Source organism: Coenobita brevimanus, chromosome 33 (assembly GCF_032717465.1).
Source record: "Coenobita brevimanus isolate Jiangsu-jjx chromosome 33, ASM3271746v2, whole genome shotgun sequence".
Classification (NCBI taxonomy): domain Eukaryota; kingdom Metazoa; phylum Arthropoda; class Malacostraca; order Decapoda; family Coenobitidae; genus Coenobita; species Coenobita brevimanus.
The window spans coordinates 11,862,915-11,935,003 of NC_136986.1; positions in this window are offsets into that span (position 1 = coordinate 11,862,915).

A 72,089-nucleotide genomic window follows, 5' to 3' on the forward strand; every position below is an offset into this window, starting at 1 on the left:
CACCATCCTCCAACCCAACTTCCTCACACAGCCCCATCACACTCCTCTGTACCCCTTCAAAGTCACTGAACGACTGGTATTACAACTAGTTATACCTCACACACCCCTAGCCCCATCACAACTTGGTTTTAGGACACTACACTCCACAAAGACTCTCCTTACAGACCTTACAGACCTTACATAGAGAGTTTTTGATGGTATGAATTCAGCTAGGCCACCACACAGAACACTTCAAGTCACACTAGACATTAGCAAACCATTTGATACCATCCCCCGCCACAACCTTACGGACAAAATCTTCAACGGAAACATGCACAATAACACAAAAAGATGGCTGGCAAACTATTTAGCAGGCCGATGTGCGCACATTACATTTGCCGGTCAATCTTCAAACATCAGAAACTTCAAAAATCTCGTCCCCCAAGGATCTGTTTTGTCACATACTCTCTTTAACCTATGCATGCATGACATACCCACTCCCTACACACCACAAATGCACATAGTTTCCTATGCGGATGACATAACACTTACATGTACACACCAAAACGCAAACACAGCTGCACACATCCTTCAACCTTACCTCAACACTCTGGTTCACCACAAACATGCTCAAAATAGCCCAAGTCAAATCTACAGTGACCCTTCTCCCAAACTGGGCAGCTACTTCAATGGTCATTGCTCCTCTGAACTGTCTGCATGCATTCCTCCACCTCTACGAGGGGCGTGTACCTGCTTCAGCACTCCATCAGTTTCTGATGCTTTCCCCATTTTGACTTTCTTCATTGCTCCCACAACTTCCATCCTACTGATTTCTTCCTCTCCTCTCACATCACTCCGTCTTCCAGCCATTCCCCAACCGCTTATACTCGCATATATATATATATATATATATATATATATATATATATATATATATATATATATATATATATATATATATATATATATATATATAATCTCATCTCATCTCATCAGCCGTTTGAGTGTCCACTGCAGGACCGGCCTAACCCAACCTAAACAGGGACACTACAGCGAATGTATCTCTACCAAGTGGTTTAGGCTGTCTGGTAGAGATTGCATGTAGGGTGAGAAGTGCTTGTAAGTGTATTGTAGTGTTGGAGTGGCTTTGGATGTGTGTGTAGTCTGTGAACAAAGTGTAATCGGCCCACGCAAGCCAACTGGGTGCAAGCATACTTTATAGTATGCGACACTGGTTCAACCACAACACCCCTGATGTCTGCCAATGCAGTACGTGGCCAGAGGAACGCTCCCAAAGTTTATTACCCTGGCGGGGCATGAACCCTTGTTCTTCAGTGTACGAAAATGCACACTTTACCACTGTACCACAGAGGCTCCATATATATATATAGATAGATAGATAGATAGATAGATAGATAGATATAGATATAGATAGATAGATAGATAGATAGATAGATCTATTTGTGGCTGCTGGCAGCAGATTTTCATGAATTCATGATGAGTTAAAGATGACAACATTTTTGCAGTTGTTAAGCTTCTAATATTTTCATTTCGACACTAATAATCTTCTTTCGTGGGAGTGAGTTAAAACTAACTCTCCAAAGTTGTTCATTTTTATTCGACGTTTCGCCTACTCAGAGACATCACCAGGAATGGAAAGAGCACAACCACATCTGGGAGTGTAATATGTTTACATAGATACTTGTGGAGTAAATGTATCCATAATTTAATGGTACTGCACATCAAAAATGATTTAAATATAACTAACAGTTTTCCACATTCCTCATACAAGGCAGTGTGCATAAGGAAAAGCACATGCTATATATACGACATACTGAAGTGGCTAGAATACTGAATTATTTTTTCCCTTCAAGACACTTATGAAAACCTCTCAAATATACTTTTTACCTACATTACAGGAAATTATATGTATAGAAGGAATAATATAAAATATACATACCAGTCAGACTGGGATGTTGTCTAAAACCAAAATAATGTATGAATATCAATGTACTAGTGAGGACTGCGCATCTTGTAATAATACCAACATTGGTCACATGGCTTGCTCCTGAGGTCTTCGGGTATCTCTATATGTACAGGATGGAGCCATCAAACAACATCACCTAGGACATCACGGAACTGATGTTGACAGAGACAGTACAGCCCAGAACACCAAAATTGTTGCACATTGCAATGACCGGAGAAAAATGAAAATGTTGGAAGCAATTTATATAACAGAAAGAGCACTGACGATTAATATACAAACTAACATGACTACGAATATATCCTTGTTTGATGCAAGATCTAAAGAATAGCTTGGTGGTGCTACACGCAGCCGTACATGGAACAATGACACTTTCACCTCAGATCAGCTAATCCGCCCAACCCTTCCCCTGTCCCACTCCCCATCTACCCCCTTCCTCACATGCTTGAGAAGATCAGCCTGCATTCGGTCTAGCAGCGCCCAAGGTCAGATAATCTGCCCAACACTTCCCCGTCTACCCCACCCACCACATACTTGAGAAGATCAGCCCGCATCCAGTCTAGCTGCGCCCATGACCTCCAACCTGTGCGTCGGGTGTTAAGACAGATGTAGGAACAACACATGTTTAGTTTTAGCTCTACAATATCAGTATCTAGTACACAAGGTGTCATCGGTACATTCTTGATGTATCTTTCCTGTACAAGGTACTTAAATGCATGGTATTATAGTATTTATAAGTACTTTATTAGCTTGAAATATCTAATAGTTATACTGCAGAGATTAGTGTACGTATCATCATCATTATCATCATCAGGACCTCCTTTCCCACCCTAGGGCAGGGTGAGAAGTAGCAATGTCCAGGCAGCCTAAATCTGTCCAGTCCAATGGGCCACGCTTCCATTCACTCATCATCCAAGCCCCCGGATTCCTGGCTCTATCGGATATGCCAAAAACATTCAAAACGTTCTGTAGCTTCACATAAATGTATCTGACTGAGTCACTCCAGATGCTGCCAAGTTAAAAAGGGGTGCCAAATCTTTGATCATGCACTTCTCTTCACAACATTCATCCAGCCAGCTTGATCTCTTGTCCATTTCCTAGCCTCACCGACTTCCAAACCTCTCTTCCACGCACACTCATCCACCATATCTCTCCACTTTCTCTTTGGCCTACATCGCCTCCCCCCTCCTTCAAATTCGCCCAGATATACCCTTTTCACTACTCTATTGTTATCCATTCTCTTCACATGACCATACAATCTCAGTACACTCTCTTCGATTCTGGTGTCCACCAACTTCCTCATGGCACATCTTTCACGAATCACATTATTTCGTATCCTATTCACCCTCTGTACTCCACATACATTCCGCAGCAGTCCCATCTCCATTGCTCTTATTCTTGACTTTTCATTTTCATGCCACACCATAGTCTCACATCCATATGTTAAAGTTGGTACAAACACTCCTTCATGTAGGCCAAGCCTCGTGCAGCTACAACATTCAAGCCTCTGTTTCTTGTCAAGGCCTTCATTGCACCAGGAACTTTTCTTCCTTGTGTCACTCTACTTTCAACTTCTTTTGCACATTTTCCTCTCTTTTCTATCACTGTACCCAGGTATTTGAACTCTCTCACCAATTCCAGTCTCTCTCCATTCACTGTAACATCACACAGGGAGTCACCTTCTCTCTCAGTAACCATCAGTTTACTCTTCTCTACGTTTACTCTCAAGACACGACGCTCACAGACATAAGCAAAACTGTGCACTAGCCTACCAAGTTCTTGTCTGGAACTTGCAAGCAGTACTGCAAAATCAGCATACAAGAAATTTGAGATATTCCATCCTTCACCATTCATTACCAACGCCATTCCGGTCTCCATTACTCGTGTTTTTACTTCTCTCATCACCCCATCCATATATACAGTATACTGAATAACCATGAGGGCATCAAACAACCTTGTTTACGCCCACACCGATCGTAAACCATTCACTTAGATGACCATTAGCCCTTATACATGCTTCACTACCATCATCAAAACTCGACGGAACGTAGAAACTAACCATTTACACCGTACATGAGCAAAACTTTCCACAGTCCTTCTCTGTCCACTTTGTCGTATGCATTTTCCAGATTCATGAATGCCATAAACACCTTATGGTCCTTCTCACAAGCCTTCTCTGTTATCTGTCTCACTGCAGCTATTTGATCCACACATACTCTGCCACCCCTAAAGCTACCCTGTTCATCACTCACAAGGACTTCTGATGTCACTCTTACTTTATAATAATTCATCCATATACCTTCCCTACCACACTCAATATACTGTCACGGGGTTTTTAAAGAGTAGGCAATATTAAAGGATAATTTTCAATAATACTGAGAGCAGGACAATGAACTGTCTTGTGAAAATCAAGCAATGATTACTCTATTCTAGCTTGCTTCGCCGATTCTCTAAGGACGAGAATTTATAAACTTTCTCAACAGTACACAGCAGAGACTAATTCCTCACAATTGCTGTTTGTTAGTACTGTTAGCCTCTGGAGAAAGTGACTTCACCCCTGACAATCAATAACTGATGTTATTAATGATAACAGATTCTTGCTGTTGCATTAACTCCTAGATGGCACAACGGATTTTAAGCTTAATATGGAAAATAAAACACGAGTTTACATTACATTAAGCTCGAGAAAAAGAACTGTTAAATATATTGATTATAATAAAGTAAATTAAAGTTACATTTCAAAATGAATTCAAATTAAGGAGATCACAGTCACTCACTCACTCAAAAGCTAAACTCTTAAACCTAGGAAAAAACGAAAAGAAATACTGGTCAAAGAGTAGACTAAGCAGATGACTGGGCATCGTTACTGGAAAGACACTGCACTCGCTAAGTCTCTCGCCAATCACACTAGGTGGAATTTCAGGAACTGGACAACGGCGGCACTGCTACGCACTGGGCCCAACCTGCTTTCACGGTGTACAAACCTTGACTGACTTCAAATCGTGGGAAAGAGGCAAGTGTTGTGGCCGCATTGCTAACGGCTAGAATGAGCGAAACACACCCATAATAAATCGCTCAGCGGAAGTGCTAATGTCTCGCACAAAGACGATCATTTATGACACAGTGAAAAACTGCTCTGAAAACACTCCCGACTGGGTGAATACATAGCGGTTAAACTGAACAATAAGCACTGGGATCCCACTAGAGTTCGAGGTTTCCCACCAAATGATGTCACGAGCCGACTCGTGACATTTCACCCCGTGAGAATTAAAAAAAAATTTTCTTCAGAAGTTTTTTTTTTTAATATACATACATATAAATCCTTACTCAGTCACACAAGATTCACCCTGTGGTGTGTGTGTGCTATCCTGCTACAGAAGAAAGTCACAGTCGCCAGTGAGCGAAAAAAAACAAAAAAAAAAACTCATATTTACGTTAATAGAAGCAAGCTTGAGGGAAAAACTCCGTGACGACAGTGAAAAATCCTGTACTCAGGTCAAACTGAGCAAAAAATTCGCTATATTTACATTAACAACTAACTGATATGTAGCGTGATGTATGTAATACATGGTGTAGGTGTGACAGTTGTGGTGTAACTCTGCCTACGTGTAAAATCATGTAATACAAATTTATAGTAAATAATGACGATGAGGCAGAAAAGAAGGGGCAGCAGCATGCGACAGGGATGACCAGCTGATCTGCACGGCAATGCTGCACCCATCAGCTGCACCTGTGAAAGGAATCGAGGTGGAGCATCAAAAGTGTCATTTCTCTCTCTCTGCCTAGTAATCAGTACTTATGTCATTATTAACCAGGAAACGTAATTCTTAAATTCACAAATTTCTTAGAACCCTTATAGTTTACTGGTTAACGCTTAATAACTAGGAAACGTGCCAGTTCTTGAACTGCTCAAATCTCTTAGAACGGGCAGTTTACTGGTTAACCTAACTCTACATTTACGACTAATAACAGGAAGCTGAGAATCGCTACGCAAACTCGGGCAGGTCATGTTTTAACACCCACCGTGGGTGTGAACACTCGTGTGGATATTGTGCATTCTCCGGGAATCCTCAGAGAGGCCCACAGCTCGAGACGTTCCACAAGGTAATTCATACACAGCCTCGGACTGTCTCTGCAGGGTTCTCAAACTTCCCCCTTAACTAATGGTATACACGTATATACAAGTCCTGGACGTAACGTGTCCTGTGGGAACAACGGGCAAGTCGTCAGCAATTACTGGTACACTTTTAACTGGGAACCAGGCTGGTCCTTGGATTACTCAAATCTCTGAGGCCGCCTATCTTACTGAACCCTGCATACAACAGTTGCCCTGTTAGTCAGCAGTTAGCAGGCGAGACATCAGGTCTGCACCTACGTTATCTCTTCCCTTGATGTATCTCACAACATTGTTAAACTGCTCTAAATACAGTGTCCAGCGAATCAGTCTTGCATTAGCCGTCTTGGTCGTGCTGAGACTAGTGAGTGGCATATGATCAGTTTCCAGAGTGAATGGTGTCCCATATAATCAATAATAGTATTTCTTAACACCATCAACCACAGCCAAGAGTTCCTTCTCAACAGTACTGTAATTCCTCTCGGCGGGTTTTAGCTCACGGCTGTGGTATGCCACTGGGAAGATTCCACCTTCCGATTCCTGCATCAATACGGTACCTACTCCATCTTGTGAAGCATCAGTGCGCAGTATGAAAGGTTTGTTGGAATCAGGCAACTGCAAGATAGGCTCCTTGCACAACATGTTCTTAAGGGCGGCAAAAGATCTCTCTTGCACTTCTCCCCATTCAATGGTATTTGGAGCATATTTCCGTAGCACCTCGTACAACGGTTGGGCAATGAGAGCAAAGTTGGGGATAAAACTCCTATAATACCCCACTAGGCCAAGGAATGCCCTAACCTGTTTCTTAATCATGGGTCTCGGGACTTCTCTAACCTTCCTGATCTTGTCACCCTGACACCTGCAGTGATTGTTGCCAACAATATGTCCGAGGAACTCCACCTCACTCTGAGCAATCTTACATTTGCTAGGCTTCACAGTCATGTTGAAACTCTGGAGTCTACTGAAGACAATTTCCAAGAGTCTGAGGTGCTCCTCCAACGTGGCAGAATGAACGAGGACATCATCAACGAACATCTCTACTTCTACAATACCATGGAGCACTTGTCTCATGGCACAATTGAATACTGCTGGGGAATTGGTAAGTCCAAATGGGAGGACTTTATACTGGTACAACCCCCTAGGAGTGGCAAAGGCAGTGAACTGATGGCTCTCGGGGTGAAGGGGAATCTGGAAGAATCCCTTCGCCAAATCGAGCTTTGTGAAATATCGTGACCCTGCCAGCTTGGAGAAGATGGCAATGTGGTCACCCATCGGCTTAGCATCCACTTTGGTGAATGCATTGAGCCTCCTATAGTTGCCACAAATCCTGACTCCACCATCTTTCTTGCGAACTACTACCATTGGACTACAGTAAGGACATGAGTACTTTTCAATAATACCTGCAATCTCCATGTCAGCAATTTCGCTGTCTACTGCGCCCAGTAGTCACATGGGAATCGGGTATGGCTTAACCTTTACGGGAGTATCGCTGGTCAACTCAGCCTTGTGACAATCAACCTTTGCAAGTCTAGGTTGGTCAGAGAAGACATCAGAATACTGACAGAGCAGTGACCTTATGGCATTCTGATCACCTAATGCTAAGTCAGCGTTAAGTAAAACATGTCCAACAGTCTCTTCCTGAAGGGACTGAGCAGTTAAGGGCTTGTCATCATGGTCATCAGCTGGGATCACCGCGGCCGCCCTGGTTTCTTCCAGTGGCTGGTCACTATCATCAGCTACTCGTAGGCCAGTCTCCTCGGGGTCTGACTCATGATAAGCCTTCAACATGTTAATGTGGAACCTTTTGTGAAGATTCCCTATTTGAATTATGTAGCTGAGGTCTGAAATGCGCTCTACTACATCAAATGGACCCTTCCACTATGCCAACAACTTGTTCTGGGCAGTGGGGAGTAACACCAAGCACTTATCACCTGGACTAAACTTCCGAAATTTTGCCTTCTTATCATAATAGGCTTTCTGAACTTCGCATGCCTTGATCAATTCTTCCTTAGCTAACTCGCACGTCGACTGGAGGCGGTCAGCTAGATCAAGGACGTATGTGTAGGTGATCTTGACTTCAGGGTCGGATTCTTCATCGTCCCATAACTCGCAAAGGACTTGAAGTGGTCCACGGACTGACCTTCCATACACCAGTTCAAAGGGTGAGAACTTCAAGGAGTGCTGTGGGGCTTCTCGATAAGCAAACAGAAGAGGAGCAATGAACCGCGGCCATTCCTTTGGCTGTTCGGCGGCCATGCACTTTAACATCTTCTTGAGAGTCCCATTGAACCTCTCACATAGCCCGTTACACATGGGATGATAAGGCGTAGTTCGCAGGCCTCAGATGGACAACAACCTGAATGCTTCGTTCATCATTGCCGAGGTGAACTGCGAACCCCGGTCGCCTAAGGCCTCTTTGGGGATACCTGAGTGACAGAACACTTCGATCAATGCCTGAGCAACAGTGAATGCCTCTATATTCTTAAGGGTCACGGCTTCAGGCCACCGTGTGCTGAAATCAACAATAGTGAGGATATACTTTGATCCATCACTTGCGCTAGGAAAAATTGCCCCAACAATATTAACTGCTACTCTCTCGAACGGTTCAAAGAGTACAGGCATTGGTTTCAGTGGCGCAGGAAAGACACGTCCCCGATCAGTGGTATGCTGACACACGTCGCAGGAACGCACAAGCCTTTTTATTTCCTGTCCCATTCCTGGCCAGAAAAAGTCAGCATGGATGTGGTCAAAGGTTTTCTTTTGGCCCATGTGACCTCCCATGACTGAACAATGACCCAGTTCAAACACTGCCCGGCAATACTTTGCGAGAATGATGAACTGCAGTCGAACCTCGCCCTGGGGTGTTTGTGACTCACGGTATACCCGTCCTCGCTTGCAAAGGAACCTGGCTTGACCTCCCCGTGAATACTTAATCGCTTTACCCTCCAGCTTCTTACACACTGAGGCAAATGTCAGGTCAGACTGTTGTTCTTGGACAACGTCTTGACTACAAATCAAATCTTGCAGCGTTGCGACGGTCAACGGGGTGACACGATTCGGAGCCTTGGCCATGGCTCGTGTTACTGCAACAGCCGAAGTCTGAGTAGCAACATCTATGGCGCAACTTTTTTTGACGCCCAGTATGTTGCCGATAATGAGGTCAAACAACGGTTCTGGCATGACAACAGCAGCTGTCAAGCCATTGTAGAAAGGAGATGCCACCTGGATACGTGCCTCGGAACAATCACACTAATCCATCAGTAACTCTAACTTGGATCTGCTTACCTGTGTACTCGTCGGGCCGAATTAAACTTTGCTTGACAGAGCAACGTGAGGAACCATTATCTTTCAGGACATTTACAGAGACACCTCCCACAAACCCTGGCTGAACAAGAAAGGCAGTGTTACTGGTGGAAGGGTCTGAGCAAGTAGCAGCCAGTCATTGGTGAGACTGAGGAACAAACAATGCAGCAAATGTGGCGCCCTGAGAACTTGATACCTGAGGGGTCGTGCTCACCATCTGAGGAGCTGGAGCATTGACCACTTGTGGAGGAGGGTTCACTGTCGCTGGGGAATTAGTGAACTGTGAAGTACCCATACTGTTGGGGTTGGCACCACTGTACGCTTGTTGTGGCATAAGGGCAGCATTTGCATCCTGCCTCCGATACACTAAAATCGATTGTCCTGACAGGGTTACGTGGTTTGTCCTTGCCCTGCTGCTACGTGAAATACAGGTACTGCTGCTGGTTAGGGTTCTGCTTATCGTACCGCTTCCACTCAGGTTTCTGAGTGTTTTGCCCCTGGTCCTTCTTCTGCGGTTTTGGACCTTGGCCATTATTCTGAGAACGGCCTTGTTGCTGGGGTTCAGTCTGAGACGTTTTCCCAGATTTATCAGGTTTCCTGTTCCAGGTATGCTGCTTGCGAGTTTAATACCCACATGCAGTAAAGAATGCGTCAGCCTTCTTCACCATTGGGCTGGCATCTCTTACCTGGCAGATCTTAAGTTGAGCCATAAGTTCAGTAGGCCACGATTTTTCTAGCTGCGTGTGCAGCATAAGGTCAATTATCCCCTCACGCGTGGAAGGAGTTTCATCTTTCTCCATCCACTCATCTAAGTAAGCAGTAAGCTGGTCAAGAAACTGAACGGCAGTCACTTTATCTTGTAAACGCGCCCTCATGAACTGACCCTTGGCGTCGTCAACTGTGAGACCGTACTCTTTGACGAGTGCGGCCTTCATATTCTCATACGTGAGATTGTCTCCACGAATTCTGCGGAGAATACCGAGGGCAGGGCCCTCAAACAGGCTAAGAAACTGAAGCTGCTTAGCTGCATCATCCAGCTGGTAAAGTTGAGCCATGTCTTCAAACAAGCTATGTATGGCTCGATTCGCTCGCCTCACTTGTATGGGGGAAGCTTGATGTGTGGGGTCCCCAGAACATGTGCAGGGAGAACGCTCATGGAGCTTGGGCCAGCTGCACCAAATGTGTCTGAAGCCAAGGAATCTCACTTGAGCTTCAACATTTCAAATTCATGTTTTTCGCGTGCTTCTCGCTCGGCACGTTCGTGTTCTCATTCTCTCTCTCGTTCCTCACTCTGTTCTCGCTCATGTTCTAACTCGAGTTCACACTGTTTCTGCTCGTGTTCTAACTCGAGCTCGCATTGTTTCCGCTTGTGTTCACGCTGTTCTCGGTCGTATTCGCGCTCCTTTTCACATTCCTCATGCTGAATACGACGCTCTTCACAAGCATCATTCTTGCGTTGCTGTTCGTAATTAAACCGAGAGAGGACAAAGTCCTTAATTTCAGTTGGGTCTGTAAGACCCATATCTTTGGCTTCCTGTACATAGACACTGGTGGACATGATGCTAACTCAATCTAAGTAAACTAGCGACTCAGTACTGACTGCAGTTTTTCCAGAGAAAGATGTCAATAGTTGAGAATAAAGAATATAGGCGCAGGTTAGTTGTGACCAGTTTTATCCAATTAAACTGGTAAAGAAAGAAAATTAAACAAACAACTGACAGTGAAAACTATTATGTAAATTAATAAAAATTAATCAATAATCACCAGTAAGGTAGTGCCTATAGACTTTAATGATAAATACCTAAGTATGAACGAGTGAGTATTATCTTGTGAATAGCTTTAGAGCTAGGAGTTAACATCCTGGCGAGGTCACCAATTGTCACGGGGTTTTTAAAGAGTAGGCAATATTAAAGGATAATTTTCAGTAATACTGAGAGCAGGACAATGAATTGCCTTGTGAAAATCAAACAATGATTACTTTATTTTGGCTTGCTTCGCCGATTCTCTAAGGACGAGAATTTATAAACTTTCTCAACAGTACACTGCAGAGACTAATTCCTCACAATCTCACAATTGCTGTTTGTTAGTACTGTTAGCCTCTGGAGAAAGTGACTTCACTCCTGACAGTCAATAACTGATGCTATTAATGATAACAGATTTTTGCTGTTGCATTATCTCCTAGATGGCACAACGGATTTTAAGCTTAATACGAAAGGACTGGCCTAAATACCAGTTATGAATAGCAAAGTCTTTATGCAAGGTAGGAGGTGCAACTAGAATAAGCTTAATATGGAAAATAAAACACGAGTTTACATTACATTAAGCTCGAGAAAAAGAACTGTTAAATTTATTGATTACAATAAAATAAATTAACGTTACATTTCAAAATGAATTCAAACTAAGGAGCTCGCACTCACTCACTCACTCAAAAGATAAACTCTTAAACCTAGGAAAAAATGAAAAGAAATACTGGTCAAAGAGTGGACTAAGCGAATGACTGGGCATCGTTACTGGAAGGACACTGCACTCGCTAAGTCTCTCGTCAATCACACTAGGTGGAATTTCAGGTACTGGACAACGGCGGCACTGCTACACACTGGGCCCAACCTGCTTTCACGGTGTACAAACCTTGACTGACTTCAAATCGTGGGAAAGAGGCAGGTGTTGTGGCCACATTGCTAACGGCTAGAATAAGCGAAACACGCCCATAATAAATCGCTCAGCGGAAGTGCTAATGTCTCGCACAAAGACGATCATTTATGACACAGTGAAAAATTGCTCTGAAAACACTCCCGACCGGGTGAATACATAGCAGTTAAACAGAACGATAAACACTGGGATCCCACTAGAGTTTGCGGTTTCCCACCAAATGATGTCACGAGCCAACTCGTGACAATACTTTTGCAAAAGTAATATTTGCACTCACTTCGCTCACATTTATTTTTGTACAGGGGTACAGTCACAGCCTTTTTCCACTCTACAGGCACAGTTTCACTCATCCATACCTTTTTTATATATCTCCAACAAGCATTCATTCCACTCTTCCCACTACACTTAAGCATCTCTGCATACACCTCATCAAAGCAAGCTGCTTTCCCATTTTTCAGCCGATTTACAGCATTGTTCACCTGTGCAAGTGTCAGGTCATCTGGCATTGCATTCCTTTTCTGCACACCCCGAAAACCAGTCATATTTACAGTCTTTCTGATCTCTCTATTCCCATTTAGTAGGCTTTCAAAATATTCTTTCCATCTGGTCCTTACTTCATACCCATGGGTTAATAATCTGCCACATACATCCTTCACACCATCACTTCAATTTCCGCTTTCTTTTCTACATTTCCACGCCTCTCTCCAGAATAACTTCCTATTTTCAGAGAAGTTTGCATTCATTGTTCTTCCTAGATCATCATTTATGTCCTACTTTTTCCTCTTCACTAATCTCTTTACGTGCTTCATGCTGTCAGTATATTCAGTTATTATTTCAATTGAACCCCTGTCCTGTAACTACTTAGCCACTTCTTCCTCTTTTCCTCCACAACTCTCTCAACCTCCTCATCCCATCATGCCATACCTTTCTTTTTTGTTGTTAGTCTTGCCACGCCACACACCACTTTAGCATTCCCAACTAAGCAATGACTATATGCATTCCACAAGCTGTCCAGATCCATTTCATTCCAATTCACTGATTCTAACTCCTCCTCTACTTTGGGCCTGTAATCATCTGCCATTTCTTCGATCCTCAGTTTCTCAACTTTCAGTCTTTCTCCCTGACTGCTCCTCTCTCTCCTGATCCATCTCACTCCTCTCAACTTGATCTTGCATTCCACAATCATATGATATGACAGACCTCCACATCATCATCTCACGGCCTTCGTATCAGCAACCATTCCCATCAATAACCTCTCTACGAACACGTAATCAATCAGGCTTCTTTCAATACGATCCCCATTCCCTCTATACCATGTACATTTATGAGCATCTTTGTGTTTGAAATGTGAGTTGCAAATGAGCAACCTCCTCTCCTGGCACATATCCTTTAGTCACTTCACATTATCATTTTCTCCTGGTACTCCATAACAATCTATTATGTCATCCTCAGGACAAGTGCCGACGCTTCCATTCATATCCCCCATTACGATCACTTTACAGCTCCTGGGCATTTTCCCCACTACTTCATCCAGCTCATCCCAAAACCTGTTTTTCTCTTTTTCACTCCTGTCCTCACACAGTGCATATGCTACAGTCTCTGCCATTTTCACCTTCTCAAACTTGAACCTGACATACGGACACCTAGAGGTGACAGATTTGTAGTCTCTCATTCCACTCTGCCACACCTCATTCATAAACAAAGCAACTTCTTCCTTGCATCTTCCTCGCCCATTCATTCCTGATCTTACAGATTTCACACCCTCCCATTCCTCCACTTCACACTCTTTCATCTTCGTTTCACACAATGCCATTACAGCATATCTCACACTCTTGAACACATTCACCACTTCCACCCTCTTGCTCTCCTCATTCACACCTCTCACATTCCAATGACCACGTGAATCTGCCCAACTGGTTGGGGCCCTGGGCAGGTATTGGGCCCTCCGAGGCTCTATGAAACGACTGCCATGATTAATTGATGGAGTGTGTGGTGAAATGCTGAAGCATGGGGGAGAGATAGTGGTAGAATGGATGTGGAAGATGTGCAGATTGGCTTGGGAGGAAGGTAGAGTCCCGGATGATTAGAAGTCAGGTATAATTATTCCCTTGTACGAAGGAAAAGGAGAAAAAGAAATGTGTGGTAATCATAGAGGCATTTGTCTTCTTAGTATAATAGGAAAAGTGTATCGTAGGATACTTATTGACAGAGTTAGAGAAAGAACAGAGAAATTAATTGGAGAAGAACAGGGAGGCTTTCGGAAGGGAGGAGGTTGTGTAGATCAAATATTCAGTCTTAGATCTTTAGTGGAAAAGTTTCTAGAGAAGGGAAAGAAGTTGTATGCAGCTTTCATGGATTTGGAGAAAGCATATGATAGAGTGGATAGACAAGGATTGTGGAAAGTATTAAGAATATATGGAGTAGCTGGGAAGTTGTTGAATGCTGTGAAGAGTATGTATGACGGAACTAAGGCTGCAGTGCGTGTGGATGGTGAACTGAGTGAATTTTTCTCTTTGAAGGTTGGGTTGAAACAGGGATGTGTCGTATTTCCATGGTTGTTCAATCTTTACATGGATGGGGTATTAAAAGAGGTACAAGGTAGGGTAGTGGATGTTGGAGTGGCCCTGGTGAGAGAGGATAGTGTTTGGAAACTCCCTGTTCTGTTGTTTGCAGATGATACTGTGTTGTTGAGTGAAGACGAAGAGGAGCTGCAAGGCTTGGTGGATGAGTTTGGGAGAGTGTGTAAGAAACGGAATCTAAAGGTGAATCTAGGGAAGAGTAAAGTGATGGTCTTTGAGAGAGGTGAAATCAGTGAATGTACAGCGAGGTTGGGTGGTGAGGAATCGGAAAATGTGAGTACGTTTAACCCGCGGCGTCCCGTCGACGTACTTCCACGTCCTCACGTTATGTCACAGCTAATCCCGTCGACGTACTTCATCGTCCTGCAGTTGCAAGGTTCATAATTTCCACAATTTTCAAAATTCGCGCGAGATTTTCGATTCGCCCACGTACCCAAGCCTCCCCTACCTGCCGCCTGGCGGGCAGCGTCCTAGACCCCGCGTGACCCGCGCTCGCCCTTGTCTCGGTCACTCACCTGCTAGCAGTGACCCACGTCAGACATGGCGCGGAAAGGTCTCTCAGACGAGGAAATTGCATCCACCATGGAAGCCTTCACTGGAGATAGAGATTCTCCACTCGACGATGATGTGGTAGATCGCAATTACGTCAAGCCAGAGGAAGAAATAAGTAGCAGTGATGAGGAGGTCCCTTCACCCCGAAAAATGCGGTATGTGACATACCATAAGGCAAGGGAAGGCCAGCCTGCTCCCCAACCACGTGCACTACTATCTCTCTATCCCGAATCTGATGAGGACGAGGATGAGGACGATGAGGATGATGGCGGCTTAGGACGTGATATCGCCGCGTGGTTGGGAAAAGAAAAAAATATCACCACGAGGATCAGAAGGTGGGGCGAGAAGACATATAAGGTATGGTGAAAGTCTTTTGTCTGGGGAAGTGGAAAGTGGTGTGGTGGGATTGCTGGGTGAAAGGAAAAGTGTTGTGGCGGCAGCGCGGGGTGAAAGTGAGAGTGGTGTGGGGGTAGTGCGGGGTGAAGGGGCAAGTGGTGTGAGGGAGGCAGCACGAGCACGTGGTGCACGTAGGCCTAGAGGAGAGGAGGTGGAGCCACTCCCCAGCACTTCTTTCGCCCCAGAATATTCCCAAACTTCCTCCCCACAGCCCCAGGATGTGGGGAAAGGAAAGAAAGGGAAGGGAAAGGGTAAAGGAAAAGGGAGAGGGAAGAGAAGTGCGAGTGATAAGAGGCGCCGCTCTCCACCTCCCCAACCTCCCCCACCACCCTCACCTCCCCACCCTGACGAAGGGGACGATGGGGACGTGGCTGGAGACGGTGGTGTCACGTGGAACTGGGAAGATGGGAGTAATTTTACTCCCATCATTCACCCTTTCACTGAGGAGTGGCGGTCAGGTTGCACGGCTCCAGGTGTGAATGAAGGTTCGTCTAGGGTGGATTTTTTGCACTTGTTCTTTGGTGAGGCGTTTGTGGGGCGCATAGTTGAACAGACTAATATCTTTTCACAATCACAGCGCCGTGAAAGTGAACGTTTGGGAACAACGAGCAGGCATTCCCAACAGTATGACTATCCCGTTACAATTTCAGAGATGTTCCTATTTTTGGCCCTGGTTCTCTTGATGGGTGTGGTAAGGAAAAACCAAATTCCTGCCTACTGGACAACTGACCCAATCATCTTCACACCTTTCTTTGGAAAGGTGATGAGTCGTAACCGATTTCAGTATATTCTCGGCCGCCTCCACTTTTTTGATGCAGAAGATCCAGCCAATGCAAATAACACAGATAAAATGAGGAGAATTAGGCTGGTATTTGATCATTTACGGGAAATGTTCCGCTCCTCATTTTATCCCTACAGAGACCTCGTCATAGACGAGAGTCTTGTGTTGTGGAGAGGCAATATTTCCTTTGGGCAGTACATACCCAGCAAGAGACACCGTTTCGGGTTCAAGATCTTTGTTATGTGTGACTGTAAGACTGGTTATGTGCAAGACATACTGTAGTCTTGTACATGGGCGCACAGACAGATATAACAAAAGATCGGAGTATAGGACTCTCTGGGGCCGTGGTGAAGACAATGATAGAAGAGTACCTTCATCGTGGTCATGTGTTGTACCTGGACAACTGGTACACTAGCCCTCTTCTCGCTAGGTTCCTCCACCAACACGACACCGGAGTCTGTGGTACAGTCAAGAGAAACCGTCGCCATATGGTCAAGATAGGGAGGAAACTTGACAAGAACGAGGTGGTTTTCTTCCAGGCCAATAACATCCTTGCCACCCTGTGGAACCACAACAGGGAAGTTTGCCTCCTATCAACTGTTCACAGCCCCCTGATGCACCGCACAGACTCCGTGGATCACCGTAGCGAGAGGAGGCGCAACGTATGGAAACCCGAGTCTGTACTGGAGTATAATCTGAACATGAGGCAAGTTGATCAGTCAGACTCGATGATTTCAAGTGTTGACTGTGCCAGGACCGAGATGAAGTGGTACAAGAAACTCTTTTTCCACTTGCTCGACATCACGGTCCTGAACGCCCACTACCTGCACGCAATGACCACCGGAGTATCCGAGACCTTTGAGGGGTTTGTGAGGGAGCTGGCACGTGAAATAATCGTCAAGCATGCCCAGGACAGACCCACACACCGCCCCCGCACCCCCATGGCTGCTCAGACTCCCCTACGTCTTGCAGGATGCCACTATCCCAGCGCAATCCCTTCCGACCCAAACCGTCGTAAACCCCAGCTTCGCTGCCATGTATGTAAGCACTCGACAGTCAGACCATCCACTCAGAGAAAAGACACAAGGTACGAGTGTGTCGAGTGCAATGTTGCGTTGTGCCTTCAGCCTTGTTTCAAGGAGTATCATAATTTCCTACACTACTGAAACTGTGTGGGAAGGCAAAATGACGCTCATTATAATGGTACGGCCAGTCAGTAGGTGCTAAGTCAAATATAAAGTTGAAACGGGTGTTATTTTTTCAGAAAAGTAATGTATAAGTTGAGAATTAGTGTAAGTTGAAAGAAATGATATCAAAACTACACCCACTGTGTAAATCTGCGAAAATATGACGCTCAGTATAAAACTCTGGTCAGTAAATATGTGATAGCAAGGAAATAAAGTGGAAACAGGTGTAATGTTAGCATGAATCAAACGTATAAGTTGAACAATAGTGTAAGTTGTAATAATTGATGTCACGAGTACACCCACATTCTGGTCAGTAAGTATGTGATAGGAATTATATAAAGTGAAATTTGTTGTAATGTTAGTAGTAAGGTATTTTATAAGTTGAATACTAGTGTAAGATGAAACAAATGATATCGCGATAACACTCCCTGTGTAAGTACGCGCTAATATGGCGCTCAGTTCCATCGTAAGTTCTGAAATTATGTGATATCAATTATATCAAGTGTAAACATGTGCAATGTTAGTGGAGAATTATTATATAAGTACAAAAATAGGTTGTGCGACTTATCGTGTATGTTATTATGCGCTATTATTACGCTATATATTTACATAAGGCCTGAAATAATCTCAAAACAGTTCTATAAAGTTGAAAAGTGTATAATAATATTAGAAAAGTATTATGTAAGTATAAAAAACACAATACGAGTTGAAACAACAGTCACAGCGAGTTCACTCACTACGTAAATAAGCACTAACATTACGCTAAATGTTATCAAAAGGCCTGTGAATATGTAAAAACAGTTCAATAAAATGTAAAATGGTATAATGTTATTGTAGAAGTATTATGTAAGTAAAAAAAATATGTATCATGATTTTAGAATGTTAGCGATTCATCGTGACCAAGTTGCCCGATTTTGCTCGTTTCGCATGATGGTACAATGCTTATTTCTGGTCTATTTTTGTATAAAATCCAATATACTCTTTTATCACATGTTTTTATGTTTGTAATAAATACATATCTACTTACATTCATTGGTTTCCCAGACTTATAATACCATAGAAAACGTTAGAGGCTCAGACCGCCTATGGAGAACAATGGGCCAGGTGGGACCAAGGCATACCTGGTTAGGGTAATTATGGACCCCGGGGAACAATTTCTTTGCCACTGATCATTGTTTCTGACCAAAAGCGAAAGTTTTAGCAAAAAAAAAAAAAAGGGGTCGAAAAATGGTCGGGATTGGAGGGTTCCAGTGGTCAAAAAGTGGTCGGGATGGGGCGGGTTAAGTACTTGGGTAGTGTGATGAGTAAGGATGGAGGTTTGGAGGGTGAAGTGCTTCAAAGGGTACAGCAGGGAAGAAAGGTTGCTGGTTCTTTGAAAGCAGTGATAAGAAACAGGCAAGTGAGCATGGAAGTGAAAAAGTTATTACATGACAGTATTGTGATACCAACTCTAACGTATGGAAGTGAAGTTTGGACGTTGTTGGAAGGACACAAGTCAAGAGTGAGAGCAGTGGAAATGAGTTATTTAAGAGGAGCCTGTGGAGTCACATGGAGAGACAGGCTGACGAATGAGGATATAAAGGAGAGTTGTGGTGTGGATGTGGATGTGATAGGAAGCGTTATGAGGAACACACTGAGGTGGTTTGGCCATTTGGAGAGGATGGAGGGTGAGAGACTGACGAAGAGAGTGTATGTGAGTGAGGTGGAGGAGGGAAGAGGGAAGGGGAGGCCGAGGATGAGATGTAGGGATGGTGTGGAGAGGTATATGAGAGAGGGGTGTGTGAGTTGGGAGCAGGGCAGTGAAATGTCAGGGGACAGGGCGACGTAGAGGCGATTTGTTTGTGGCCACCCCATACGGGATTGAGGCATCTGGCAATAGATAGATAGATAGGATATGGGAAATCTGGGGGACGTGTAACCCTGCCAGAAACCCTGGTTATATGATTACCACCCAACGTAGTAAATGGTTTCCTCGGTACCGGAATCCATTTGGCTTGTACCTCAATGTAGAGACCATATGGCATCTCGTCACTGAGTGAGTGGATGATAGGCGCCCCCATCCACCACAATTAGTGTATGTATAATTCATATTATTCCTTCTGTATATATATATATATATATATATATATATATATATATATATATACCTTCCTGTAATTTAGGTATATAAGGTATATTCAAAAAGTGTTTGTACGTGTTTTTTTAAGAAATAAATCATTCAACATTCTAGCTACTACCTCCTAGGGGTAGGGAGTTTTTCATGAATACTCCCCTAGTATCCCTGCTTGTCGCATGAGGTGACTAAAAAGGTTGGCAGAGGGTTAGTGCCCCTCCCTGGAAAACAGCTTACTAAAAGACGAACAAGAAGACTCGGACAAGGACTGACCAAAAGATGACGACCAAGGACCAAAGGATATGGTTCAGATCGCGACATGGAATGTTAGGGGTGCGAATGATGAGGTGAAAGAGAGAGAGATTGCCTAGGTGCTTGAGGGTGCAAAAGTGGATGTATGTGGAGTAACTGAAAATAAATGGAGATGAGAGAGTGTGAGAGAATGGGAGTATGGATGGGGTATATATGCAGGAGTAGGTGAGAATCAGAGGGCAGAAGAAGGAGTGTGTATTGCTGTGGGTAAAAGATGGAAGAAGAACATAAGAGAGTATGGATCAGTTGGCTCAAGGATTGTGTGGGTAAGATTGAAAATTGGAATACAAATGTGGGCGATTGTGTGCGTGTATGCGCCAATGCAAGATTATGCGAGTAGAGTGAGAGAAGTGTTCTGGACAAATGAGGAAGTGTGTATGGAAAAGTTTGGAAGGAATGAGATAGTGTTTTTGACTGGTGATATGAATGGTAAGGTAGGGAATGTGAAGGTGGATGGAAGAGTTGGTGAGTAGGGTGTGCCTGCTGAGACATATGAGAATGGTAGTGTGTTTGTGGACATTTGTGCTGGGAGGGGGTTGGTAATAGCCAATACCCTCTTCAGGCAGAAAATGATCCACAGGTATACATGGCGAGTGATGAGAAGGGTGGGTGGTGAACTGAATGAAAGGAAGGCAATGATTGATTATATGTGTCTGGATGAAAGGATGCGAAGATGTGTAATGGATGCAAGAGCTCATCGAGGTTGGGGGAGTGGACTTTCTGACCACTACTTGGTGGTGGCCAGAATCAAGATCCAAGTAAGATGGTTAGAAGAAGGGAAGGATAGGAGGAAGAAGTAGTTGCAAGAAGAGTGGAAAGGTTACAAGAGGATGAGAAAAAGGCAGAATGTAAGATAGAAGTGGAGGAACGATTGGGTAAATATGAATTAGAGCAGATGGGGGATGTGGAAGGTGTGTGCAAGATATTCACAGAAGAAATATGTGCAGAATGTGATGTGGTGTGTGGGGTGAAGAGAAGACGGAAGGGGGTGCACGGAACAGCATGGTGGAATGAAGAGGTGAGACAGGCTGTGGCACAAAAGAAGAAGGGATACAATGAGTGGATGAGAAATAGGGACATGTAGGAAGTTGAGAGGTGGAAGAGAGAGTTATATGTAGAAAGGAAGAGAGAGGTGAAAAGATTAGTAAGAGAGAGTAAGAGGAGATTGCATGAGGAATTTGGAAGGAATTTGAGTGTAAAGTGGAGGAACTGTAAGAAAATGTTCTGGAAAGAGGTGAAGAGAGTAAGACAGTGTGGCAGTGAAGTTAGTAGGGGAGTTAAAGATGAAAATGGTAGATTACTAGTGGAAAAGGGAGAAAAAGTGAGCAGATGGAGAGAACATTTTAATGAATTGTTGAACATAGAGAATGGAAGTAATGCGAGTATAATTGGCTGGGAAATGGCTGGGACTAAGAGGGATGTGAGAAGAGGGGAAGAAATAAGTAGGACAGAAGTTGTGGAAGCAATGAAGAAAGTCGAATTGGGGAAAGCCGCAGGAATTTATGGAGGGTGTGTGAAATGCTGAAGCATGGGGGAGAGATAGTAGTAGAATGGATGTGGAAGATGTGTAGACTGGTCTGGGAGGAAGGTACTGCAGAGTCCCGAAGGATTGGAGGTCAGGTATAATTATTCCCTTGTACAAAGGAAAAAGGGATAAAGAAGTGTGTGGTAATCATAGGGTCATTTGTCTTCTTAGTTTAATAGGAAACATGTATGGTAGGATACTTATTGGCAGAGTTATGGAAATAACAAAGGAATTAGTTGGAGAAGAACAGGGAGGCTTTAGGAAGGGAAGAGATTGTGTAGATCAGATATTCATTATTAGATATTCAGTGGAAAAGTTTGTAGAGAAGGGAAAGAAGTTGTATGCGGCCTTCATGAATTTGGAGAAAGCATATGACAGGGTGGATAGACAAGGATTGTGGAAAGTGTTAAGAATATATGGAGTACATGGGAAGTTGTTTAATGCTGTGAAGAATATGTATGCCGGAACTAAGGCTGCAGTGTGTGGGGATGGTGAACTGAGTGAATTTTTCTCTTTGAAGGTTGGGTTGAAACAGGGATGTCATGTCTCCATAGTTGTTCAATCTGTACATGGATGGGGTAATAAAAGAGATACAAGGTAGGGCAGTGGATGCTGGAGTGGCCCCAGTGAGAGAGGGTAGTGTTTGGAAACTCCCTGTACTTTTTTTTGCAGATGATACTGTGTTTTTAGTGAAGACGAAGGGGAGCTGCAAGGCTTGGTGGATGAGTCTGGGAGAGTGTGTAAGAAACGGAATCTAAAGGTGAATGTAGGGAAGTGTAAAGTGATGGTCTTTGAGAGAGGTGAAGTCAGTGAATGTACAGTGAGATTGGATTGGGAGGAAATGGAAAATGTGAGTACGTTTAAGTACTTGGGGAGTGTGATGAGTAAGAATGGAAGTTTGGGGGGTGAAGCGCATGAAAGAGTACAACAAGGAAGAAAGGTTGCTGGTTCCTTGAAAGCAGTGATAAGAAACAGGGAAGTGAGCATGGAAGTGAAAAAGTTACTACATGACAGTATTGTGTTACCAACTCTAACGTATGGAAGTGAAGCTTGGACGTTGTTGGAAGGACACAAGTCAAGAGTGAGAGCAGTGAAAATGAGCTATTTAAGAGGAGCCTGTGGAGTCACATGGAGACAGGCTTACAAATGAGGATATAAAGGAGCGTTGTGGTGTGGATGTGGATCTGATAGGAAGCATTAGAGGAGGAACACACTGAGGTGGTTTGGCCATGTGGAGAGGATGGAAGGTGAGAGACTGACGAGGAGAGTGTATGTGTGAGGTGGAGGGGGGAGAGGGATGGGGACGCCGAGGATGAGATGGAGGTATGGAGTGGAAAGGTTTATGGGAGAGGGGCGTGTGAGTTTGGAGCAGGGCAGTGAAATGGCGGGGGTCTGGGCGACGTGGGGGCGATTTGTTTGTGGCCATCCCGTACGGGATGAACCCCTAAACCGCGGGGTTGTTTTGGTGCTCCTTGCATATCCCACGAGGATATTTGTGCTCCAACAGACTTCGTAAAAATATATGCCAAAAATCAGTTATTAGTCCTAGAATATTATAACTAAACATACATATGGCACATACCTTCAGCTTTCTCCTGGGATGTTTGTTGAGCCTTCTTCTAGTACCGTAGGACTTGTGGAGACTTCTGAAGTTGGGTAACGAAGTCTCCACTTTACACTTCCCAACACCCCGTAATATGATTAGCACAGCCTGATATTATCACTAGAAACACTATTCTATGATTTTCAAATAGTTTGGAATCCATACTAAAAAAAAAACACTGTGAAAGCAATGAAAATTACAAGCGTGTACGAGCTTTTCACTTGCGCTCATTCCCCGCTGGTATTCTGTCATTTATTATTCATAAAAACACCCACAGTTTATATTCCTATTACTATATAACATATATATCTGCAGTCTTTATCCATAAGTTTCCTTCAGTAATAGAAGTTTTTTGTCACTGTAGGCATTCAATTTCTCTTTCAGTAATATAAATAGGAGCCAAGGATTCACTTTCACTGTCATAACTTCAAGTATTGTACTCATATTCTTATATTACTAATTATTTACATTTATATTTACATTTTCTATTGTATTTTCAATATTTACACTTCTATTTTACTTACACTATATTATGCACTGTCACTTGCAGTAACTTATAAAACTATATTACACTGTTCCATCATATTTACATCCGTTGCTTTCACTTGCTTTTTACACATTATTTACATTTTCCACTTGCACTTTTAGAACTGCTTCAGGCTGTGGTAATAAAAAAAGCAGGTAATGCAGAGGGGAACCTGGCACTCAGCACACTGCCGAGAGGTGCGTTTGTGCTCAGGTGTGCGTCGGGTGGTATGTGCAGACACCTGGCACCTGCGGATTGCAGTCTTCCTCTTGGTTGTGGCGGGCATTTGCACCAGTCTGTGCCGATCCATGTATGCCCTCTGCTCAAGTCCATTGGGAAGTCTTACAGCATGGTGCCTTGGAGCTGCTGCTGTCACCCTACCATATCTCTCAAGCAGCTGCTGAACACAAGTCCTGGCGAACAACCCCAGGGAGAAGGACTTGGGTGGCTTGATCTTCATCTTGTACAGGATGAAGGCGTTCAGCATCGTCATGTCAATGAGATGCAGAAAATCTTTCAAATACCACCTATTATTCATCCTGAGGCAGTCGATCTCTCCATTCATCATGTCGGACTTGTCCACCAGCTGCTTGTTGATATTATAGTCTAAGACAGCATCAGGTTTCCTCACAGGTTTGCCCGTCCTACGGTCGACCTTCCCACTGTCTTTCAGTTCCCCCTTGTGTATGGTGGTGAGCATGTGCACGACCCTCTTGTCATGCCACCATATTGCCAGCATCTTCTCAGACTTGCGTAGGTGCACGTCTCCTCACTGCGAGTTTCCTGCCTCTGGGAATTTGGGGAAGTTGGCACGATTGCTCTTCACAGTGCTGCAGGAGCCGATGCCGTGCTCTGAAGGGTATTTAGCAAGTTTTCGTGCTGTATAATAGTTGTCAGTATACAGAACATGATTCCCACGAAAATACCTTTCAAGGAGCACTTTCACTACACAGCCTGAGAAGCCAAGGGGGTGTATTTTGTCCAGATCGACAGTGCTGGCTGAATAGATGACGAAGTCAAGGATGTACCCCATTTTACAGTCGCACAGTACAAAGAACTTGATTCCAAAGCGATGGCGTTTGCTTGGAATGTACTGTACAAACCTGAGACGTCCTCTGAACAAAACCAAGGATTCGTCTATGACAACCTTCTGAAAGGGGTGGAAGAATGACATAAACTTATCCTTCATTCTGCTCAGGATCTCCCGGATCTTCCAGAGTGGGTCGTTCTGGGAAGGTACATCCTTGTTGGCGAAGTGCAGGTTTCCCATGATGTTCCAGAAGCGATCTCTGGCCTTGTACTTATTGAAGGTGGGTGAGGGTAGTAAGGAGTCCATGGACCAGTATTCTTCCAACTCATGCTTCTTTGAATGTGGCATGAGAAGGATACAAATACTCACACTGGCAGACGAAAAAAGATGTATTCCAAACAGTTTCGGCAACAACTGTTGCCCTCTTCAGTGGATCTACAAACCAAGAGTGGTACATACAAATGCTGAGAAGCTGCTTATATGCAGGGTGAGGACACGTTTTCCCAACCACATCTGATGTGAACTCACCAGACTCTCCCTCTACTCTGTCCACGACCTGAGTGAGTGATTACAAGGGGCAGCAAGGACCTTGCCACTAATCCTCTCATCACTGGATCTAATTTATACATTCCTTCACTATGATAAAAATTATTATATCTCTCTATACATACAGCTTCCACAATCCTATGTTTCTTATAGTTACTACATTTGTACAATATTTGGCTAGAATTCCAGTCGATTCTATGGTCATTTTCCGAAAAGTGAACGTACACTGCGTTATTTATGTTGCCTATCTTACAAGCATATTTGTGTTCCTTAATGAGAGTGTCCAAATCCCTTTCAGTTTCACCAATATAAACCAAATCACAGTCTCTACATGGAATTTTGTATACCCCTGCAGTTTCGTTACTAATGGATTTATTCTTTACCAGCATTGATCTTAAGGTGGAAGTATATCTAAATACAATGTTTACATCCAAATCATGACTCACAGACTTCACCAAGCTAAGATTTGACACATACGGAACCGTGATATATGGCTTACTTTGCTGACTCTGTGATGTTGGTCTAGGTACAAAAAAGGCTTTTCTGGCTTTAAAATACGCTTGCCTTATAAACCAACTGGGTCTGTAGATCCACTGAAGAGGGCAACAGTTGTCACCGAAACTGTTTGGAATACATCTTTTTTCGTCTGTCAGTGTGGGTTTTTGTATCCTATTTCATGGTCACGATAGTGTGACTTTTCAGCCATGGCATGAGAAGCATAAGGGCAAAGATCACATACAGCTCCTGCACTCCCTGCACTGTCCACTGTTGCATCTTTGCTGCACCTGCACCACTTGCAGCACATTGTGATTCGTACCTGTTTGTCTCATCACATTTGTGCTGCATGACTTCGTCATTGAGGAAGGCCAAAAGGAAGTCCACATATACAGCATCCTCGTCAAGGTGAAGGCAGGCTGTATCCCTTAGGAACTCTCATCGAAATGAAGATGTTCAGGGACGAAATCGGAACCTTCCGTCCACATAAAGGCGTCCAGGATTCCCTGTCGTGGTGGTGTAGGGTGGGTGAGGGTGGAGGGTGGCTGTGAGGCAGACTGGGCTGTTTCAAGGTCACTCTCACTGACCCTAGGTTGCCATGTAACACTAGCAGCCCTTACTCTACTTGCTACTGTACTTTTACGTTTCAGGGATTTACCTCTTCCCCTACGGCCTACCTTCGCTGAAGATGAGGAAGAAATTAGTGAAGTGGGGCTGGGGGAGCGGGGAGGTGATTCACCTCAGGACTCATGGCAGGCTGGGTCATTCGGGGCCATTGTTCTGGGGCTAACCCGCCACCTTTTCACTCCCTTCCCAAATTCCTTCCCTTGCTGCACTAAGGGCTCCTTTCCCTTGGAGCTAGGGATAACGTGGGACACTGAAGCACTCATACTAGGAGTTTCTGTCACGATTTCCTCCCCAGGCTTATCACACGATTCACCCGAAGGATCAGTCACTATCCATCGTTATCATTGATAATTCTGCCAGTTCACGTTCCACTGCTGAGTCAGTCCTTTACTGCTTCCCACACAAGTTTTTCTAGGGGTAGAGGTCACAGGGCCCTTTGCAATGGGCACAGAAGCGGCGGAAATGGCGGGGCACAAGGGCGACATGGTGTCACCTCAGAGGACGACAAGGAACTGAATGACGCGGCGTATATGGGCAAGCAAGGGTTGACAATGTCAATAGGGTGACAGCTCCTAATTTACATGGTGTGAAATGATTGGTAGGAAATCTCGACAATACATAAATAAATAGGTAGTTCCAGGTGAATGTAAATATCACTTAGGCTTCTCCCTTCCTTTCTCATATATGTTTTTATTACGAGAATAGATTATATGGCATATTTCAAGGGGAAATTACCAGGGGAAATAAGCGAACGAGTGCACGTGAGGTGTTGTCAGGTGATAATTAGCCAATTCCAGGTGTATGGCACTATCATTTACCTTATTTCTTTCTTGTATATATTATTTTGTATAAGAATAAGGCATAAGGCTTATTTCAATAGATGAAATCAGTGGAAAATTTGCTTAGTGCAGCACTGCCAGGCAGGCAAGAGGAGAGGGTAATGGAGGGGAGGTAGGGAAGGGTCAAGAACTGGGAAAATGGCTAAATTGTCAACAATGGATGGGAGTACCGATGAGATTAGGAGTGCTGACTATTGTTGGACATTGGCAGTACTGATAGATGATACAAGCCACCACTTGTAAGCCCGGGAGAATTCAAAATAACACAGAATCACAAAAGTGACACCCTGCGGTATGATCCATTGCACCTGAGCGTCACAAAAGTGATGCCCCCTGGTTAAGGGGTTAAGGCATCAGGCAATAGATATAGATAGATTCTAGCTACTTAAGCAGGTTATATACATAGCATGCACCTTTCCTTTTGTGTACTCCATTGTATAAATCCATCCACCCATCATCCAGTCCTATGTTGACCCATGATGAGCGTAGGAGTACGGGGCTAGACAAGTTGATCCTGACATTTAAGATGAGAGTGACCAGCCTCACTTATCCCTAAGTGGCATTACGTGACCAATAAAACACAACCATTCCTTGGATATAAACCTTAACCGGCTCAATCCGATTGGGTTGCAATTACCCACTAAACCACCAGGTCCATAATTTGGTTATATGGTTACCAGCCACCATAGTAAATGGTTTCCTAGTGTACAGGAAACCATTCGGCTTGCCACTCAGTGTAGAGTCACCCATAAGCAGAAGGAACAGGAAAGAATGAAGGAAAGAAAAACAAAAGAGGGAGTGTAAGGTCACCCATAGGCAGAAGGAAGAGGAAAGAATGAAGTAAAGAAAGACAGAAGAGAAAGGAAGGAAAGGAGGGAGGAGAGGAAAGGGCAGACACCCGAGAGGAGCTTTACGTCAATTGAGTGGATGGTGAGCGCAATATAAAAAACAGTTATTCAGTTATTTTTTTTATGTGCAGTACCTTCAAGTATTCATTCGCATCAAATGTACCTTTCTAAACATATATCAGATGTGGTTGTGGTCTTTCTGTTCCTGATGATGTTTTTCTGTAGATGAAACGTCGAATAAAAGTGAAAAACATTGGAGAGTTAGTTCTCACGCACTCCCGCGAAGGCAGATCTATTGGTGACGAAAACTGAATATAATAGAAAAAAGATTAACAACTACAAGAATGTTGTCATCTTTAACTTAGCACACACACACACACACACACACACACACATATATATATATATATGGTCCAGTCGGGAAGAGGATCACGGATAAAATTAATGATCCGTCACTGGAATCCGTCCGTGAAGTAATAGGTTCTTGGGGTAATTAGGCACAAATGTGAACGTAAGTCCGCCCCTCTCCCGGAGATGACTCAGAGAGATGCCTGGAACCACTGTCTCATTCACTTCATCTTCATTTCTGGAACATTCACGGCTTTTCTTCTAACGTTCTTTCTGTTAAACACCACCTCTCCTACTCTGGACCTCACCTTCTCTTCCTGACAGAGACTCAGCTGTCTGACAGCAAACCCTATTCGGTTTCCTCCTACTTTCCCTATACTCATCTCGAAGTCAGAGGTGGCTCTTGTGTATATGGATGCAATGGTTTATCTTGCTATCGTGTTCTTGAGCTTGATTCTTCTTAATTCTCTACTCTCTGGCTTCGGCTTTCTTGTCATTCTCTGACTAAATATATCTGCACTGTTTACTTATTTCCTAATTCAACTGACTATCAAAAATTCTTCGACTATCTTACTTCAACAATGGATCACATTCTATCCATTCCTCCATTCTCAGAAATCCCCAAATCTCCATTCTAGGAGATTTCAATGTTCATCACCAATTTTGGCTTTCCTCTCCTTTCACTGATCCACCTGGTGAACAAGCCTACATCTTTTCTATCCTTAATGACCTAGAGCAGCTTGTACAGCACCCTACCCATATCCCTGACGACCTTGGAGAGAGCTCCAACATATCTGACCTCTTCCTTACAACTAATCCTTCGGCTTACACTGTTAATCTTTGTTCTCCATTGGGCTCCTCCAATCATAACCTTATTACCTTGACCTGTCCTATTGCTCCGGTACGGCCTGTGGACCCTCCAAAAAAAACGTCGACTGTGGCACTTTGGAGCTGCACATCAGGAGGCCCTCAGGCAGTATTTCTTTGATTTTCCCTGGAATGATTATTGCTTCCATGGCCGGGAGCCATCTGAGTGTGCATTGCTCATTATGGAGGTTATTCTCTCAGGAATGGAAGCATACATTTCCTTCTCTTATCCCTTGAGTAATGCAAGAAAGCCTTGGTTTAATCACCCTTGTTCTAATGTTGTCCACAACAAGGAGAGGGCTTATAAAAGGTACCAGAGCCAACCTACGCCTGAATCACATCTTGTTTATGTTTCTGCCCGGAATCATGCTAAGTCTGTTCTTCACTCTGCTAAAAATAATTTCATCCATACTAAATGCTCTCAACTCTACAACTCGAATTCTTCCTGCTCCTTCTGGCACCTTGCCAAGAATATTTCTAAAAACTTTACTTCATCATCCTTCCCTCCTCTTTTCTACTCTAATGACTCTGTAGCTATTTCTTCTACTGCTAAAGCAGATCTCTTTGCTCAGACTTTCTCCTCCAATTCCACCTCAGAGGATTCCTGTGCTGATCCTCCATCACTTCCCCCCTCTGACTTCCTCATGCCTGACATTAAAAAATCTTCAGCTGATGTATTTTCTGCTATTACTGGCCTTCATACTACCAAGGCATATGGGCCTGATGGAGTCCCTCCTGTTGTTCTCAAGAACTGTGCTTCTGTGCTTACACCCTGCCCAGGTAAACTCTTTCGCCTTTGTCTTTCAAGCTGTACCTTTCCTTCTTGCTGGAAGTTTCCTCTCATTCAGCCAGTCCCAAAGAAGGGTGACCATTCCCAACTCTCTAACTGTCGTCCAACTGCATTAACATCCAGTGTCTCAAAAGTTTTTGTCATTTCTTAACAGAAAAATTTTAAAGCATCTTTCCCATCATAACTTTCTTTCTGATCATCAGTATTGGTTCCGTCAGGGATGCTGCACTGATGATCTTCTAACCTACCTTTGAGACTCCTAGTCATTCTCCTTTTGAGGCTTTGGCGAAAGTTTTGTCATTGCACTTAACATCTCAAAGGCTTTCGATCGAGTCTGGCATAAATCTTTCATTTCCAAACTGCCCTCTTACGATTTCTATCCTTCTATCTGTGTCTTCATCTCTAGCTTCCTGTCTGGTCGTTCTATAGCTGCTGTTGTAGATGGCCATCGTTCTTCTCCTAGATCTAACAACAGTGGTGTTCCTCAGGTCTCTGTCCTATGACCAAATCTGTTCCTTTTATTCAATAATGACCTAAGTTGTACATCTAACCGTATCCACACATACGCTGTTTAATCCACCTGTCACCTTTCCATTCGTTTCTAGCAACGTTCATCTCAACAGTTACTTCAAGAAACAAGGGATGAGGCCATGACACACCTAATGTCTGACGTAGCTCGTATCTCTGACTGGGGTAAAAATAATCTTGTTGTTTTTAATGATCAAAAACTTAGTTTTTACACATATCAACCTGACACAATCTTCCACAGGAATACCCACTAATGTTTAATGATATCCAGCTTAATTCTGCATTGTCCTTAACCCCTTAACCGCGGGGCGTCACTTTCGTGACGCTTGGGAGCAAGGGATCATACCGCAGGGTGTCGCTTTTGTGATTCTGTGTTATTTTGAATTCACCTGGGCTACCAAGTGGGGGCTTGTATCATCTATCAGTACTGCCAATGTCCAACACTAGTCAGCACTCCTAATTTCATCTGTACTCCCATCCATTGTTGACAATTTAGCCATTTGTCCCCATTCTTGACTCCCCTCCCTACCCCCCCTCCATTACCCTATCCTCTCGCCTGCCCGGCCGTGCTACGCTAAGTAAATCTTCCCTGGAATTTTTCACTGATTTCATCCATTGAAATAAGCCCTATGCCCTATTCTTATACCAAATAATATATACAAGAAAGAAATAAGGTAAGTGAGAGTGCCATACACCTGGAATTGGCTAATTATCACCTGACAACACTTCACTTGCACTCGTTCGCTAATTTTCGCTCTTTATTTCCCCTTGAAATATGCTGTATAATCTATTTTCGTAATAAATATACATATAAGGAGGGGAGGGAGAAACCTAAGTGATATTTACATTCACCTGGCACTACCTAATTTATAATGTATTGTCTAGATTTCTTGCCAATAATTTCTTTGCTATAAATAGCTGTGTCAAGAGGCTGAACGTTGGCAGTACTGCTTTCCCTAGGTAGGCCTCCACCCCGGCCCACCCTTATCAGTTCACTCTCATCTTCCAGTGTGGGGGTATGTCTGTTCGCTCTTGCTAGCTTCAGGGCCTTTTTACCCCCATGCAAAGGGCCCTGTGACCTTTACCCCCTACTAAACCTCGTGTAGAAAGAGGTAAAGGGCTGACAATTGATAAAAGAGTAACTACGATCATTCTATTGAGTAAAACAGTGCAAGTGGAATTGTAAATAATGTGTAAATAATGTGTAAACAGCCAGTGAAAGTAATGAATGTAAATATATGTGAACAGTGGAAAGTACTTTTATAAGTTACTTCAAGTGACAGTGCATAACACAGTGTAAATAAAATAGAAATGTAAATAACGTAAATAAAATAGGGAACGTAAATAGAAATATAAATGAGTAGTATTATAAGAATACGAGTATATACTCTAGGAGTAATGAAAGTGAAAGTTTCACTCTAGCATGTCTGAATATTATGAGTTATGAGAGGGAAATTAAAAGTGACATTCACTCTCAATGCTAGTATACGGGACGAGAAAGTGAATGCTACGTATTTTACTGAAAGAAATTGAATCCCTACAGTGACAATAAACTAATACTACTGAAGGAAACTTATGGATAAAGACTGTAGATATATGTAAGTGTTATATAGTAACAGAAATATAAAGTGTGAGGGGTTTTATGAATAATAAATGACAGAGAACCAAGAGCGAACTAGCGCAAGAGCGACGGTCAGACGCACTCGTAATTTTCATTGCTTTCACAGTTGTTTTTTTTTTGGAGTATGGATCCCAAACTACTTGAAAATCATAGAGTAGTGTTTATAGTGTTAATATCTGGCTGTGGTAATCATATTACGGGTTGTCGGGAAGTGTAAAGTGGAGACTTCGTTACCCAACTTCAGAGGTCTCCACAAGTCCTACAGTAACGACGAAGGCTCAGCAAACATTCCATGAGAAAGCTGAAGGTATGCGCCATAAGCATATGTAATTTTAATATTCTAGAACTAATAACTGATTTTTTGCAAATATTTTTTGAGAGTCTGTCGGAGCCCGAATAACCCCGCGGCACACGCAAAACATTGGTAAACATGCCCGCGGTGTAGGGGTTAAACACGCTTGGGGTTTCATTTACTCAGGACTTATGATGGAAAGATCATATTACATCTCTTGTAAATTATGCTTCCAAGAAATTAGGTGTGCTAAGCGGACTTCATACCTTCTTTACCCCTGCATACTTGCTGACTTTATACACGGATTTAATTCGCCTATTTGTAAAGTACAACTCTCATGTGTGGGGAGGCTCCCCACATGCAGCCCTTCTGAATAAGATGGAGTTGAAGGCTTTTAATCTCATCAAATCTCCTCCTCTTACTGGCTCCCTTCAACCTGTCTCTTTCCCGCTCTGTTGCATCTTTGTCTCGTTTCTAGCAGTACTTCAATGGTCACTGCTCCTCTGAACTGTCTGCTTTCATCCTTCCACCTCTACGACGGGTGTGTAGCACCTGTCTAGCAATAAAGTCTCATCCCTATTCTGTCCAAGTCTCTAATGCAAGAGTTAACCGTTGATCCCAGTCCTTCATCTATGCAACAGGTCAACTCTGGAACTGTCTCCCTCTATCTGTATTTCCTACTTCCTATGATCTCCAGTCGTTCAATCACAATGTGTCCAGGCATTTCAAAATGAATGGATCTTGAATTTGGCTCTCTTTTGTATTGATTTTGTTTTGTTTTTTCTTGGAAGGAACGGTTTGTGGGCTTCTGGCCCTTGCTTCCTTCTTTCTTACAAAAAACAACTTAAGGTAGATTCTGATGGCAAATGATATTTATCAAAATAATCCACATCCCTGTGGGAAGTTAAATTTTTCTAGTGATTATTATTGTCATTATTATTACTTTAGTAGAAAAGCGAGATTTCTAAGCATATTTGGCCTTGAGCATTTTAAATTGGTCAGCTTAGTCAGACGGCTGTCCACTTCTTTTGGCCAAAAGCGGTGGCGAATCTGTCAACCAACCAGCTTTCCGGATCTTACCCGGCACAGAGAAAAGTCATACAGCCATCCTATCTCAAGAACCGCTTAAGCTTGGAAGCTAAAATTTTACTGCAACATAGTCTGAAGGCAGACACAGTACAGAAAAGAGGATGGTCCTAATCGGTTCATTATTCTCTGACATTGGCTGGGATGAAAAAAAAAAAAAAAATGGAGATTTTCCTCATATTCCGCATATCCTCTAATTTTCCATGAAGGAATAAAGCTACAGCCACCAAAATTGGTCGACTAATAGAATATGATACCTAAGGTGACATGTACAATATCAGTGATCTTGACCTCAAGGTCCCTTTATAGCTCAGCTTCTAGTAGGTAATGGCTTTGGGAAGTTTTTCATTATCAAAACATTCCTTGGATAATATTTCGGTGTTCTAGTTAATATTATCAAAATGATTATCATTATTATTATTCTTTATAATAATAACAATAACTAATAATAATAATAATAATAATATTATTATTATTACTATTATTCTTATTATTATTATTATTATTATCATTATTAGTATTAGTATTAGCATTAGTATTATTAATACTATCACCATTACTATTATTCCATGGAAAGGAAACTGATCTATGGGAATATAGATTTGCTGTGGATACTTAATTACTTTAAGAATTTCCCCCATGAAGGAAGAAAAGTCCCTGCAGGAAAATGTGCCCGTGGGAAAAAAAAAAAAAAAAAAAAAAAAGTCTCCACAGATAAGGAATAGGTCCATGTAGTATACAGGTCATGAAGTGAAATAATTTCATGACGAAAATTAGTCCAGGGAGGGATCTGGTACAATGGAAACGTAAGTTCAGGGGGAAGTATAAGTACTATGTAGAAAATGGGTTAGTGGCAAAAACTAGGTTTGGGTAAGTGGCAGATAATTGGCCCAAGAGGGAAAAAAGCTTCTGAGGAAACAGGCCAGTGGGAGAAAATAATCCAATGAACAGGTTCACAAGGGAAATTAGGTACGTGCTGGTTGAAACCAAGAAGGTACAGTGTGAGACCGATTTATGTTTGAGTGTAAAATACTTTCTAATCAAGGTAGAATGACCATATATTCTTATAGGTATATGTGTGCACTGAATGCGTGTGGGTATTTTAAGCAACTTTACCTGCAAAATGTGTAAGCAGAGAGCTCCTTGCAACACGAGCAGTGTCAATGAAGGTGATAAGCAGCAAACCAAGCTTCACCATCCTTTGGGCCAATATCTGTGAGGATAATCAGCCTTTTAGCAATGTAGAATGTTCATGTACTTATCATGCAATATTACTTTCCTCATCAGTGGATAGGGGTCTAGAGCCTGGGTACTAAGTACCGGCATTTAACCCGCCCCGTCCCGGAGACGTGAATTCACGTCCTCACATGATGTGCACTCATATCCCGGAGACATAAATTAACGCGGCAACATTGCAAGGACATTGCAAGGTCCCTAATTTGCACAATTTTCAATTTTCGCGAGTCATTTTTGGCATGTATACACGGGACACCTTCCTCTACACGGACAATGCCTTACCCAGCATGACCTCCTCCCCCCCCCTGCATGACCTTTTCTCAGCAATTCACCTGTTATCAGTGACCTGGCCAGTAAAGCCATGTCATGTCACGGTACGAAATTCAGGGCCAGAGTGATTCCCCAATCAATGACAATGTGGAGGACAAACATTAGAGGAAGAAACAGTCAGAAATGATGATCAGGTAATGTGGCAAAAAAAGGTCAGGAATGGTGATGAGTTAGTGAGTGAAACATGCTTATAATGCCTATATTACTGTTTGAAAACCAATATACTCTCGTACTACATATAAATTCGTACCAAATAAATAAATAAATACCGTTTATGAGTGGTGTAGAATAGTTATCCTCCCATAGAACTCGTTTTCTTTGCAGCCAGCCTGATAGAAAACCCTGTAAGGTAAGGAAGTACTCCTACCTGGATCGAGTATTTTTTAAACCTCAGGTGAGTGATTTTTCTATGAATTTTCGATGTTTCTTACCAAAAGCAGATGTTTGAGCCAAAAAAAAAAAGTGGCATACCACTGCCCAGAAAACGTCGGGATGGGGCAGGTTAAGGCAAGGGTGACAAACCTCGATAAGCCTGAGTAGCATCGTTTTAGCAATGATCCCGAAACAACCCTCAGACTGAAACTCTTATGGTTCTTGTCCAGTTAAAACACCTGAACCCAACAGACCAGAAAGCGATGATTTGGTTAAATGGTTACTGCCCATCATGGTATGTGTATTCCTGGATTTGAAGAAAACATTTGGTTTGTCAATGAGGGTAGAGTCACCAAAAGGATACGTTACATGAAGCAAATGGATGGTGGGAACGCCCACCTACCATATAGTTCGTAAAAAATATATATATCTCAATGGAAATGTAATATGAAACATTTCAAAGGTCCCTCAAATGTATATTAGGGTACTGCTATTGTATATCAAGTAATGGTTCATATCTATGAAATGCACATCTATAATAAGTTAACAAATGCCTTTACTTCTAATTGCTGTCACTTATCTAAATACTGACTTTGAAGCCGAAGAAGAAAAACCTATTTATGCCAAGGGGGATGTTCGTATATAGTTAGCTGCAGGGTTAGTTCTCTTCACTTCTGCTGGAAGCAACAGGGAGCTGTAGGCTACCCTCGAATGTGCAGAAATTCCGCTAAACCATCAACAAAATCGGCAAACATTTGCTCAGTCCCCTCCACACTCTTACCCCCTTACCCTATCTCTGCCATTCGCATACTCAACGAATGTGTTGGCAAGACAAGTCGTCCTCATAACGCCAGATCACCTGTGGGAAGGATGTGAAGTGAGGTGGGTAATGATGATAAGTGCGAACACCCCCCTTGCCCCTGACAAAGAAAGACTTTTCACATTCATCTTCAAAACTGGTGTTATGACAAGGTTGGGGAATTTGCATTTAGTCAGCTGCATACCAAAAGAATGGAAAGAGGTAATAAAACAACATAGATTTTTTTTTTTTGGTAAAGTTTAATGCTTGACAGGAACATAATCACTGTGGATCATGGACTGTAGCTCGCAGGCCAGGTATAGCACTGGACATTTCATCTGACATGTTCACTGAAAATCTTCACTCCCTTTATTCTTTTTTTTTTTTCTTTTTTTATGTGGACAACATGCATAAAAGGTAAGTTTTTCAGTGCCTGGTTTGATACAAGGCATGTTCGTGGTACTGGGACACTAGGGCCGAGTGATTACGTGTACACTGATAGATCGCATAGCACACAAGAGACATCCTGTTGGCTCATATTAATTTTCACCTTTTGAATTTGTATCACCCATATTTTATTTATTTTTATTTTTTTCACTTTCCTTTGCTTGCACTGATTTAATTCTTTTTTCTTTGCCTGCCAAGGTCACAAACGAATTAGACAATCTTGAGATACAGAGCATATGGGGGGTGCACTGCACTATCTCTGGTGATGATTGGAAGCTTACTGCCATGCTCACCCAGTGTTGGATCCTAACTGGTATGGAGTACCATGACAGCATGAGAAAGCATGGATATAAGTTACTTCTGTGAGGGAATGGAGCAGTGTTGTTTCTTGATTATTGCCTAGAAGGACACTTAGTGCTATGCATGGGGCATCCCCCAGGACGTGATTTCCATATGCTATGATGAAGGATGTCACAGAACTTCAACAACCACGTCTCTATACAAGTGAGTGTGAGTGTATGTGTGGAGAAATACCAGAGATGCTGCTATTCCCCAAAGGTCGTCTGCTTACAGATCACCTACCAAGTTTGTTTCTGTTATTATTTCACGGGTGATAGTAGAGCAGTGGTTCTTAACCCTCCCAGGCACGTTGATTGAATCACGTTCTTTGTGGTTTGGCACATAAATGCACATTGATGCAAATCATGTGAAAAGGCAGAAATAAAGCCATCAAAAGAAAAGTTTTCTGCCGATTTGCATCAATTTCGGACACGTTCTAGCAGGCACGTTCCTCTTCCAAGGCAAACACTTGGCAACATTGTAGAGTCTCCCCGGAGGCTGTCCGAAGCAAGAAACCTCAGTTGATCACAAGGAGCCAGGCTGTAAGGCTGCGTTGCATGTGCTGTCCCTTTAAATCACCCTAATTCTTCCCCTCCCACCCGAGTTGAAGCCCCTATGGACTGAGTGTGATAATATATTATTTCTGAGCATAATCTGAAGTGATTTTGTCAATGGAACATAGATATATATCTTGAGAAGAAATGGTGCCCGTAATCAGTCGTTAGGCCTAGTGGCAAGACTTGTGTTCATTGTGGCAGGTTTTTGCCACTCCCCCTTCCCTGGGCTCTATGCTGTGACTACACATACGTATATGGAAAAGCCAATGCCTAAACTGTGTAGTGTGTGAAAGCTATAGTGGTTTGCTTTGTGATATATTGGAACTAGCATGCGTTACATATGGCAGGCGATACCTGTACGCCGTAGTCAGGAAGGAATTATTAGAGGTGTTCAGGGTTGGATATTTTGATTGTGATACTGTATATGCAAATGAATTTGTGTGAAATATAAGACCAACATGCTGTAAGTGTCCATGAAGGAGTGTTGTGTGTCCCCAAATAGTGATGCTTTGTAAATCTTGAGGTGAAAGTGCTGTGTCACGGTCACATTGTACCGTGGTAAGGAACGTAAATAATTGCAGAGGTAGAGATGGAATCATTGCGGTAGTTATGTATTTGCGTATGATTTAGTGTAAAGTGTACGGGAATCGAGCAGCAAGTGTTCGTGAAGGGATAATTTTAGGGTGTGTAGCATAGGTTGGCGATAACTTAGCGACAGGTGTGCAAGTGATGTGAGGATGCTGGGCAACGACGGATGTCACTGAACAGGCACTGTAACTTGCTAAGACAGTGAGAATTTATACTTTATGTACAATGAACGTGAAATGTTCAGCAAGTGTCCCTGAAGGAATTCTGTGGGTGTGTAGCGTAGGTTAGCGATACCTTAGCAGCAGGTGTGCAGGGACATCAGGATGCAGGGCAACCACACGCATCATTGAATAGGTTCTGTAACTTGCTAAGACATTTAGTGAGAAGTTATACTTTATGTACAATGAACGTGAAATGTTCAGCAAGTGTCCCTGAAGGAATTCTGTGGGTGTGTAGCGTAGGTTAGCGATACCTTAGCAGCAGGTGTGCAGGGACATCAGGATGCAGGGCAACCACACGCATCATTGAATAGGTTCTGTAACTTGCTAAGACATTTAGTGAGAAGTTATACTTTATGTACAATGAACGTGAAATGTACAGGGAGTGTTCGTTGTGGGTTATTGTGGGTGCGTAGCGTAGGTTAGCGATACCTTAGCGGCAGGTGTGCAGGTGATGTAAGGACGCTAGGCAATGACAGATGTCAGTGGACAGGTACTGTACCTTGCTAAGACATTTGTTGATTAGGATTTATATAAAATGTTTGTGATATGAGTCACGAGTGTTCGTTGTGGGATGTGGGTGCGTAGCGTATGTCAGCGATACCTTAGAGGAAGGAGTGCAGGTGATGTAAGGACGCCAGGCAGCGACGGACGTCAGTGGACAGGTACTGTACCTTGCTAAGACAAATGTTGATTATTTATGTTTTATAAAAAATGTTTGTGATATGAGTCATGAGTGCTCATCGAGAGATAGTATCATGTGTTGGGGGAACCTTGGGGGAAGAGGGAAAGAATATATATATATATATATATATATATATATATATATATATATATATAGTGTGCATTTTCGTACACTGAAGAACGAGGGTTCGCGCCCAGCCAGGATATATAAACTTTGGGAACGTTCTTCTGGCCACATACTGTATTGACGGATACAAGGGGTGCTGTGGTTGAACCAGTGTCACGTACTATTAAGAATGCTTGCACCCAGTCGGCTTACGTGGGCCAATTACACTTGGTTTACAGACTACACACACATGCAAAGCCACTCCAGCACTACATTTACACTTACAAGCACTTTTCACCCTACACACAATCTCTACTAGACAGCCTAAGCCACTTAGTAGAGATACATTGGCTGTATCGTCCCAACTTCGGTCGGGATAGGTTGGTCCTGCAGTGGACGCACAAATGGCTGATATGATATATATATATATATATATATATATATATATATTAGGCCACGTAGAGATACATTGGCCGTATCGTCTCTACTTCGGTCGGGATAGGCTGGTACTGCAGTGAAGACACAAATGGCTGATATATATATATATATATATATATATATATATATATATGTGTGTGTGTGTGTGTGTGTGTGTGTGGCACACACCCACGGATGACAGTGGACAGGTATTACACTGTGCAAAGACGCTGAAAATTTATTTATGTGAACTGTTCATAAATGGTGCAGAGAATGGCCATACAGAAACATATAACATCATTTGTATAGTGCTACTCTCAATGGAAGGTGTTGCATGACAGTGAATAATATCTCTCATTTTTCAGCTGAGAACCTAAACAGCTCATGCTGGACTTTCTGTGTGTCACTGCTTGCCACAATGGAGGAGAGGAGTTTGTCTTCTGAGGAGTGGGAGAAGGTTCTCTTCGAGGAGACCAAGATTGAGGAGGAGGTGCAGCTGGGTGGTGCTTCAAGTGAGGAGGACTGAGACAATGTCCATCGCTGTTCCCGTCGGGAGGCTTTGCCACCACCCTTCCCACGACGGGAGCAGACATCACCACCACCAGTGTCGGGACCATCAGCCCAGCCATCGTCTTTACTTGAACAACAGGCATCACCTTTGCTCGGACCTCTCACTCCAGCAGCCAATGCGGTCTCTCTACCTCTAGCCTCCAGTTCCCCCTCAGCCAAGCCCATGTCAATGGTAGCAAGGCCTAGTTACGTGGCACTGGCACCTGCGTGCAGCACAGTGTCTGCGGCGCAACTGGTGCAGGATGCGACTGTGTCGTCGTCTCTTGCCCGGTCAACAAGGGTGATGTTTCCGACAGCATTCATCCCCCCTGACGTTTGGCAGCAGTAGGAGATAGTCTTGTCATCCTCATCGTCGGAACCCTCACCACCTCGACAAGGCCAGCGTGGTCCATGGCCCGGCTATGGGGGACTGCCAAGGGATGTCCAAGGAGGCAGAAGGGTGTCGGTAGGCTGACCTACTGCCACCGCTGTGAAAGTTGTTGCCACAGAGGATCCAGGGTGGAAAAGTGCCCCATTCACACCAGCTAATGGGCCTTTCACAGGATCCCCAGGAATAAGGGTGGATCCACCAACAATGCCTCTCCAGTTCTTCCAGCTGTTTTTCACCATGGAGTTGTTGACGTATTTCACCAGCAAGACCAACAGCTACACGTCATTCCTGGGGACTGCGTTGGCCACATGGTTCATCTGTAAAGTTCCTGGGGCTCTACGTCTTCATGGGGGTGGTGAATGTGCCAACTATCAGGCATTAATGGAGATCCTGTCTCCATAACTACCCCTTTCTGCAGCAAGTGATGAGTGCGAGGCGTTTCAGGGCCATCCTGAAACACTTCCACACCTTCAACCCACTTGCTATACCCCAGGGCAATCGCAACAGGCTCGTCAGGGTTTGCACAGTGATGAAGTACCTCCTTCAGCGGTTCCAGGACACCTAATTACCCAAGGAGCACCTCAGCCTGGATGAGGGCTCGCTGGCATGGAAGGGGTGCCTCAGCTTCCGCGTCTACAACCCCATGAAGCCCTCGAAGCATTCCATCAAGTTTTACATCCTGGCTGAGGTTTCCTCAACGTACATCTGGAATTTCAAGGTGTATACAGGGCAGAAGAAGGCAGTGGAAACCACTGTTTGGAGCCTCATAGAACCGCTGAAGGATCAGGGATACAAAGTTTAACCCGCCCCGTCCCGGAGACGTGAATTCACGTCCTCACATGATGTGCACTCATATCCCAGAGACGTAAATTAATGCGGCAACATTGCAAGGTCCCTAATTTGCACAATTTTCAGTTTTCGCGAGTCATTTTTGGCACGTATACACGGGACACCTTCCTCTACAAGATGCCAGGCAGGGACAGTGCCTTACCCATTATGACCTCCTCCCCCCCCTGCATGCCTTTTTCTCAGCAATTCACCTGGTATCAGTGACCTGGCCAGTAAAGCCATGTCATGCCACGGTACGAAATTCAGGGCCAGAGTGATTCCCCAATCGATGACAATGTGGAGGACAAACATTAGAGTAAGAAACAGTCAGAAATGATGATCAGGTAATGTGGCAAAAAAAGGTCAGGAATGGTGATGAGTTAGTGAGTGAAACAATGCTTATAATGCCTATATTACCGTTTGAAAACCAATATACTCTCGTACTACATATAAATTCGTACTAAATAAATAAATACCGTTTATGAGTGGTGTAGAACAGTTATCTTCCCACAGAACTCGTTTTCTTTGCAGCCAGCCTGATAGAAAACCCTGTAAGGTAAGGAGGTACTCCTACCTGGATCGAGTATTTTAAACCTCAGGTGAGCAATTTCTCTATGAATTTTCGATGTTTCTCACCAAAAGCGGATGTTTGAGCCAAAAAAAAAAAAAAGGTCCAAAAATGTCGGGACTGGGGCATACCACTGCCCAGAAAACGTCGAGATGGGGGGGGGTTAAATGGACAACTATTATAACTCTGTATCCCTGTGCAAACGCCTTTTCTGTGCAAGAACCTATGTGTGTGGCAAGAGGAGCAACAAAGTGGCTACAGGACATCATCACAACCAAGAACCTGCCAGAGGAGGGCATTGCAGTGATGCACAAGGACAACATGATGGTGTTGCTGTGGAAGGACAAGTGCATCGTCAACATGGTCTCCACCTTCCACAGCATAAGCACCGTCCAGAAGCAGGTTTGAGGGAAGACCAGGGGTCCTGATAGGAGGACAGCCTATGTCCAGAAGACCATGGACAAGCCTGTCATGGTGGAGGACTACAACTGGCACATGGGTGAGGTGGACCACTTCGACCAGACGGTCCAGTACTACCCCATCCAGCGGCAGACCGTGCAATGGACCAAGAAGATAACCTTCTGTTTCATTTAGATGGCCATTTTCAATGCGTTTCCCCCGTACAACAAGTGCCCCTGCAGGTCAGTCAATCTGCTGAAAATTGTAGAGGAGATAGTGGACAAGCTCTTCCACTTTGATGAAGCAGAGTGGCCCGCATTGGGGCACATCATCCACCATGCCTCTGACCTTCCAACTTGATGGCCAGCAGGACCTCCGGCACTTGTGGCACCTGCAGCAGCACCAGCACAGATGCCATCACCACTGCCTTCTGGGCCAGCACCATCTCCTGGACCAGCACCAGCACAGGTGCAACACCACCATCTCCAGGAGGAGGACCAGCACAGGAGCCAGCACCACCATCGCCTGCAGGACCACCACGGGTGCTTAGATGACCATCTGCAGTTCCTGGCCCGTCGGGAGAATTTGCTGCCACTGCCATGCCCGGCCGTGCACCTGCACCTCCAGGACAACAGGATAGGGGAAGACCAGGAGGACATCCAACCAAACAACGGAGAGTCATCAGTGACAGAGTGCAGTTGGATCACACACTGGGCCATCGACAGGAGAGGATCCCCAACCGGAGGAGGCTCCAGTGAGCCCTGTGTACCCTGGCGAAGATGAGGAGGGACGCAAGTCACATGTGTCCTGTTTGTGATGTGCCACTTTGCATGGGTGACTGCTTTGAATGGTACCATACCCAGTGTAGTATTCTCTAGTGGAGTGTGTACACACACACACACACACACACACACACACACACACACACACACAAGTATAAAAACAAGATGATTAAGTTGATGTACTCAAATGTGGATGGAATGGTATCTAAATGATTAGAGATGAATGATTATGTCAGAGAAAATGAACCACATATAATATGCCTAACTGAAACAATATTAACACCAAGGATATCAAACGACATCCTAAACTTAGAGGAATATAATACATGGAAAAGAGATAGGAACTTAAAAAAAAAAGAGGAATTATAATATTAACTAAGAAAAATCTAAAAGTCAAAGAAATAGAACTAGATTACCCTCACAAGTAGAAATGATTGCAGTAGAGATCAATACATCTGAAGGGAAAGTAATTGTAACCAATTTGTACATGCCACCCAAGCAAACATATGGGAAAAAGACGAATATGAGGACCTGGCAGAGAATACAATTCAGAGTTTAAGATCATTATTACATAAAATGGAAGAGAAATTGGAAAGAATTATACTAACTGGAGATTTTAATACAAATATAAATTGGAATACTCTAGATATAATAAGCCAAGAAAGCTGTTGGGACCAAAAGCTCCTGGATCTCGTGCAAGAGTTTTTCCTAACGCAACATGTAAGGGAAAGCACCAGAAAAAGAGGACTCGATGTACCCTAAATGCTAGATCTCATATTTACTTGGCAAGAAAACGATATTGACAGTTTAATATACCACCCTCCATTCGGCAAAAGCGACCATGCAGTACTAAATTTCAACTTCAGGATGGCATGTGACATAGTTAACAGCAATGAAAGTTACAAATAGAGCCTAAACTATAAAAAGGGAAACTATCATAACCTAAAGAAGTACTTCTTAGAAATTGATTGGGGAAAGGAGCTTAGAGGATAAGATTTAAATGCTATATATATAAAATTCTGTGAACTTTATGAAATAGGAGTCCAGAAGTACATCCCAAAGCACAAAGAATGAGAAAAAGAAAATAAAGAAATGGTTCAATACAGAATGTAAAAAATCAAATAAAAAAGAGATTTGTTGTGGAATAGATACAGAAGACACAATAGTGAAAGGGCATATAATAATTACAAACAGGCAAGAAACGATTATACAAAAATAAGGAGGGAAGCCCAAAAACAATTTGAGGAGGATATCATAAATAAAAGTAGTGATCAACCGAAGCTATTTTACAGCTACATCAGAAGCAAAACCAAAGTAAAAGATAAAATACAATCCATTATGGATGAGGGAATCACCTATACACAAGAGAAGGATATTTGTAAAGCACTAAACAAAAAATTCCAATCATTTTTTCTATCTATCTATCTATAGCCCGACGCCCTAATCCCGCAAAGGGTGGCCGCAGACAAAACACCTCCAAGTCGCTCTGTCACCCACCATTTGACTACCCTCCCCCCAACTCACCCTCCCCTCACTTATATACCTCTCAACTCCATCCCTCCACCTCATCCTCGGTCTACCCCTCCCTCTCCCTCCCTCCACCTCACCTACATACACCCTCTTAGTCAGTCTTTCATTCTCCATTCTCTTCACATGTCCAAACCACCTCAGTGTATTTCTCCTAATCTTCTCAACCACATCCACATCCACCCCACAACGTTCCTTCACTTCTTCATTCGTCAACCTGTCCCTCCACGTCACTCCACATGCTCCTCTCAAGTGACTCATTTCCACTGCTCTCATTCTTGACTTGTTCCCCTCTTGCAAGGTCCACGCCTCGCTTCCATACATCAGGGTAGGGATCACAATACTATCATGCAGTGACTTCTTAATTTCCATACTCACCTCCCTATTTCTCATCACTGCTTTCAGTGTACCAACAACCTTCCTTCCCTGCTGTACCCTTTCACGCACTTCATCCCTCAAAGTTCCATCCTTACTCATCACACTACCCAAATACTTGAATGCACTCACATTCTCCATATCCTCACCATCCAACCTCACTTCACACTCTGTGACTTCATTCCTCTCAAATACCATAACTTTACTTTTGTTTACATTAACTTTCAGATTCCTCCTCCTACACACTGTCCCAAATTCATTCACCAAACCTTGCAACTCCCATTCATCTTCACTCAACAATACTGTATCATCAGCAAACAGCAACACCGAAATCTTCCAAATCTCACCCTCATTCATTAGAGCCAGTCCATGATGGCAGCATACACTTTCCTTCCCTTCTCTAGATACTTCTCCACTAAACATCTTAGAACAAATATCTGATCTACACACCCTTTTCCCTTCCTAAATCCCCCTTGTTCTTCTCCAACTAGCTCCTCTGTCATATGCCTAACCCTATCAACGAGTATTCTACCATATATTTTACCAGTCACACTAAGAAGGCAAATATCCCTATGGTTACCACATACTTCTCTCTCCCCTTTTCTTTTGTATAAAGGAACAATTATACCTGATTTCCAGTCCTCTGGAACCCTTCCCTCTTCCCAACCCAATCTACACAACTTCCATATCCACACCACAACAATCTCACCCCCATAACTAAGCATTTCACCACACACTCCAACAATTCCTGGGGCCTTTCCCAACTTAATCTTCTTTATCGCTTCCAGGGAAACGTCGTCTCTGGCATTTTGGAGCTGTGGACTGGGAGGCCCTCAGGCAGTACTTCTTTGATTTTCCCTGGAATGATTATTGCTTCCATGGCCGTGAGCCATCTGAGTGTGCCTTGCGCATTACGGAGGTTATTCTCTCGGGCATGGAAGCATACATTCCTTTCTCATATCCTTTGACTAACGCAAGAAAGCCTTGGTTTAATCACGCTTGTTCTAATGCTGTCCGCAACAAGGAGAAGGCCTACAAAAGGTACCGGAGCCAACCCACCCCTGAATCACATAATCTTTACGTTTCTGCCCGGAATCGTGCTAAGTCTGTTCTTCGCTCTACTAAAAATAATTTCATTCATACTAAATGCTCTCAACTCTCCAACTCGAATTCTTCCCGCTCCTTCTGGCACCTTGCCAAAAATCTTTCTAACAACTTTACCTCATCATCCTTCCCTCCGCTTTTCTACTCTAATGACTCTGTAGCTATTTCTTCTACTGATAAAGCAGATCTCTTCGCACAGACTTTCTCCTCCAATTCCACCTTAGACGATTCCGGTGCTGTTCCTCCATCACTTCCCCCCTCTGACTTCCTCATGGCTGACATTAAAATTTCTTCAGTTGATGTATTTTCTGCCATTACTGGCCTCAGTACTAACAAGGCATATGGGCCTGATGGGGTCCCTCCTGTTGTTCTCAAAAACTGTGCTTCTGTGCTTACACCCTGCCTAGGCAAACTATTTCGCCTTTGTCTGTCAACTTGTACCTTTCCTTCTTGCTGGAAGTTTGCTCTCATTCAGCCAGTCCCAAAGAAGGGTGACCACTCCCAACCCTCCAACTATCGTCCAATTGCTTTAACGTCCTGTATTTCAAAAGTTTTCGAGTCAATTCTTAATAAAAAAATTTTAAGGCATCTTTCCTATCACAACCTTCTTTCCGATCGTCAGTATGGGTTCCGTCAGGGACGCTCCACTGGCGATCTTCTCACCTACCTTTCAGACTCCTGGTCATCCTCCTTTCGGGACTTTGGCGAAAGCTTTGCCATTGCACTTGACATCTCTAAGGCTTTCGATCGAGTCTGGCACAAATCTTTAATTTCCAAACTGCCCTCCTACGGTTTCTATCCTTCTATCGGTACCTTCATCGCTAGCTTCCTTTGTGGTCGTTCTATAGCTGCTGTCGTAGACGGCCATCGTTCTTCTCCTAGATCTATCAACAGTGGTGTTCCTCAGGGCTCTGTCCTATCACCAACTCTCTTCCTTTTATTCATCAGTGATCTTCTAAGCTGTACATCTAACCCTATCCACTCATACGCTGATGACTCCATCCTTCACCTTTCCATTCGGTTCCCGCAACGCCCATCTCAACAGTTACTTCAAGAAACAAGGGATGAGGCTATGGCACACCTAATGTCTGACTTGGCTCATATCTCTGACTGGGGTAAAAATAATATGGTTGTCTTTAATGCTTCTAAGACTCAGTTCTTACACCTATCAACCCGACAAAATCTTCCACAGGTATACCCACTAATGTTTAATAATATTCAGATTAATCCTGCATCATCCTTGAACATGCTTGGGGTTTCATTTACTCGGGACTTATCTTGGAAAGATCATATTACATCTCTTGTAAAATCTGCTTCCAAGAGATTGGGTGTGCTAAGCCGACTCCGCTCTTTCTTTACCCCTGCACAATTGTTGACTCTATACAGGGGTTTTATCCGCCCCTGTGTGGAGTACAACTCTCATGTGTGGGGAGGCTCCCTACATACAGCTCTTCTCAATAGGGTGGAGTCAAAGGCTTTTCGTCTCATTAACTCTCCTCCTCTTACTGACTCCCTTCAACCTCTGTCTCTTCGCCGCACTGTTGCACCTTTATCTCTTTTCTATCGCTACTTTAATGGTCACTGCTCCTCTGAACTGTCTGCTTGCATTCCTCCACCTCTACGACGGGCGCGTAGCACCCGTCTGGCAGCAAACTCTCATCCCTTTTCTGTCCAACTCTCTAATGCAAGAGTTAACCGTTACTCCCAGTCTTTCATTCATGCAACAGGTCAGCTCTGGAACTGTCTCCCTCTGTCTGTATTTCCTCCTGCCTATGATCTCCAGTCTTTCAAACGCAGTGTATCCAGGCATCTCAAAATGATCGGATCTTGAATTTGGCTCTCTATTGTATTTTGTTTTTCTCTTGGAGGGAACTGTTACTGCGGGCTCATGGCCTTTGGTTCCTTCTTCCTCTCATAAAAAAAAAAAAAAAAAAAACTACTTCCGCCCTACTGATCTCTTCCTCCCTCATCTCATCTCTTCTTCTCCCAGCCATTCCCCAACCACTTATACTCGCACTGCTCTCACTCAAAGTGCTCCTCAAAGTGCTCCTTCCATCTCCTCAATTTCTCTCTCTTCTCCACTAACAATCTATTTTCCTATCTTTCACTCCCCTATTTCCCCTTTCACACTGCCTTACTTTCTTTACCTCCTTCCAAAACAATTTCTTACTCTCCCTCCATTTCACACTCAGATTCCTCCCAAACTCTTTATCCACTTTCTTCTTACTCTCCTTCACCAGTCTCTTAACCCCCCTTCTCTTGCTCATATATACCTCTCTCTTCTCTCTCTCACCTTCTCCCCTACCTCTACTCACTAACCATTCACTATATGCCTTCTTCTTTTGTTCCACAGCTCGTTTCACCTCATCATTGCACCATGCTGTCCCTTGCACACCATTACATCTCCTCCTCACTCCACAAACTGCCTCATATGCTGCGCCTATCTCTTCCGTGAATATCTTACATACATCTTCCACCCCTTCCATCTGCTCTAGCTCATACCTTCCCAATCTTTCTTCCACTATGCTCTTATACTCTGTCATTTTCTCACTATCTTGCAATTTCTCCACTCTTCTCACAGGAGCTGCTTCTTCCTGTCTTCCTCTTCGTCCCCTCAACCACTTTCTTTGCAGCTCTACCTTGGCCATCACTGAGTGATGATCTGAGACTCCATTCCCCCACCCTCTCCACACTCTTGCATCCAACACTTGTCTTCTCATTCGCTCATCCACACACATGTAGTCTATCATTGCCTTTCGTTCAAGAAGTTCACCATCCATCCTCCTCATTACTCTCCATGTATACCAGTGGATCATCTCATGATGAAAGTAGGTGTTGGCTATTGCCAACCCCTTATAAGCACAGATGTCCACCAAAGCACTACCATCCCCATCTACTTCAGCTGGCACACCCATCTGACCAACCACTCCATCCACTCGTACATTCCCAACTTTGCCATTCATGTCTCCAATCAACAGCAATCTCTCGCTCCTCTCAGACTTGTCCATACATCCTTCTACGCTCGCCCAAAACTCATCTTTCACTCTTGCCACTCGATCCTCTGTCAGGGCATACACACATACAATCGCCCACGCTTGTATACCTATTTTCATCCTCATCGATACAATCCTTGCACCCACTGTTCCATACTCTCTTATATTCTCCTTCCACTTCTTGCTTATCATCAGACATACTCCCTCTCTTGCCCTCTCATTCTCATTGACTCTCGCACATATGCCTAAACCATATTCCCATTCTCTCACCCTTTCACCTTACCATTTAGTTTCAGTCAATCCACATATATCCACTTTTGCATCCTCAAGCACCTGAACAATCTCTCTCTCTTTCACTTCATCATTCACTCCTCTCACATTCCATGTTCCCACCCTAAGAGTGTCCTTTGTCCATTCCTTAGTCGTCAACGTATGGTCTGTCCAGGTCCGAGGCGCTTTATTCGCTTTTTTAGTTCTTTTTACAGGGTGGGGCACTAACCCACCACCAACCCTTTTAGTCGCCTTGTACGACAAGCAGGGATACTGTGGGAGTATTCTTGAAACCCCCCCACCCCCAGGGGGGGTAGGAAAAAAATTGAGAGGGATTATGTGGAACATGCATGCCCACACATACTACCAGATATACAAACATCAGAAAAAGTAATTCAGGAGGAGCTAAGTAAATTAGACAAAGAAAAGCAAATGGCCCTGATGAAATTTCATGTTGGGTACTACGTGAATGTGCAAAGGAGTTAAGTAAACCATTATTTTTTATTTTCAAGAAATCCTTGACTCAAGGTTATATTTGGAAGAAAGCAAACATTGTTCCCTTATTCAAGAAAGGGAATAGACAAAATCCACTCAACTACCGACCAGTATCACTAACCAGTGTTGTAAGCAAGGTATTAGAAAAGCTTATAAGAAAAACTTGGGTAAATCATCTAGAACACAATATGATAACATAAAAACAATTTGGTTTCAGAAAAGGAAAATCATGTGTTGCTAATCTGTTGAGGTAATATGACACAGTAACAGACACATTACAGAAAAGAGAAGGATGGGTGGACAGTATCTATTTAGATTTCAAGAAAGCATTTGACACAGTACCACACCAAAGACTTTTATGGAAACTGTACCATCAAGAAGGAATTCGAGGCAAACTGTATTGTTGGATGCAAGATTTTCTCATAAGAAGAGAAATGAGAACAGTACTAAGGGGAAATTACTCACCATGGAAAGAAGTGACTAGTGGAGTACCACAGGGCTTAGTGCTGGCACCAATCATGTTTTTAGTGTCTATAAATGATATAGACAGTAACACTGGAAATGAAAGCTATCTAAATATGTTTGCAGATGATGCAAAAATACAAAGGAGAATTACTAACACAGACTCTTGTAAAGAGCTACAAGAAGAATTAAATAAACTTCAGGAATGGAGTAAAACATGGCAAATGGAATTCAATGTGGACAAGTGTCCTGTAATCAAGTTTAGTAAAAGTGGAAAAAGACCTGATTGGGATTATACGTTAGGAAATAAAACCCTACGCACATCAGAAAGAGAGAAGGACCTAGGTGTGATTATCAGTAACAGACTATCTCCGGCTGACCACATCAGTGAGAAGGTACAGAACATGTATACACTGCTTGCAAATATGAGAATAGCATTCACATACATAAATGAAGACATGCTAAGAAAGATAATAACATCATTCATCAGACCAACCCTGGAGTATGCATCAGTAGTCTGGAGTCCTCATCTCAAAAAACACATAGACAAGATTGAAAAAGTTCAAAGGGCCGCTACAAGATGGGTACCAAGCTTAAGGGATCTAAGCTACGAAGAAAGACTAAATAAACTGAATCTACCAACACTACATGAAAGAAGGAAAAGAGGTGACATGATTATGCTATATAAATGCATATCAGGAAATGAGAAAATAGACATAAATGAATGCTTAACCTATGGGGAAGGATCAGCAAGAGGACACTGCAAAAAAAAACTGGATAAGAAGAGAGGTGATAAAGACGTAAGGTAATTTAGTCTCCAAAATAGAGCAATTGATTCGCGGAATGCACTACCGAATGAAATGGTGTGTGCCAAAATAATTCACAATTTTAAGGATATGTGCGATAAATATGGTTTAAGACACGGAACAGTACGAGCTTGACTCATTCCTGTAAAGATACAATTAGGTAAGAACACTCACACACACTACATAACTCCTCATCTTAAAATCCCACAAGGTCCTTCAGACCCCTCAACACCCCTGGAGTGAGTTTTCCGAATGTTGTTGATATGTATATTGACCTGTTATCAATACCCCTATATGTTTTCACACAAATAACCATTTTCTCCTACATATTACACATATGAGAGAAAGTACAGCTTCATTAGCAGTAACTAGAAAAAAGTAGTGTTCATGTCTAGTAGGTTATAACACTATAAAAATAACCATTGGAGATTTTACAGTATCTACATTAAAACAGAAAAAAAGAAAAGAAAAAGGGCTTTGGGAGTGTAGCCTTCAGGCAAAGGGAGGGAAGACAGTGTTCTTTTTTTTCGCTGCCAGTAAAAGTAGGTAACGATCGGAAAAGTAATCTAGCTTTGTCGTGTTATTACTTGAAAACTATTGGACGTATCGACTTCCTGTAAAAACCATTATAAAGATCAGTGATTTATACGTATGTTCACTACCAAAATAAAAGCCTTTGGAAGCATATTTTGTAGAAAAAAGCGGGAGAACAGAGTGTCTTTTATTTCTCGCTTCCGTTATAGTAACCAGCGCTCGGAGGAGTAATGTCACTTTGTCGGCCAATTGCTTGAAAACTATTGGACGTATCGATTTCTTGTAAGAACCATGATAATGAGCAGTAAATTCTACGTATGTTCCTTACAATAATATAAGCCTTTGGGAGCATATTTTGTAGGAAAAGGCGGGGGAACAGAGTGTTTATTTTCTTCATTCATTCATTGCCAGACGCCATGTATCCCAAATGGGGTGGCCAAGGGCTTAGAGTTAATTGTTTTACAGGGAGGGGCACTAATCCTCCACCAACCCCACTTGACACGTAGGGATGCCAACAGCATCTGGTGTTCCCAGGCGGTCACCCGTCCAAGTATTAACCAGACCCAACGTTGCTTAACTTCGCTGATCGGACGGGAAGCGGTGTACTCAATTGCTTGCGGTAAAAGTAGAAAGAGCTCGGAATAATCTCACTTTGTCGGCCAATTACTCGAAAACTATTGGACGTATCGATTTCCTGTAAGAACCATGATAAAGTGCAGTAAATTCTATATATGTCCAGGACATAACAATGTAATATCTCTGATAAAAAGTCGTTGTTACGTAGGCGGGAATAGCGTTTTCTGTTCGCGTATGATGAAAGTGATGAACGGCCGTGAGCACTCAGTCATTTTTTGCGATTTACTAGAAAACTGTGAGGCGTATCAAAAATCTGCGCAGACCATGAGGAAGCTCATGAAATTCTACACAATATTATGAAATAAAAAGCACAAGGTGTGCAAGAAAAGTTTTGCGGAAAAGCTCCCTGTACCATTTTTTTTTTTTTTTTTATGGCTTTCACTTTTTGGCTATTTTCTCGAAAATACAAATCGTATCACAACCGAATGTTTCTCATTAGAAAGCTGATGAAATTCTCTATCAAAATGTCTAATAACGTTTTCCTGTATGATGGAAAGCATTCGAATGGTGATGTTGAGAAGTGAAATTGATGTTGCAAAATGTTTATTCAGGCTGCCAAATGTAGTTTTATTTGTATTTTCGTGTTTTTTTCTTTTTTGCTTAACAGCTAGAACTACCATCAACGAATAAGATTATATAGGTTTCATGGCAGTATATTGAGGTTTGGGTGTTTTCAGTGGCACGCGGGCGGGCTGGGCAGGTGGCCAGTCGAGTAAAATTGTATCCCGGGAAACTTACTGAAACTTATGCATGCGCGCAAGGGTTAAGCTTTTTGCTACTGTTACCCCTTGGCACACCAAGATAGACTGTTACAATCCCATCCCACTTAAACCGGGAGAAAGGGTAAAAATACACTGGTACTGGTAATGGTTTTTCCAGGTGATTATACATGCTATAGAAAGAAGTCTTTATGTAGTTTTCCACTACATAAAGTGTTTTCAGAAGAAAATAAACTTGGTTAGATTTCTGGTGTGGTAGGTAAAACAGTTTTTTCTCTAATCAGTTTTTCTATATGTGGCTCCGAGGCAATATGCATCGCATGTCATAGTCAATGAGCTTACTCATTTTTCTTCTGCACAGCAGAAAAACTCACTTCACAGTAGCAGGTAGTTGTGAAAAGATATCAGGATCTTGTGGGCTTACTATGATAGAATGTTGTACAATTTTCCAAGATTTATCCAGAAAGTAGGCAGATCCTACCCATGATAATATTTTTTACCGTCTTATCAAGAAGGAAAAAGAAAAATCATCAAGCAATGTTTTACTAATATTACCCCCTTGAAAAAGCGAAATTACCCCCTTGGGAGTAATTACCCCCAGGTTAACCCCTCCATGGCCGTTGGACCAAAGTTTACGTGTACCCCAGGCCAACGTGGGGGCCATTTTCTGAAGTTTCAAAAACTGATTTTTTCCCTTCCCTTATTGAAGAGAAAGTTGGACGCACCTAACAGTGCAAATCCCAGCTTCCTAGACCCATTCTGTGGCTTGCAATGGAGCATGAAAGTTACAGAAATATTGCTATCTGCAGCCCAGGGGCGCTGCTGCAGTGCAACGTCGCAGGAGTTGTTATTTTTTACCCCTCAAAACAATGCAAATGGTGCTGAAATGTTGTGTATATATGAGATATGATGATATCGAATGATTTCAGTACATAATATGTTAGGAATGGCTGGAAAAAATAAATACTATGAATATTTTTTCGCCTTTTTCATATAAAATATGTTTATGGTAGTTTCGAGTTATTTTTTACGTTATTGTTGTGCCCATGCTTGGAAAAGGGAGTGAAATGGTTAAATTTTTCAGTCCTAAATGAGAAAATTGCCCGTTCTCCGACGCTAGGCTCTCCCACGGGAGATGAAAGTGAAGGGTCAGATCTGCTTAGAAATACAGAAGTTGAGTTGCAACTTCCAGCCTCCGCACGACGTGCATGGCTAAAAATAGAATCGTAATGCAGTTTCGAAACTACGAATGAGTCTAATTATTCGGAATACAGAGACAAAGCAGAAATAAATACGTTTACAGACGGGAAAACCTATTTTTCCCGTAACAGCACGTTCCTTTCTCTATCAATTTACCTTGTTATTTTCGCAATATATGTTGCTGTCTCGTAAACACGGTGGTTCTGTGTGTTTTTCAAGGGAGGAAAAATGTTATATTTTCTATCTTGGTCAAGATAATGGGTGTAACTATGTGTTTTTAGGCATGGCCATGAGCGAAAGAATCGCACATCCACTCATCACAGCAGCAGATGGTGAACTGACAGATAATATGTGAGAGGGTGAAGTCAACGTCAATCTCATGTCCTAGATGTTCGTTCACTTCCCGAAAGTGTTCATAGTTTTCTACAAGCCGCACTGCGTTGAATGATCAAACCATTACAACAAACCTGAGCAAATACGTTAAGATACCAAGACAAAAATGTATTTTTCACTTATTATCATGCCTTTTTTGTTTGTGCCTGTATTAATTCATAATCGTAAACAGGTGGATGTGTGTGTTTTGCAAGAGAGGACAAAGATGATATTTCTGCCTGGGTCGAGATAATGGGTGTAGTTGTGCTTGTTTAGGCATCGCCAGGAGCGAAAAAATCGAAAATCCACAACAGCAGGCTGTGAACTGCTTGATGGGATGTTTGGGAGTGTAGTGTAGGTGTAACAGTTACAATACAATTATGTAACAATTCATACAGTGTTACAATTATGTATTACTACAGTGTTACTACAGTATTATGTAACAATTCATACAATGTTACAATTATGTATTACTACAATGTTACCACAATATTTCTGCAGTGTTTCTAAAATTATGTTACACTTGCTACAGTTAGGTATCTACAAACGATATGTAACAATTACAACTATGTAACAATTTATACTATGTTACAGTTATGTATTACTACAGTATTATGTAACAATTCATACAATGTTACCACAATTCTGTATTAACAGAATCATTATACAAGTTAGGCGAAAAATTAGACATTACTAAAGGGATAACTGCATATGTAATGTAATGACCTAGCAGTATTACCATTGCCCAATTATCCTATATGTGTATGTCTGTTATACATACGTATCTTACAATCATTATGTCATACAATAACCAATTTAACCATATTGGATTTGTTCAGTTATGTATACAACTTGTTTTAAATGTAATATTACTGGATCATTGTAATAATAACATGAATATTATATCTATGCAATATTATAACCAGCGTAATGTATTAATAGATTAGCATATGTCAATGGTGATTGCTGTCCGAGGACCGCCAGTTGGCGTGATCGAGCGATGTCAGGACTCCATATTATACATACAAATCATAATAGATAGCATGATGGATAGCTAGATAGATAGATAGACAGAGCACCAGACAAGGTGTGGGAACGGGAAATTAGCTTGCAAGTCTTAAAGTGAAGGAATGCCAGACATGCACTGGACGCTGTACATACACACAGACATACAGTGTTCTAGAAGCTTCACAACAGTATAGCCCACATGACACGACCCCTGCTAAATGAGAATGTAGGAATCAGAGCTCAGAAAGGGACTGGCCATAGAACTGCCAGGAAGAGGAGAGATGAAATGAGGCGTCTAGAATCACAATATCGTAAGCGCCGCCACGAGTGAAATTGAGTTAGTGTTAACAGGCAACTCCCCAAACCCTGTTCTGTCTTGTCATGATGGATTTACGATTATATGATCCCAGAAATAGGGACGTTTTTCTTGTACAAAGTGTATAGAACCCTGGTTCTTGTTGCTGTCAGCTTCTCCTTGGATGGAGCGCTAGAATCACAAAAACGTAGCTCACATGGGAAACCTGCCAGCCAGTCACAATAGCACAAGTCCGACACACCCCCACAGCCAGCCAATGGTGGTTCAGCCAATAGGAGTCGGTCGCTTATACCTTCTAGACCGCATTTACTGAGTGAAAGTGGGAATACTGCCTGCTGTCAGCCAATCAGGGAGCAGCTTATACGAAGCATGGGTAGCGTTGCTAAGTGTTTACGCAGGTTTAATGGAGGCAACCTTTTTGCAACACCTGCTGCATTTATGCCCGATTTTTTGCATATTTTGCGAGTGTTGTAGTGCTTATTATGCACCATGAGAGATATTGAGCATGCAGAAATGTCTTCTAATGATGAAGAGAAAGAAATAGAGGAGCCGGGCCCAGCCATTGTTAGAAAAAGAAAGTGTAATATGAGTGAGTGGAAAGTACACAAAACTAAGCATTTGTGTGACACAGGGAAGGAGTATGTTGGTCGTAATACTGGAAATTATTCACGAGCGAAATCCCCTCACTGGAAGTACCTTTCCACAGAGCTCAACATGCAGGCTCTGTACAGGTTGTACCTCGATTTTATGATGACAAAGTTCCCTGATGTTCTAAAAGCCACTGCCAGTTTTTACACTCATATGTTTAAAACGGAATTTAACGTAGTATTTTAACCTGTAATGGTCAACACATGCAGCACATCTGATCTGTTCAAGGCCAAAATGGAGAGTTTAAGGCTGGATGGAAAAGAGGACTGTGTTGCTAGCCTTGAGCGGAGGGAAGCTTATAATTGTATTAAAATCAGTGTTCATGGAAAAGGGGTTACTATTATTTTCCAGTCATATTATTATTATTGTGACAGAAAAAGAAAATGATAAAACTAGTATGTTGATAAAATAATGTTAATTTTTTCTCAGCACGTTAGTTTGCATAATCGCTAGAAAAAATACAATATTATTAAAATAATAATAATATTGTCAAGGAATATACAGGGCCCCACATAAGTAACCTCTTCTCCATTGTTTTCCTTCAACAGTGTACTGGCTCAGTGTGTTATGAACATCTTTCAATGATATTACAGTAATGTGTTGATGCCTTTGCATGTATTGCAGCTAACTTATACATCCTTCTGTTGCACCTGTGCATTAACCTCTTCTCCATTGTTTTCCTTCAACAGTGTACTGGCTCAGTGTGTTATGAACATCTTTCAGTGATATTACAGTAATGTGTTGATGCCTTTGCATGTATTGCAGCTAACTTATACATCCTTCTGTTGCACCTGAGCAGATGCACAGGTGCAGAATGTAATGAAATTGACTAAAAGCATCTAAGGGATATATCTCTTTAAAGAAACAAAAACCACATCAATACCTTTAAGGGTTTGTTGTGACACATCACAAACTTTAGGGCATTTTCTCGTTTTTTAAAAAGTGGTGCTTACGTTGTTGTGATTCTTGACGCCTGAAATAAGAAGAGGGGTCCAACTAGACTTATGTAGTATATTAAGTCCCTGTGTAATACATACGCTGCTCAATTTAGACTTTCTCTGAAGATAATAAATCAAGATCATCTCTCTGTAATCATCTTTAACTCCTCCTGCCCTTCAGTAACCAAAATAACTTTAACCAAAACTCAAGACTAAATTATTACAAGACTAAAGAGTTATGCACACACACACACACACACACACACACACACACACATATATATATATATATATATATATAGAAGGTGGCTACGAAGTTTCTACAATATAGGTTAGTCTGATGACGTTCTGAACGTTTGTTCACATCCCAATACTTTGTGCAGTTTTTTTTTAAGCTGCACTCAAACAACAACTGTGGCCATTTATCAGCTAAATGTCATTCGACACCGGTGGCCATGGAGGAGTTAAGAACCACTATAGCAGAGAGTACCCCTCATTGAAAAGGGGGGCACACGAATCTGCACAAAACAATGTCTCACATGCCTATTGAAACACCCGGGCACTGCTTAAGCGCTGCTAATGGGTATAGATGATGGTGGACAGTACGTATCCTACAGGCTGGGATTGTGAGAGCAGCAAGCCTGAAGTCTACCTTCTCGTTTTTTGCAAGTGACCTTGGAGATGGCAATAGGGACACCGCCAGTCCATCCTGTGCAAAGATAGTGCATGTTGGGAACAGTGCACAATTCTAAGACAGTCCCTACCCTGCTTTTCCTCTGTACCAAACTCGATAGAAACCACAAAGCACTCACAGAGCGCATACCTTTGGCAATCCATTGCCATTAAAAAGGTTCCGGATCCGTGGATATAAGAAACGGATCTGGATCTTCCCCAAAATATAATTTATTCTTTCTTCGTTCATGGCCTATTTTTTTCACAAAATATCATTGAAATTCATTGAGAACTTGTGGAGACATTGTGCGGGATACTCCGGATCCGGATCCAGATCCGCCCCCAAGTTGAATAATTTCTTCTGTCTCCAATGGCCCACCCTTCCACTAAATTTCATCAAAATTCGTTCACAAGTTTATGAGTAATCCCAGATCCGAATCCGTGGATATAGGATCTGGATCCTCCCCCAAGTTTAATAAATTCCTTCTTGGCCCTTGGCACACATTTCCATAAATTTTCATTGAAATTCTTTGAGAACTTTTGGAGAGTATTGTGTGGGTTAGTCCGGATCCGGATCCAGCTCAAAATTTAATCATTTAATGCTTGACCCATAGAAGAACTTCCCACAAAATTTAGTCAAAATCTATTCATAACTTCTTGAGTAATCCTGCTAACAGACAGGCAGACAGACGTTTAAACCAACAATCCAGCACAGGACAAAACATAACCTCCTTGGTGGAGGTCATGACAGGATATGGGGCTCTGCCATTAAAGAGCCTCCCTATTCAGCTCAGAAACAGAGGAAGGCAGTCCAGAGGGATTGGTGAAGGAGGCCCATAATGTTCAAAGCATATCCTCCACGAAATTCTGTGGAGGTTAGAACCTGCTGGAGAAATATCATGCATAAAAATTCAGTGTTGTTTGGAACTTCTCTGTTAGGGGGTTGGTGAGGCACTCTGTCCCCAGAGGCAGTGGGTTGGGGCTTACCCTTTGCAGAACTCTGGTAAAAAGAGCAGATTTCTCACAATCAAGGCTGAAATCACTAACTTTGTTTAGAAGAACTTTGGATACAGGTGAAGGAAACAGGTATATAAGAGTCGACTTCATCCAGTCCTCCTCTATCGCATTCGGTCCACCTGTCGGCATACAGTGGATCTTGGATAGGTAGAGCATAACTGCATCGTGTCTTTGGTGAAAAAGAGGTTCACCTGCATGTGGCCCGAACTGAGAACCAATGATTTGAATATACCCCTCCAGACAATCCATTCAGCTGAGGCCAACTTAAACCTGGAGTGTGCACAGGCCCTCTGGTTCTTCTTCCCCCCAAATCTTGAGCCAACAGGAAACAATGTTGATGGTGAGTGAGCCACTGGGTTTGTTTCGTCTGCGACAGGAAGGGTTCAGATCTTGACATGCCACACTATTTGATGCAATGCACCACCAGTTGGTTGTCCCTTTGGATTACCCTTAGTTCCCTGATATTTATGTGGTTGACAAGTTCTGTCTCTCTTCAAGCCCCCAGCTGTTGGTGCCCTACTACTGACAGCATGTCCCAGCCCAAGTCTTAGTCACTAGTTACAATTGTAGGAGTCTGGCACCATCCATCATCAAAGCAATCTCCTGAAGCTGGCAGGGACTGGATGGAGCATGTCTCGTGTGCAGCTTCCTTTTTGCTGTTATCACCTTTACCTCCCGTGGTAGGTGGCAGTGGTACAACCTGCCATGTTCAGTGCCCACAGCAGTGACTCCCCATGTCTTCATGACTTCAGGTTGACATGAACTGTCCTAAACAAATTTTCCCAACGGCAACATGCACTGTCCGGGAAAAGACACAGTCATATTTGGCTGGTGTCCTACGCCAGACCTAACAAGATTATTTGCTGCACAAGGGTCAAGAAAGATTTTCCATATTGATTTTGAAGCTGAGCTCCCCAACTGAGTTGCTTAGTTAGCCTGTATTCTCGGGACACTCCTCCTTGGTGGCTGCTGTGAGGAGCCAGTCATTGAGATACATTAATACGTTAATCCCTCTGACACCAGATCATGCACCAGCACCTTTGTTAGTTTTATGAAGACATGATGGGCGAGGCAAAGACCGATAGCCCAGCATGTTGACTGGTAAGTAAGTAAGCCCTGTGGATCAGTGCTGATTGTGTAACACTCTTTTGCTAGTGTTAAGTTTTGAGGAGCAGGGGCCTTGGTGCCATTTTGTCATGCTGGATGTGTTCAGTGATGAGGCTGGTGCCTTGTCGTCCAGTCTGGTACACTTGCAGAGCTTGTAGTGATGAGGAGAAGGCGACATCCGTGGCTTGAGAGAGGTTAGGGCAGAGGGCTGGAGGTATATGGTAAATGGGACGCAAGCATATGCCTCCTCTACAGACCTGGTTGGGAGAAAAGGAAGGATCCCAGATGATTGCCTCCCTGGCCAATCACTCCTTCGTGATGAATGCCATGTTTCTAACATTAATGCAGTTTGTCACTGTCTGCAATGGAGAATAATAGCAAGTCATTTAAACTATTGTTGAAACTGAGATGCCAGTACCTGAACAGAACCTGAGTAGTTAGCATGGTGACGGAAGCAAAGATCCTGAGAAATGAGCAATGACAGTTTCGCTGCTCTTCACTGACATTGGGAACTGAATAAGCATGACCCCGTGGGGATCTTTGTAGGAGTCAGTATATTCCTCCAGACATGGCAGAAGCAGGCCGGCAACAAGGAGAGGGCGAACTTTTCTGAGTACATTCCCTCTTTCCAAATGTTGTGGTTATCAAGTTCCCACTTGGTCCAGGAGAAGGAGGACATCACCATTAATGCTGAGAGTGTTGTCCTCTGAAGCCATTAGTTGCAAGATGCCGTCTGCTTCAGTGGAAGGTATGACAGTTGCCACACCACTATGGGTGTCTGTGATAACTGTGGCATTGGCTGTGAAAGGCCCTACTCTCGCCTGCACCATCGTGAGCCAGATAGGGTGGACCTGGACTTCTATGGGTTCCTTTGCCGTTAAAACCCATCATTTTTCTATCTCCTAGCATTCTAGTAACAATTTGTCCAAATGCTCCATGAAGGTTTTGATGAATGAGACCTCCACAAACAGCTTCCAGCCCTTCAAAACTAACTGCTAATTAAGAAGCAGGTGGCCCACGCTAAGTTTAGCTATCTCTTCCTCCTCCTTCCAATCCCCTGTGAATGTAAGGGTGTGTAATTGTTTAAAGGGGGTTCAGGACTGCACCAGTTAACTTGGTTTGGATTCCCAGTCAAGTAACTTACGAGAATCCAGGGATGAGGAGCATGAGGACATTGACAAAGAGGACCTTAGGGAATACTAGCATCTAGTAAGTGGAAGAATGAAGACATGGGAGTAAAGTGACGTGGGAGAGGCTGAATTGTGGTAGTAATCGATATCCCCGGTCACCCTCTGCTCCAGGGATTGTTGGTGGTGGTGAGTGAGGTCTCTGCTATGGTTTGAGAGACAGTGTAGTGGGTGGGTGGGGAGTGTCGTGGCCTTTCTTTGCCTATCTCTATGCTCTGGATGGCTGGAGTGGCCAGGTGATAAATGTCATGGTCAATACCCCAGATGCACGGGCGTCGTCAGGGACAGTGCTGTTACACTCGCAGCTATGGCTACTGTCTTACCCACTAATTGTGCCACATTAGACCGGGCAGAGGTGTTGTCACTCGACATCTTTCATTAGTATTCATATTCATCTCATTATCCTCTCACGTCAGACTGCTTCCCCTATGGTAAGCTGCTGACTTTTGAGCCCTCTTCCATTGGGCTACCAGGTGGGGTATTCCAGGAGGCTGTCCAGGTTGGGAGCAGTGGAAAGAGCATCACACGATGGACAGCAGGTGCCACAACACCAGAAAATGAAGACATAGAGCTTTGTATATCAGGTGTGAGACTTACAAAGTATATGGCCATCCTTTCCTTGCCTGCCAGAGCATCCTCTGAAGGAGCAGGCCGACCTTGGATGGGAAATGTCAACATGGGAAGGAAGGATACACAGATTCACAGAAGCTAAAAACAAAGGGCTGTTACCTTCACCTCTTTCTCCAGTCGTTCTCTACGTGGGATTAGGGGAAGTTCTGCACAAGGGGATCTCCTAACGCACCTGCCCCAAAGGATGAAACAAAACCCCAGGGACAAATAGGAGTAGGAGAACGGCAGGTAGAGGAGGGGAAGAGGATTAAACAGGAAAATTCTTCACAGGAGGGTACACAGGTGGCTGCCCACCCCCATTCTGACAGGAGCAGGGGATGGGGGCTCAGCAACTACAGCACCAGTTGAGCAGGGCAGTACTCCAAAGATAGATGGAAAGCTGATGACAGGGAGAGCTGAAGCTCCCGTTTCATCAGCCCTGGGGACTAGATCCTGACCATCCCCTTTGCTGAACTTTTTCAGTGTCTCAGTAACACAGAGAGTAGGCCAGCATCCTCCCCAATACAAGTTTCTCTAACTATCAACACCAAACTGCAGGTACAGTACACACTACACTTCCTTTCTCAAAATTAAAAATCATGGCAGCACTACACATGGCCTCAGAGTCCCCGGGGGGGGGGGCATTAATGCTCCCCCCTTCCCCCCCTCTCCCGGTGATAACTCAAGCTGCTTGGAACCACTGTTTGACTCTCTTCTTCTTCATTTCTGCAACAATCGCAGTCTTTCCTCTAACTTTCGCTCTGTTGAGCACCACCTCTCCTTCTCTAAACCTCAACTTTGTTTTCTAACTGAGACTCAGCTGACTGAGGTAACTGACAGCAAACCCTTTTCTATATCCTCCTACTTTCTCTATACTCATTTCAAACCCAAAAGGTGGATGTTGTGTATATGTACGCAACAACCTATCTTGTTCTCGTGTTCCTGAACTCGATTCTTCTGAATTCTCTACACTCTGGCTTCGGCTTTCCTGTCATTCTCTGACTAGATATATCTGCGCTGTTTACTTATCCCCTAATTCTACTGACTATAAAAAATTCTGTGACTATCTTACTTCTACGATGGAACACATTATATCCATTTCTCCTTTCTCTGAAAACTCCATTCTAGGAGATTTCAATGTTCACCACCACCTTTGGCTCTCCTCTCCTTTCTTTGATCCACCTGGTGAACTAGTCTACATCTTTTCTATCCTTAATTACCTAGAGCAGCCTGTACAGCACCCTACCCATATCCCTGACTGCCTTGGAAAGAGCTCCAACATATTTGACCTCTTCCTTAATACTAATCCTTCTGCTTACACTGCTAATCATTTTTCTCCATTGGGCTACTCCGATCACAGCCTTATCACCTTAACCTGTCCTATCATCCCGGTGCGGTCTGTGGACCCTCCAAAGAAACGTCGTCTGTGGCACTTTGGAGCTGCGGATCGGGAGGCCCTCAGGCAGTACTTCTTTGATTTTCTCTGGAATGATTATTGCTTCCATGGCCAGGAGCCATCTGGGTGTGCCTTGCACATTATGGAGGTTAATCTATCGGGCATGGAAGCATACATTCCTTTCTCATATCCTGTGACTAATGCAAGAAAGCCTTGGTTTAAATGCTTGTTCTAATGCTGTCCACAACAAGGAAAGGGCCTGTAAAAGGTACCAGAGCCAACCCACCCCTGAACCACATCTTTTATACATTTCTGCCCGGAATCGTGCTGGGTCTGTTCTTCGTTCTGCTAATAATAATTTCATCCGTACTAAATGCTCTCAACTCTCCAACTCGAATTCTTCCTGCTCCTTCTGAGACCTTGCCAAAAACCTTTCTAACAACTTTACCTCATCATCCTTCCCTCCTCTTTTCTATTCTGATGGCTCTGTAGCTATTTCATCTACTGATAAAGCAGATCTCTTCACTCAGACTTTCTCCTCCAATTCCACCTTAGACGATTCCGGTGCTGTTCCTCCATCACTTCCCCCCTCTGACTTCCTCATGGCTGACATTATAATCTCTTCAGTTGATGTATTTTCTGCCATTGCTGGCCTCAATACTAATAAAACATATGGGCCTGATGGAGTCCCCCCAGTTGTTCTCAAGAACTGTGCTTCTGTGCTTACACCCTGCCTATGCGAGATCTTTCGCCTTTGTCTATCAACTTGTACCTTTCCTTCTTGCTGGAAGTTTGCTCTCATTCACTCAGTCCCAAAGAACAGTGACCATTCCCAACCCTCTAACTATCGTCCAATTGCTTTTACATCCTGTATCTCAAAAGTTTTCAAGTCAATTCTTTATAGAAAAATTTTAAAGCATCCTTCCTATCACAACCTTGTCTCTGATCATCAGTATGGGTTCCGTCAGGGAAGCTCCACTGGCGATCTTCTCACCTACCTTTCAGACTCCTGGTCATCCTCCTTTCGGGACTTTGGCGAAAGCTTTGCCATTGCACTTGACATCTCTAAGGCTTTCGATCGAGTCTGGCGTAAATCTTTAATTTCCAAACTGCCATCTTACACTTTCTATCCTTCTATCTGTGCCTTCATCTCTAGCTTCCTTTCTGGTCGTTCTATAGCCACGTTGTAGACGGCTATCGTTCTTCTCCTAGATGTATCAACAGTGGTGTTCCTCAGGGCTCTGTCCTATCATCAACTTTCTTCCTTATATTCATCAATGACCTTCTAAGCTGTATATCTAACCCTATCCACTCTCATGCTGATGACTCCACCCTTCACCTTTCCATTCGGTTCCTGCAACATCCATCTCAGCTGTTACTTCAACAATCAAGGGATGAGGCTATGGCATACTTAATGTCTGACTTGGCTCGTATCTCTGACTGGGGTAAAAATAATCTGGTTGTTTTTAATGCATCTATGACTTAGTTTTTACACCTATCAACCCAACAAAATCTTCCAAAGGTATACCCACTAATGTTTAATAATATCCAGCTTAATCCTGCATCATCCTTGAACATGCTTGGGGTTTCATTTACTCGGGACTTATCTTGGATAGATCATATTACATCTCTTGTAAAATCTGCTTCTAGGAGATTTGGTGTGCTAAGCCAACTCCGTTCCTTCTTTACTCCTGCACAATTGTTGACTCTATACAGGGGTTTTATCCGCCCCTGTGTGGAGTACAACTCTCATGCGTGGGGAGGCTCCCCACATACAGCTCTTCTCAATAAGGTGGAGTCAAAGGTTTTTTCGTCTCATTAACTCTCCTCCTCTTACTGACTCCCTTCAACTTCTGTCTCTTCATCGCACTGTTGCAATTTTATCTCTTCTCTATTGCTACTTCAAAGGTCACTGCTCCTCTGAACTGTCTGCATGCATTCCTCCACCTTTATGTAGCACCCGTCTAGCAGCAAACTCTCATCCCTTTTCTGTCCAACTCTCTAATGCAAGAGTTAACCGTTACTCCCAGTCCTTCATTTATGCATCATGTCAACTCTGGAACTGTCTCCTTCTGTCCGTATTTCCTGCTTCCTATGATCTCCAGTCTTTCAAACGCAGTGTGTCCAGTCATCTCGAAATGATCGGATCTTGAATTTGGCTCTCTCTTGTATTTTGTTTTTCTCTTGGAAGAACAACAATTGCAGGCTCGCGGCCTTTGGTTCCTTCTTCCTCGCATTAAAAAAAACACGTGCTTGAGAACAAAAAACAAAAAAACACTGGATTACCCATGAAAAAAATCATGGCAGGATCCCAGGGCCCGAGACCTGAGGGAACATGACTTAGAGCAAACAAAATGGTTAGGTAGTAGCCTGCCAGGCACATGCAAATTACAAGCTGCACACCATGTGGAGCAGGCAATAACCAAACTTAGCCTTAAAAAATAAAACCATGGTCTGAGCCCTGGGCTAAGGTAGTGATGGCAATTCACAGTATTTGCTCAGTATAAACACTGTGTGGCACATGGGCCAGAAGGACCAAATGAACTTGGAACTAATGCTAAATTATCCGTTAAGAGAAAACAATGACTGGAACCTCGGTAAAACAAGGAAGAGTGTCTCATGATGGAAGTAGCTCATCATGCCCGTTCAGGTTGAAAACTGTGCGCAATGGTGCGAAGAACACGCAATACTGCATATTATACTAGACCAATTATGGCCTCGGTAAACATAGCATGACAGAAGAATACTGCCTAGCTAGAACACACTGAAAAAGTTGTGAACCACATGCTCAAACAGCATACTAAAAACTAAACTACATTGACATTATAAAGAGTGAAAACCTAAAATCTGGCCTGAGAGGAAAAGTAATGCATGATTGAAAAATGCTCACCATGCTTGAACAGACAGACCACTGTGTGGACCTTGGGGCTGAAGGCAATTGTGTCAAAACGCTAGTAACTACGAAAAATAACACAAATGGAACAAAACATGTCACAGCTCAATGCGAGCAGAGTCTAGGATGAGCATCGTGCAGTAGAGGGAAGCCCGCCCTGTTTGATGAAATCTGTGCTCCATGAGGAGCCAGCAGCTCCAGTAAGGACCATATTTTCAGACGTCATATAGTCAAATCCCTGACAGCCTAGCATGGTGGGGGCAAACCACTGCAGTCAAACCAACTGAAAAACTGTGCATAATGTGTGACTGCAAACCAGAAATTAGCAGACTGAACGTAGGAAAGACAAACGACAAAAAATAGAAAAAATGAAACAAAGGCAATTGCCACAAGATGCAGGCACACCATGCAACCGGGAAAGTAAAAGCACAGTGGCGAGAAGACGCTAGTGCACAGCTCGTAGAGGATGGAAGCTGTCCCCAGGTGTCGCTCGTGCATTGCGCAGAGAGAAAATGACCTGCCTTACCGACACCATCAATGGGCAAAGGAAGGAGAGAAACGGGGTAATGAGGTAAGGATATGGGAGGATTATATTCGTGTTTGCCAGCCTGTCGATGCTTTGGATGGATTTATTTCCAAGAGTCTGGGGGTATTGCTCGCTGCTACAGCCAGCAGAAGTGAAAGGAGCTAACTCTAAAGCTAACTAAATGCTGACTCGCCCACCTTGTCATTAATATTATTTTATCAAACGAACATGGAGAGGGGCACATTCACACACTGGCACTGAGGATCCACAGTCCGTTTATACAAGTATGTTGCAACACTCATTTTCTCCAGAAAGGAAGATTGTCGACTACAAAAGAAGGGACCTTCAGTCTGCAGTCCATTGGACTTACGTAAAGATGAGCCTCTGACAACGAAAACAACATAAAGCCTCCCTCTGCTTGTAATGTTAAGCCAAACTGTGTTTACATGCAACTAGCAGTGCTACCCATCGTTGCTGAAGTTAGCCCTATTACGGAAAATTTTTGACGGTATTTTAGAAATCCTTAAAGATAGACAAATTCGTGGTTGGACAAAACAGCAGTCAGACATTTCTTCACCAAATAACACATACACTAATTCAATCACTGATCTGGGAGCTTTTTTTTGTGTGTGTGGGGGGGGGTATATGGGATCAAGAATGTAGAGTGGAGGTCAGTATATACATCTTTAGTGGTCCCCATGACTTATTTTAGTCGTTATTAATGCACACAAGAGACTTCATTCCATCCATTCATCTAAACATTATAGTCCATATTAATGCACTGTCACGAATCAAGTTTGCGACATTTCCCTTTTGTGAGAAGCCACGAACTATTAGTGGAAAACTCACTGTGTATCGCTCAGTTAACCGTTTCTCTCTCCATTTCGGGGTATACTTTTCAAAACATTCGTCACTGTTTTCAAAAGTGACCGATTAAATGCACTTCACTAAGTCCTGTACTGAGCGATACTATTGTTTCTTTATTGTTCGCCCCTGCTTGCCTCAACCGTTAGCCACGCCTTCTTCCGGTGGCTTGTGCGTCCTGCCCATACAATGTATTTTGAAGGCAGTCTAGCTGTTGCTTTGACGGAGAGAGGTCCTGTGCTCCAGAAGTGTGAGAGGAGAGGTCAGCTAGCACCCAAGCTCCACAAAATCACAGTCTCCAGTACTCCCACCTTGGTGATACAAAGCATTCATCGACTATAGTATTTCCTTCTTGTATTCCCCTAGTCTTAAGAGTTTAATTAAGGTGTTTTTCCTAGGCGTAAGTATTTAGCTATTGCGTGAGTGAGTGATTGCGGTCTCATTGATTTCATTTGAATTGTAACGTTAAATTTAATTTTTTGTAATCAATAAATTTAACAGTTCTTTTTCTTGAGCTTAATGTAAAGTAAACTCTTGTTTTATTTCTCCAAATTAAGCTTATTTCCCACATAGCTCCTAGCTTGCGTAGACGTTTTGCTATTCATAGCTGGTACTTAGACCAGTTTTGCTGTATTACCTTAAAATCCGTTGTGCCACCTAGGAGTTAAAGCATCAGCAAGAACCTGATATTATTATTAGTATTAGTTATTTATTGTCAGGGGTGAAGTAACTTTCTCCAGAGGCTAACAGTACTAATTCAGCATTTGTGAGTAATTAGTCTCTGCTGTGTACTGTTGAGAGAGTTTATAAATTCTCGTTCTTAGAGAATCGTGCACAAGCCAGCGTAAAGTAATCGTTGCTTGATGTAGCAAGACAATCATTGTCTCTGCTCTTCAATATTATTGAATATTAATATCAATCAAATAATATTTAAGCTTTTACTTTAAAAACACCGCGATATTTTAAAAACCCCGTGACAATTGGCGACCTCATTCCAGGATATTAACTCCTAGCTATAAAGCTATTCACGAGATAGTGCTCACTCGTTCATATTTAGGAATTTATCATTAAAGTTTATAGGCACAAGTTTACTGGTGGTTACCGTTGATTTAGCAAGTGAATTTTTGCTTTATTAATCAATAGAGTACTTAACTCTAGTTTATTCTTGGTAACGCCAGACGATTTTATTCGCTCCTGGGTAGCCGCCGTACCCATTGTGTTAATTATTGAGTTCTCAGTTATTTGCATTTTTGATTTATTCTTTGCCAGTTAACTAGATAAGACTGGTCACCACTAACTTGTGTCTGTACTCTTTACTTGTGTTTATTAGTATTCGTTGCGAAGCAGTCAGTACTCAGTTGCGGTTTGCTTAATAAATTAGCGCCATGGCTACTACTGTATTTTTACAGGAAGCCAAAGAAATGGGTCTTTCGGACCCAACCGAAATTAAAGAGTATATACTCTCACGGCATAATCAGGAGCAGCAGCGCGAGAATGATGCCCGTGAAGTGCGTAAGATTCAGCGCGAATACGAGCGAGAACAGCGTGAGGAACGCGAAAAGGAGCGCGAACACGAGCAGAAACAACGCGACCTCGAGTTAGAAAAAGAGCGGGAACAACGGGAATACGAGCGAGAACAGCGTGAGGAACGAGAGAGAGAACGAGAACACGAACGTGCCGAGCGAGAAGCACGCGAAAAACATGAACTTGAAGTGCTGAAGCTCCAGCGAGATTCCTTGGCTTCAGACACGTCTGGTGCATTTGGTCCAAGCTCCATGAGCGTTCTCCCTGCACATGTCCTGGCAATCCCACGCATCAAGCTTCCTTCATACAAGGAAAGCGAGCGAATCGAGCCGTACATAGCTCGTTTTGAGGACATGGCAGACATGTATCAACTGGATGAGGCAGCTAAGCAGATCCAATTTCTTAGTTTATTTGAGGGCCCTGCCCTCGATATTCTCCACAGAATTCGTGGAGACAATCTCACATATGAGATGATGAAAGCTGCACTCATTAAGGCGTATGGTCTCACAGTAGACGACGCCAAAGTTCAGTTCATGCGAGCTCGTCTCCAAGACAAGGAGACAGCTGTTCAGTTCCTTGATCGTCTCACAGCTTACTTAAATGAGTGGATGGAGAAAGATGAAACTCCTTCCACGCGTGAGGGGATAATTGACCTTATGCTGCGTACACAGCTAGAGAGGTCGTGGCCTGCTGAGCTCATAGCACAGCTTAAGATCTCCCAGGTGAAAGATGCCAGCCAAATGGCAGAGAAGGCTGACGCATACTTTACTGCATACGGGTACCAAACTCGCAAGCAGCAAACCACCTGGAGCAGAAGAGATATTGCCAAGTCTGGGAAGCCGTCTCAGACTGAATTCCAGCACCAAGGCCGTTCTCAGAGTAATGGCCAAGGTCCAAAACCGCAGTGGAAGGACCAGGGGCAAAACACTCAGAAACCTGAGTGGAAGAGGTACAACAAGTACCCTAACCAGCAGCAGTATCAGCCACGCAACCGACCGTCGGGACAAACTTTTTCACCACCAGCTCAAAAGAGGCAGGAAGCGAATGCAGCCTTCATTCCTCAGCAGCAGCACGGTGGTCACGTCCCTACCAGTATGGGTTCTCCCCCACAGTTCACTAGTCCCACAGTGACAGTGAACCCCCCTCCACAGATGGCCAATGTTCCATCTTCCCAATATAACCCTCAAGGCACAATGTTTGCCGCATCAATTCAGCAGCCTCATGAGTGGCTTGCTGCTTCCTCCACAGGCCCTCCCACAGGTGACAGTACCTTCCTTGTTCAGCCAGGGTTTGTGGGAGGCATTCCTGTGAAGGTCCTGAGAGACAATGGTTCCTCAGGTTGCTCTGTTAAGCAGAGTTTAGTTCGGCCTGAGCAGTATACAGGTAGACAGATCCATACAAACCTTATTGATGGATCAGTGAGATTGTTCCCTGAGGCATGTACCCAGGTGGCATCTCCATTTTATACTGGTACGACACTTGCAGTTGTCATGCCAGAACCTTTATTTGACCTCATCATTGGAAATATTAATGGAGTCAAGGATAGTTGCTCCAATGACGCTACTCAGACTTCGGCTGCTGCGGTAACACGAGCCATGGCTGAGGCTCCAGATTGTGTCACCCCAGTGATCATTGAATCGCCGCAAGATCTGATGTGTAGTCAACTTGTTGTACAAGAACAACATTCTGACCCGACACTTGCTGCCGTGCAAAACAAACAAAAGGGTCGAGTGATTAAGTATTCACGGGGAGGTCGAGCCAAATTCCTTCGCAAACAAGGACGGCTCTACCGTGAGTCACGAACACCCGAGGGCGAGGTTCGACTGCAGTTTGTCGTCCCCGCCAAGTACCGCCAAGCAGTGTTAGAATGGGGTCATTGTTCACCCTCAGGAGGTCACATGGGCAAAAGGAAGACCCAGGGCCATATCCGAGCTGACTTTTTCTGGCCAGGGATGGGACGGGACATAGATAGTTTTGTCCGTTCCTGCAGTGTGTGTCAAAGTAACACCACTAATCAGGGATATGTCCTTCCTGTGCCATTCATAACCACACCTGTAATCTCTGAGACAGTTGAGAGACAGGGTAGTGGTGAAGTGGGTGCAGACCTGACGTCTCGCCCATTGGCCCCACAGGACACAGTACGTCCAGGGCCTGTACATACATATTATGTACCGTAAGTTAAGGGGGAAGAGAGAACTCCGCAGAGGCGATTTGAGGCTATGGAAGACCCGAGTTTGCACAAGGATTCTCAGCTCCCCGATACTAATATAAGTACTGTAGGTTAAGGGGGAAGTTCGAGAGAGAACTCCGCAGAGGCGACTTGAGGCTATGGAAGACCCAAGTTTGCACAAGGATTCTCAGCTCCCCGATACTAATATAAGTACTGTAGGTTAAGGGAGAAGTTCGAGAGAGAACTCCGCAGAGGCGACTTGAGGCTATGGAAGACCCGAGTTTGCACAAGGATTCTCAGCTCCCCGATACTAATATAAGTACTGTAGGTTAAGGGGGAGGTGAGAACTCCGCAGAGGTGACTTGAGGCTATGGAAGACCCGAGTTTGCACAAGGATTCTCAGCTCCCCGATATTAATATAAGTACTGTAGGTTAAGGCACAGGTTTAGGACCCGTGTGCAGTTCGAGGCTATGGAAGACCCGAGTTTGCGCAAGGATTCTCAACTTGCCGACCATGATCGTGTGCTATAATTAATGGCGACCTCGAATGTACGAAGCTTAGGCTGTCACTTGTATTTTTCAGCCAGAGCG